The sequence below is a fragment of the Syzygium oleosum genome, unplaced genomic scaffold, assembly GCF_021117445.2.
Source record: "Syzygium oleosum isolate NSW1041296 unplaced genomic scaffold, Sole_v2.1 Sole_v2.14, whole genome shotgun sequence".
Taxonomy (NCBI): domain Eukaryota; kingdom Viridiplantae; phylum Streptophyta; class Magnoliopsida; order Myrtales; family Myrtaceae; genus Syzygium; species Syzygium oleosum.
The window spans coordinates 1,197,871-1,269,959 of NW_026607498.1; the positions used below are offsets into that span (position 1 = coordinate 1,197,871).

Below are 72,089 nucleotides of genomic sequence, written 5' to 3' on the forward strand. Positions count from 1 at the left end.
TTCAACTGGGCAGAGGAAGCGACTAGTCTGATGCTTCGGGAAGATGCTTCGCTACAATTGCAGGTTCAGCGATGAAGACTTGCTGGTGTTGCTCACGGTGGCCTGTTGGAGCAAGAAGTTATCCTGCGGCGTTCAAGGTGACCACGAGGGAGAGCAGCACCGCCGGGGATAAACTGCAGAGTCCTTTGGGCGCTACGGAACAGCAGTGGCAGCGACTCGGGCACGGCGGAGGGGCAGCGCGGACGCGGCGGATGCACCCGTACGCAACCGACTCTCTCTCTTTCTCTCCCTTTTGCTCTCTCTAAAAATCTGATTTCTGAAATTATGAAAGCTCCCCCTTTGATTATGAGACATAAACATATATTTATAATGTAAACCTAGGTCAATTAGCCGGGCTTTCTAGTCCTAATGGGCTTAGGTTTAGGCTTTAATTTAATTCTAAGTGGGCTGAATTAATTTGGGCTTTTCTTTAATTAAGCATAATGGGCTAATTTAAGCTCAAATTAAGACAACCAAGCCCTTTTGTGTGTGATTTTCGACCCATGCTTTCCCAGTGAGCCGAGTCTCGTTCGGTGCCCGAGCTCGATTTACGTGATGAATTTTAAGCTCGCTTACCACCGCCGATCCGATGCGAAATGCTGTTAATCTATATGAACCTAAACTTTATGCTATGCGATTTGTAATATTTTTGTTCAGGGATTAAAATTTAATCCCTAATTTTCTATGCAATTAATCACTAAATGATACGCCGAAATTTAGGTGTCAACAGCTGCCCCTCTTTGAGTAGAGGCTCGCAGAGGTTTCGCTCAAAGACTGAGACCTAAATTTAAACTATGCAAAATGTTGAATGATGATTTTTTTTTAATGCAATGATGCATGATATGCAAACAATAAAGAACGTATGCTAAGTCTTCTCACTTTGTGTAGAGCGGTGAAAGAGCCTTACATACGGATCGCACAAAAAGCGTCCAAGTGAGGGAAAGCTTTATAATGCTTTGACTTCCCGATCTCCAAACTTCGGTCCACTTTGGAAGTAAGGTTCTCGAGTCTTGGATTGCCTATACATTACTGTAGTTTCCTACGAGATGCGAAATAGCGCATGATATAAAGAAAGAATGGGATGTGTTGCCCATACCACTGGGCAATCACGAAAAGGATCATGTCACTTCTTCCATTGGATGAACATGAAATGGGATGTGCCGCGTACTCCACTTAGCAACACCAAATGAGAAATTATGATGCCTGTACTACTGGGCAAACATGAAATGGGGTGTGCCGCGTACTCCACTTAGCAACACCAAATGAGAAATTATGCTGCCTGTACTATTGGGCAAACATGAAATGGGGTGTGCCGCGTACTCCACTTAGCAACACCAAATGAGATATTATGCTGCCTGTCCCTCTTGGGCAAACATGAAATGGGGTGTGCCGCGTACTCCATTTAGCAACACCAAATGAGATATTATGCTGCTGTCCTCTTGGGCGAACATAAAATGGGGTGTGCCGCGTACTCCACTTGGCAACACCAAATGATATGTCACCTGTTCCACTTGGCGAACATATGAAAGAGATCATGTCTCACATTCTAGGAAAAGAGAAACAATGAAGAATAATTAGTAGACGTACCTGATTTCTTCTTGTGTTATAAAAATGGCAAAGCCAATTGCATTGCACCTGTTTTTACCTGAGAAAAGGCTAAAACAACACATGCGCAGGGGCAGAGAAAACATAATTCATGAATCTGCTTGCATTACCAAGCTTTACTGGGGAATTTATCAATAAGAACAACCATTTCGTCCTTTTGACAATTTGATCACATTAAATGAGAGACCTTTAATCAGAAAGGACTTTCTACTCACTCTCAAAAAAAGGCTTTTGACCCGACCTTTGATGAGGGTATAAGAATCACTCAAACTCTCTTCATCGTGCTTGACAAGGGTTCGGATATTCTCAAAATTAGTATGACTTGACCAATCTGAGAGGTCTTTATAAGGACTAAAACGTGGGTTTGGTCAATGGCTTAGCAAAAGGGACTCTTCGAGTCGAGGCTATTGAAAGAATTGATATCACCAGCTGCTCCGGGTTTACAAGTCAGGAATGCTGCAAAAATGAGATAGAAAAATCTTGCTCGCACTTCTTCGAGCAACATTTATAAGCATTTGAAACTCTACGTTAACTCAAGTGCCCTATTCTGAAGAGACTTCGGTAAGGATTGTAACGTAGGTTCGGATAGGCTTGAAATGAATGGCTTATTTCATCAAAGGGGGGTATTATGAACATGGAGATTGGTGATCATCCAATTATGCTACTGGTACCATTGACCTATCTCTAGCAATTGCTCCACAAATGAACCTTCAAACGGTCTTTTCCTTGAAGACTGATCTTGTATGTCGACTCAGTTCTTGCTGAAGCTTTTCTTTCCCTCCTTTTTCTCTCTCTTTTTTTTTTAGAGAGATTTTCTTTTCGAGAGATTTAATGGAGTCCTTTTGCGTCCTTTCTGATGAATTTTCTTTCTAACTCCCATTTGTCTCAAGTCACCTTGAACTTGCTTTGAGATGATTTCATTTATTTATCACCAGAATGATCACCAATCGGGTTGAAATGAATTCACCGCTCAAATTGGGTATGCAAAGGGTATAATGTGTAGGGATATAGAAAGAAATGCTCTTCGTTATATCTAAGGCACTCGAGCTAACACAGAACTTGCATGCAATAAATATACTTGAAGATTGATGCAAGTGAAAGCAAGAAAATTCTAACCATTTTGAACTTTCTAAGAAATTGCCCCGATATGGGGTTGTTCCTGACAGGGGTAAGAAATGAAACTTCGTTCAAAGGGGTTAAGCAAATGATAACCTGTAGTGTTTAGATAGAGGAAATGAATGCCTCTCATCATTTTGGTCGTCATACTTTTCGTGAGATAATCCTTTACCTTGTCAGCACGGAATTTTCACTCAACTCGCACTAGGGATTATTATTCAGAACATATATGGAAATGTCTTGCCTTTCGTCATCTTGAAGTCTCTCATGCAATATGATCGCTTCATTAGGACAGAAACAGATTGCCAAACCAAAAGCCTTCCTCAAACAAAACTTGGTAACATAAGTTGATTCATGAAATTCAACTTGATACTTGATAGAAACAAAGTCAGAATGAGTATAAATCAAGTGTAATACTTCTTCACAGAATCGGAATTAACTGGACTGGAAAAAACACGACCATCCATCTCGGCCAAAATCAAAGCACCTCCTGGAAGAACTTTCTTCACAATGTACGGGCCGCCATAATTTGGGGCAAATTTTCCTTCTGCAAGAAGAACTATCGGCAATAATTTCCGTAGGACAAGGTCGCCTACCTGAAAATGTCGAGGCCTGACTTTCTTGTTGAAAGATTTAGCAACTCGTTGTTGGTAGCACTGGCCATGACATAGAGCTCTAAGCCTTATCTCATCAATCATGTTCAATTGGTCCAATCTCTGCTTGGATCCAATCGTTCGACAATTGTACCGTGAAAGAATACGCAACGAAGGAATTTCAACCTCAACAGGTAGAACTGCTTTCATACCGTACACAAGAGAATATGGAGTTGCCCCTGTAGATGTCCGGATAGAAGTCCGATATGCCATAAGTGCAAAAGTAATCTCTCATGCCAATCACGGTAGTTCTCAGCTGTTTTAGCCAAAATTTTCTTGATATTCTTGTTGGCTGCTTCGACCGCTTCGTTCATCTGCAGACGATATGGAGATGAATTCAAATGCTTGATCTTGAACTCCTTGAACAGATCATCCACCAATTTATTATTTAGATTCGACCCATTGTTAGTAATTATAGTCTCAGGTGTACCATGTCGAGCAATGATGTCTCGACGAATGAACTTCACCACAATCCGGGCCGTCACTGTCGTATAGGACATAGCTTCGATCCACTTCGAAAAGTAATCGATAGCGACCAGGATAAACCGATGCCCATTTGACGCTTTAGGATTAATTGGGCCAATCATATCAATGCCCCACATAGAAAATGGCCATGGTTCAGACATTTGATGCAATTCATTCGGAGGAGTTTTAATCTTGTCACCATGGATCTGACATTTGTGACAACTTCGGACATGCTGAATGCAATCACTTTCTAAAGTGAGCCAGTAATAACCCATCCTCATTAGCTTCCTTGCTAGCATATGACCATTCATGTGCGGACCACATACTCCCACGTGTACTTCTAGCATCAAATGAACAGCCTCGGTTGAATCAACACACCTTAATAAAACCGAATCATAGGACCGCTTGTATAGGCATTCCCCGCTCAAGAAGAACTTCGACACCATTTTCCTGATATACTTTTGGTCAGATGCGGTATTTTTCTCAGGAAATTCCTGTGTTTGAAGATATGCCTTGATATCATGATACCACGGCTTGCCTTCAGGCTCTTCTGTCGTGGCCATGCAATAAGCCGGTTTCTGTAAGACCTCTATCTTCAAAGGTTCAACTTCTAAACCACTTGTCACTCGTAGCATTGCCGATAACGTAGCCAGAGCATCGGCAAAACTGTTTTGAGTCCTTGACAAGTATTCAAACGAAATGTCTTCAATGTCTTCAAACTCTTCCACCAACTCCTCCAGATAGACGTGATAGGGCTGCAACTTAGCATCTCTAGTTTGCCATTTACCAACGGTCCGAAGAATAATGAGGGTTGAATCCTCGAACACCTTAAGTCGAGCTACTCCCATTTCAATTGCAGCTTGTAACCCGAGGATGCATGTTTCATATTCTGCAATATTGTTCGTACAAGGAAATATCAGTTTCGCTGCGATCGTATAATGTTGTCCGCCTGGAGATATTAAAACTGCCCCGATACCTGATCCTGACAAGTTTACGGCTCCATCAAAATACATGGTCCATACATACTCATCAATTGGCATGACTCTATCCTCTAACGGATCCAGATCCTCATTTTTCCCAGGATTTTCAGCTAAGACATCAGTAATTACTCGTCCTTTGACTGATTTCTAGGACATGAATCGAACATTAAATTCTGAGATGAGAATATGCCATTTTGCCAGTTTTCCAACCAAAGCGGGTTGATTGAGCAAGTATTTGATGGGATCACACTCTGTCAGAAGCAATATCTGATAGTGCAAAGTGTATTGCCTCAATCTGTGTAGTACCCAAACCAATGCTGCGCACGTTCTTTCTGCTTCGGAATAATTCATCTCAGAGGCGGTGAATTTCTTACTCAAATAATAAATCGCACGCTCCTTTCTATCCTCTTCACTTTTCTGAGCAAGCATGGCACCTAAGGATTCATTGTGGATTGTAAGGTACGGGATCAGAGGTTGCCCCGGTGTTGGTGGAACAAGCACTGGCGGATCCATCAAGTAGTGTTTAATCTTGTCGAATGCCAGTTCATACTCTTCATCCCATCTAACTAGCGCATTCTTCTTGAGGAGTTTAAAGAAAGGCTTCGCTGTCTCAGATAGCTGAGAAATAAATCTAGCAATATAGTTTAGTCTGCCCATTAAGCTACGAACTTCCTTCACCGAAGAGGGAGATTTTATTTCACAAATGGCTTTCACTTTTGACGGGTCAATCTCAATCCCATTGTTACTAACAATGAAGCCAAGTAGTTTGCCAAAGGCTGCCCCGAGCACCCATTTTGCCGGATTGAGGCGCAATTTGAACTTACGAAGTCTATCGAATAATTTCGTCAAGGTTTCTATGTGATCTTCTCCACGTCGAGTTTTTGCAATCATATCGTCAACATAGACCTCGATCTCATTATGCATCATGTCATGGAACAACGTGACCATTGCCCGCTGGTAAGTTGCCCTAGCATTTTTGAGACCGAAGGGCATCACCTTGTAATGAAATGTCCCCTAAGGAGTAGTAAATGCTGTTTTCAACTTATCATCGTCATTCATCAAGATCTGATTATAACCTGAGAAACCATCCATGAAGGAGAATAGTTCGAATCCAGCTGTACTGTCCACAAGCACATCAATGTGCGGGAGTGGAAAATTATCTTTAGGACTAGCTTTGTTCAGATCTCGGTAGTCAATACATACTCGAACCCGACCGTCTTTCTTCATCACTGGGACTATATTAGCGACCCATTCTGAGTATTGGATAGTCTCAATAAATCCCACGTCAAGAAGCTTCATGACCTCTTCCTTGATTTTCTTCGCCAGTTTTGGCTTAGCTCTTCGCGGCCTTTGTTTCACAGGCTCAACCGAAGGATCAGTCGATAGACAATGTTCGACGATCGATCGATCAAGACCCGACATATTAGCATAAGACCAGACAAAGATGTCTTGATAATCCTTCAACAACTGGGTCAAGCGTTTGGCCACATCTTCAGGAAGACATGCCCCAATCTTCACCTCTCTAGGATTCTCCGTGTCGCCAAGGTTGATCACCACGGTTTCTTCGGCGGTCAGAGGCTTAGATTTCTCATGGATTTCCAAGTTCCGTCGTATCTCTTCATCATTCGGATTAGAATCATCTGAGTCATTGGATTGGCTTGCATCACATATATGAGGGTCCACGATTCCCGTCCCTTTGCATGCCTCGAGATTAGTCCGTAGATGACAAATTTTTCAATCGTTGGTTATCGTCATCGGGTATTATGAGGATGAGGGGGATCCGTGGCAAATTACCTGCAAAAAGCAACGGTGGAATAAATACGACAAGTAAGAATAACGAGTCGGTCCATGACATCCTCTAGACCCTCAAGATGAAATTTCTTTCGAACGACCGATTCGTCCAGTAAATCCCGAAATTCCAAATTGCTTTATTCAATAAAAACCTGGACTGATTCCAAAATTTACAAATTATAGCTCAACGTTTTTCATTGAATTGCTCAAAATGGAAAATGTCTCAAAAGAATTCTTATAAAAATCGTTCAGCAACATTTATTACCAAAAAACATCAATAGCATGAAGTACAAATGTAAGCTAACATTCCATCTTAAAAAGAAAGAAAAACTCCCTAAACCAAACTAGAAATCAGATAGTCTTCCTCTTTTTAGAGGCTACGTGATCTATAGACGAATGGGCCTTCAAGGCGCGCCGTAATCGTGCATTCTCTTCAGCCAGAGCATCTGCCTTATCCTGGGCTTTCGTCGCCTTTTCTTCGCTGATTTTGATTTGAGTCTGAAGGGTATGCCGTACTGTCACGACCGGAATCTTGGGGAGTATCTCAGCAGGGATGGTATGATGCTGAATATACCGGGCTGTGGCAAAGTGACTTCTCATCCTTCCAGTGGGCTCATCCGCGGGTCAAATCAGCTTCTGAGTGGAACAATTCTGCCAAGCCTCAGAATGACGCCTAAGCTCGACTCTGTAGGACTCGTCCTTCTCGAATTGGACTTGAAATTCATTAGGCCTGAGTGGAGGTGGGACATCCTGCAGAACTCGGAATTGACGTGTAACTCGAAGGGGCTGATAGCAGGTTGCCCCATAAATGCCCATCAAAGGTACGGGCTTCTGATCGGCATGGTATAATCGAGCCTCAACCTCCCGAAACCACACAGCTTGCCAAAGGAAAATTTTAGAGCTTGGATCCTTGAACAGATGGACCCATTGTGTATAGTGCAAGCTCTTAGTTTGATCTTGTATTTGTTTGAACCTTAAAATAGGGTTATCAGTCATGTCCATTTCAAATACAGTCATATTTTCCCCAAATTGAGAAAGGTGTGAGAAAAGCCAGATTTGTAAAAGTTCAATCGGGGCTCGAAAAGCTCTATCTTTTCCTTTCTTGAATCGTGTCAGAGACATGAAAGTTTCTGCCAGAATTGTGTTTATAAAACTAACTCCACCACATATTTGTTTTACCGTCCTAGCTATCACCGGATCAATAGCATTTTGACAGAATGGAAAAACGATGAGTCCAAAAAAAAACTAAGATAAAAATTTTAGATCTCATGAGGATGGAGTTATTTTCGAAACATTCAATAAGAAAAGATAATGGGCATGCTTGACAATTACCCTTTAGCACTTTTTCAATTTCCTTTTTAGTCAAATTCAAAAATTCAACAAGCACTACCACAGGATCTACCTTAATGGGTGGTTCGACTATATCCAACTCAATCGATTTCCCAATGGCAATACTGTATTCTTCCAGAGTCGGTGTGAGCTCAAACTTACCTCCCAACACAAATGCGGTTGTCTCGGGGCACCAAAAATGAGCGAGTGCTTGCATGATCTCGCTCTGAACATCTATGTCTGGGATTGGCAGCATGAATCCAATACGCTTGAGAACGTACTGCTGACCATCTGGCTTCAACTGGCTCCATAACTTCTTGAGCTCTAGCTTCGGAGTAGGCACGAAACGGATATCGAGGCGACCCATTCTTATAGACCACGTGCCAAAAGACTCAACCTGAACCATGGACCGACTCAAAATAAGATACAGAAAACCAAAGATAAAGCTCGAGAAATTACCGTCTTTGGGGAACAAATGTCAATCACAGAGACATGCACATGAATCCTGAGTTTAAATCTTAATCTATCTATCCTAATGGCTTTTGCAAAGTGAAATGATGAACGGAACAACACGTCGCAGCCTCGCGTACAATCATCATGACTAGTCGCGGCCTCGCATACCGTAGTCATGACTAGTCGGGTCCAATCACTTCGGCTTGGTTCGGTCGACAAGGGTAACCTCCATGCATTGTAGCCTCACGTGCATGAGGACGACCCTTGAGCCATTTTTTGAAAAAAATTTCGGGATCCAAATGGGATAACCTTTAGCGAAGTCTTACCGCCAAGGTTAAAGAACCATCCAAATACCATCTTAAAACTATGGGTGTGACCCAGGTCCGGTCACAGGTTGTGTGTGGTGTAGTGCAAATACTGTAAATCATGCACAATAATTATATGCAAAAACCACTTCAATAGTGCAAAAATTAAATCATAATTCCACTCCACCAAGCCTGCAAAACAAAGGGTTAGCCAATCACTACTCCCCTTATAACTCCCATCCTGCAAAACCATTTAACACCTAAGAATGAGAATCCGATCAAATTTTGTTAAATCGAGTGATTTTTCCATAAAAAATTTTTGGCCTAAGTCCTCCTTAAATTTTTTTTTAAAAATAAATTAAAGTTAATCTCCCCAGCGGAGTCGCCAAGCTGTCGCGACCTAAAAAAAATCGGGTTTTCAATCTTAGGCTAATGGATTACTAGATCAATTAAATTAACTAACCTAGCTCGAGTTCTCCCAAACTCTACCAAATCGCAACTTAGGTCCAATTGTGAGCATGCAAATATTTTCAATGGGAGTCGCCACTAATCATTTAAGGTAGGTTGATTAGAAAACTAAATAAAATAGCGGGAGTACCATTTTATTTCTGCGAACCAGAAATTATAAATTCGGGGACTTGGTTACGCTAGATTCCCTAACGCCCTTTCGGTACCAATTTCAAGAGAAATAATCAATTGGACAATTTTGATAAATCCTGACTTAGAGTTCAAAGGTGCAGAAATTTTCTTTTTTGATTTTTTATTTATTTAAATGAAAGCTAACCTATATGTAATGACGTGCAAAAATTGACATGTGATTAATGCAACCTAACATGCAAACTATATGTTATGCGACGACGTGATCTATTTCTAATGACGGACATATTATATTTTTTTTTGTATTTTTCTTTAATGAAATTCGGAATTAAAAATGCCAATTATCTAAACATGCAATTTTAAACTAAAGAAATTAACCTATTCTAGAGTAATCTTTTTGGCATTTTTTTTTATCAAAATTCGAAATTAAAATCAAGTAAAAAAAATATAACCGCTAAATCTTTCGAATTAAGTTTCGATCTGAAGCTTGACAGATCGATCCTAAAATTCGAAATACCCGCTATGGAAATAACTCTATCTAAAGCCTGATAGATAGATTTATTTCCACGTGTGCGGTTGCGGATTAGGAAATTTTCCTAATCGATCACATCTTGAAAAAAATTAGATATCTTAAATATCTTGGATATATTCAAAAGATTTTGAAAATTCTAAATTCTATCCAAATTTGAAAAGTAATAGATATCCAAGATTTCAAAAAAGGAAATAAAATCCTAATTGAAATAATGCTTATTATCCAAATATGCAAAATTAGATATCAATAAGCACAAATTAGGTAATAAAATATTCAAATCAAATCGGGATAAGATAATTACCTGATTTGCAGATTTCTTTCCTAATTTGAATTTGCAGCGGATCGGGATTGTGACCGGCGGTGTGTCGGGAGCGGCGGTGTGACGTCAGGAACAGTGGCGGTGCACGAGCGGCGGTGCACGAGCGATGGCGCGGCGTCGAGAGCAACAGTGGTGGTGTCTCGTCGGTGTTGCTCACGGACAGCAGGATGGTGTTTAGTTGGGGACCTCCACGGCTTGGACTGGTTCTCGGTCGAGAGTGCTCTCGGTGGGCTTGGATGTTTAGCCGACTATGGTGGCTGGTTGTGACGCTTTAATCACAAAAGAATCAAGACTGCTCAAGAACTCACTGGACTTCCTGGACATTCGCTACTTGCAGTTGCTGTTGATTGGTCGCTGGACAGAGAAGAGACGAGCAGGAGCCGTCACGTGAAGGTGGAGATCGTCAGGATCAGAATTTGGGCTGCTGCTTCGGGGACACTAGGAGGGAGCAACGTTGGCAGAAAGGTGACAAAGTCAACCTCTTGGACTCACGGGTTCAGCCTTCAACTTGGACAAGTCTTCAACTGGGCAGAGGAAGCGACTAGTCTGATGCTTCGGGAAGATGCTTCGCTACAATTGCAGGTTTAGCGATGAAGACTTGCTGGTGTTGCTCACGGTGGCCGGTTGGAGCAAGAAGTTATCCTGCGGCGTTCGAGGTGACCACGAGGGAGAGCAGCACCGCCGGGGATAAACTGCAGAGTCCTTTGGGCGCTACGGAACAGCAGTGGCAGCGACTCGGGCACGGCGGAGGGGCAGCGCGGACGCGGCGGATGCACCCGTACGCAACCGACTCTCTCTCTTTCTCTCCCTTTTGCTCTCTCTAAAAATCTGATTTCTGAAATTATGAAAGCTCCCCCTTTGATTATGAGACATAAACATATATTTATAATGTACACCTAGGTCAATTAGCCGGGCTTTCTAGTCCTAATGGGCTTAGGTTTAGGCTTTAATTTAATTCTAAGTGGGCTGAATTAATTTGGGCTTTTCTTTAATTAAGCATAATGGGCTAATTTAAGCTCAAATTAAGACAACCAAGCCCTTTTGTGTGTGATTTTCGGCCCATGCTTTCCCAGTGAGCCGAGTCTCGTTCGGTGCCCGAGCTCGATTTACGTGATGAATTTTAAGCTCGCTTACCACCGCCGATCCGATGCGAAATGCTGTTAATCTATATGAACCTAAACTTTATGCTATGCGATTTGTAATATTTTTGTTTAGGGATTAAAATTTAATCCCTAATTTTCTATGCAATTAATCACTAAATGATACGCCGAAATTTAGGTTTCAACATGTAGCAAAACAGGATGAAAGTCTCGAGGACCTTCTGAATGATAAAGCTGTTGAAAAAATGCCACTGTCATCTCTTTGAGCGCCTGGGGATCTCGAATCCATACGTTGTCAGCATTTTTAAGCATAGATATTCTGTTCCTCTGCCTTCTCTGAATTATTGTGGCCTGGAAATATTTTGTGTTCTTATCTCCCCATTTCAGCCAATTGATTCGAGACCTTATTCCCCAGTACATTTCCTCCTGTCTCCACAATGTTTCAATCTGTTCATTTATGGCCCTCTTTCTATTCTGGTTCCCATGCACATTCTGATCATTTGTCAAGGCCATCAGTTCTTGTTTTAATGAATTGATTTGCTTGTGGCTATTCTGGAAGTTGTCCCTACTCCATCTCGCCAATGCGATTGAGACTGCTTGTATTTTATGCATTAGGTTAGATTCTTGTAACCTATCTTGATTCCATATTCGCCTGATTAACCTCCCACAATCCTCATTTTCTAGCCAAAATGCTTCAAATTTAAACATTTTATTTCTCCTAATCGGTTCAACTGATAAGACCAGTAAAATAGGGCTATGATATGATCCGATGGCCGGTAAAGCAAAGACCTCAGCTTGAGGGAACAATATTCTCCATTCAAAGTCGCAAACAGCCCTATCCAGTCTTTTTTGAACATAATCCTGCCCTTCTTGATTGTTAGCCCAAGTAAATGTACAACCTTTACTTTCTAAATCCATTAATCCACAAGCATTGAGGAAATGTCTAAATGCGTTCATTCTATAGAGTTGTGGAGGCCGCTTCCCCCTCTTTTCCCAATAGTTCAAGATTTCATTAAAGTCCCCAATACACACCCAAGGCAAGTTGTTCTGTATGCTCAGACTTTTCAGCTCTTCCCATAATCTCATATTTTCTTGAAACATTGTTGGAGCATGAACAAAAGTGGCCCTGAATTGAAATCTTAACCTTAGTGACCCATTTTTATGTAATACATTTAGCAACCCACCCCCAACCACGTTCTTCTTCTTCATTATCTCGCATAGCTCTTCATCTTCATCTCTTCTTCACCCCCAAAGTCCCCCACAAAACTCTCTCTCCCCACCACCATTGTCTACTATTACCGCCCTCCTCTTTTTCACACTCTCCTCCTTCTTCGGCCTCACCCACTTCAATCTCACCTCCAACCAAGCCGCACTCCTCTCCCTCCACACTACCGTCGGTGGCCCCCTCCTCTGAAACCTCACCGACCCGCCCTGCTCCTGGGTCGGCGTCATATGAGACCCGCCCCAGAAGCAAGTTGTCGAGACCCATTAAAAGCCACATCTAGTTGAAAAGGGATAAAGTTCCACAATACAGGTCATATTATTTGGTAAGTCAAACTAGTTAGCCGGTTTATGACGAAAGTACGCAATTTTCCAATGAGACAATATCCATCCTTCATATATAGTTCACAAGCAGAGAAGCCAGCAAATACGCATTTGTTAAAGCATGCACTTTGTGAACAAGATGGATAATTACTAAATTGAAACAACAAAACTCTCAATGCATAAACCCTAAACCCTCCCACTTAAATAATTTTTTAGAAAGAACAAAAGAAAGAAATCATACATGAACAAACTCAAAATATGTTTGGTCGTCTGAATTTTTAGTTAGGACAAGATTGGATATGATATGGTATGAAATCTAGATATTTTGGTATATCATATTCATTGTTTATTGAATCGTAGTAATAAATTCAAATTTTTCATATCCTATCATGTCTAATATTTGGTAGAAACTACATATCAATGTAAATGATAATTATGCCCTCAAATACTGCCCAAGAAATAATACAATTCTTATCATCATAAAACTACCATTCTTATGCACAAGTATAGTTGAAAACATGCACAATTAATTAAATTCACAAGCCAAGTCATAAGACATTATTATAAACTATTCTTTGTGTCCAAAACGACAAATATTGCACTTCTTTTTTGTCGATCTGTCTACAAGAGCCATATATACCTTTGTTTTAAAACTTTGTTAGAAATTAATTTTACAGCCGAACTAATGAGTGCTAATTGAAGAAGAAATGGATTAATAAGGTCTGTTCTTCATCGTTAGCTAGATTATCTATTGGGATGTTCAAGAAGAGGCGTTTCTCTATGTATGCATAGTCAATGGTCCAATGCTTACCAATAGTGAAGTAAATTAAAGACTGGGATGTGTTATCGGCTTTTCTTGACATTGAACTCCATATCAAGTTGCGGTCTAAAATTTTCTCTCAATTCGGGACAGGTTATCATCATGGAAAGGCAATTTGATTATATGGCCATTAATTGCCCGCAAGGGTTTTGATTGAATAGCGATATAAATACAACATCTTTGGACGTAATTACCACTACTAGAAAGCAAGGAAATTATAATCATGAAGCTTTCTATTCCTCTTATATCGGATGTGATAAATCACATCACAACATGCAATTTTGCAGGCAACATTAGCTAAACCTTTCCCCTTCCAAATAGCACAAATACACGGCAACTCATCACTCCAACTCTGCCTAATTCTTTAAATATTACAACAACTATAAATCAAGCTCCAGATTTCATAAGAAATATCACATTCAGTTTTGACTCGAGTCTGAGCATGTGTACTGTACTTGATCTGATTGGAGAATGTCGATCGATTCGAATTAGATGAGGCGTAAAAAGAAAAGTCCGAGCTGAATTTTGATTCAAGGTTACCTTCTTTCGATGAAAATCTTGGATTATAATTTATTTTGTTTGTTGGATACAAGATTTAGTCAATCGGCAAGGGTCTCTTCGCAAATATTCAGGAAGACCAAAAATTGAACTCTACAGAGTAGGGACTCCTTTAACTGTACAAAAGATGGGGCCCACGTGTACTACAATATATGTTTTGCGTGTGGAGCGAGGAAGTGTTCAGAAGAAAGAAAATAAAGTAAAAGAGAGGGTCTTGCTTTTGAGCTTTCTTTCCTGCTGCATCCGCACAAATAGAAGGGGAAGAGGAGCTCAACACGAAAAAAGAGCCGCACAGACAAGTTCACTTTTGCCCGCACGGACGTGTTCTTCGATTCATTACCAAAATGATACGTGAAAGGATCCATAAGAAATCTCAAAAGTCACCGGAACAAGAGAATCTTGTAGACCTCCAAGACAAACTAAAAGTACATTATGAGAACATGATTGATAAAGATAATCACACGCTCGTCTTTCAAAAATAGATCTATGATTGCATCCAAGCGAAAAGATCGGTGGCTAATCATCGAATCATACATTGTCATCGGTGATGAGCACAAGCCAGGATATCTATCTACGGTTACGGCTTTGCCTTTCGGTGGTTTGCACAAAGGGTCGGCGTTTCCAACACCATCATCGTACGGAAACAACATAAACATGTTGAATTGACACCTATGAGTCATTTAACAAGTGCGAGACGCCAAAACTTTTAACAAAAACACGTTGAACGAGTACATATTTGACATCGCCGGGATCAGGCGAGCCTCGAGGTCGCCGGGATCGGGCGAGCCTCGAGGTCGCCGGAATCGGGCGAGCTCGAGCTTCGCCGGCCTCCGACGAGGTCGTCCCGCCCCGGTGGCCGGTCGCCGTGGCCGACCACCGGCCGAAATAAAAAAAAAAAAAAAGAAAAAGAAAGAAGAGAAAAGAAAAAAGAAAAAGAGAAAAAAAATTAAATTTCGATTTTTTTTAAACATTTTTGTAAAGAAGGAGAAAGTGTGTGGATGGGTCTAGTAGGTGGGTTGGACATGGGTTCCAAACTCAACCCATTTAGACCCATTTATCTTTAAACTTTAAAATTTAAAACCCATTTAAGGTTGACTCTTTAAAATTAAAGTGACCCATATATGACCCATTTATTTTTAAATGGGTCATATATAGGTTTAAGACCCATTTTGACACCTCTACTACACGGCAATCGTTCCTTTGCCGCTGTGATGAGTGACCAAGAGAGCTAAGGAGAATGAGAAGGAGTTGATAGAGTTTCTCGCAAAGTAGCTTATATACATAATTGATCGAGCAAAGTCTTAAAATAGCAATGTCCGGATGTGAAGAACCATATTCCCCAAGAAGGTTCTTGAAGCACAATTGAATTATTTGAACCGGTGTACTATTAAATCGACAACGGACGAATCCCGTGTGCTTCATGCAAATGGTATTAGTATCCGAGAGAGATGTGAACTGAGGTACAAAAGCATACACGTAAGATGATTAATTAAGGTTTTCTAAACGGCATTTAATTGTAATAAATTAAAAGACCATATCATGAGTGCAGGAAATAAATAAAATATGTTGTCCCCCGGTCAATCATTGTCGTATATGTGTATTTCAGTAATAGAATATTAACGTCGTGCAAATACCACACAGGCAAAGACACGGTTTAGCTTTTTGAATTTGAAAGTTTCTTCTAGCGGGTTCACATTTTAATGGTTTGGCAGGTGATAAGAGTTGGAGAGATTCATTAAGGGTATTGCCGACGACCATTGTTGCCTCTTTGGTCTAATCATACTGGCCTTTTGGACGAAATTTCATCAACGAAACAGCGACAACAAATTCGTCAGCAATTTCGTCGCAGCACAATGTTTCTAATAGATGGCTTTTTCGGTTGGTAAAGAAGAGAATAGATAAGGTTAATGTCTTAAAAAAGGGGGGCAACAAACCGATTTCCGATTACGTCTTAATTACGGCCATTGGGTTGCTCGGGTTCCATGTTCTTTTAGAGATGTGATATGAAAGTCATTCAATCAGGGCCATCTTCTCAGCTCTCCTAACTGGGTGCAAATTGTTTTGAGTCAGGGTAGCCCACAAAGCCCAAAAGTCAAGATTTAATTGCTTCATGGGCCAGCAAGGTATTTTTTGGATTTCTATGCTGTCGGGTCTCCACACTCATGCCTCCGCATTGTAAGAAAAGAAAGAATATTCAATCAACCAAGCCAATTTTCTCAAAATTTATCTGAGGGAATTATCTTCTTAAAGTAAGGAAGTAGCTTCCATTGGACCGGAAACTGTTTCTCAAAATGCATCCTTTGTGAAATTGGTGATATGGGCAATTTTGCATCATAATGGATGGAGTTCATCATGAGAGCGTTATCTACAAGAAAACTAGACGAATAAAAGCACTTGACTCCTACGTTCAATAGTAAAAATCATGACAAAAGGATTTGGCACGATTAAAGAATTTCTAATCCTTCTTTTGTACACCTTGCAGTCTCCAATGCTTCTTTTAAGAATGGATCAACATAGTTCACGAGTATAATAATCCTATTCTTAGATTCTAAAGTAAATAATGGCAATAAACTTAGAGATTAAACAATCAATACAGCATGAACAAGCAGAGAGGCCAAACCCACGAGAGAAAGAGAGAAAGAGAGAGAGAGAGAGATTGAAGAACGTGATCTTCGGGAGCTGATAGTTCTGAAGCAGATGAGATCATTCACACTGAAATGGGTGAGCAATTTGCTAAACAGTTATGGTCAACTCAAGCAGTTTGTTGACTCAGGGGCACCAGAAGCTAATTCAATATACTGAAATTGGGACAACAAACAGGATCTCTAGAGCGTTCCAAAGTCGTTGGATGTCACCAAGAGGCAGATATAGTTTCCTTCACCTGTCTAATTGAATCACGATGTACTTCTGTCACCAAGAAACAGATCTAAATGATCATTGATGAATGTGGACCAAGTGTCATTGCTAAAAAGCAATCAGTAAGATCACTTCCCTCAAATTCAGCAGCAAGCTTGATCAACAAAAATATTTCAAAATTCGACACAACATATGGTCAATCAGTTGCTGTCCACAAAACTTCAAGGGATGTGGCTCGACACACATTTAAGGACATGAAAGGATGCAAAGCATTGCCGAGGCCTGCAAGTTAGAGGAATAACCACAACCAAGATTGCAGGGCCACAATATTTCGGGTTGAAGAAGACATTTGAATCTTTGTGCCTCTGTTCTGGAATGTAAAAGGCACAATATTATATGACGGATGGTACAATCCAAAAAAAGCAAGTACTTGTAGAATCTATCATTAAAACCATGCTTCCGTGTTCAGCTAGGTCATTGGATGTTTCTTAGCTAGTTCTTACACAGCCTTCCAGTGCTTTTTTTGTGTTCTTGTTTTCCTTTTTCCCATGAAAATAATAACTAATTCACACATCTCCACATCTGACATATGAACATGGCATACTCTCTCTCTCTCTCTCTCTCTCTCTCTCTCTCTCTCTCTCTCTCTCTCTCTCTCTCTCTCTCGTAGTGTCAATTGCTTTTTTGTCTCTCTTGGGGGTTTGTGTACTGGGCAATCGACCTGTAAAACAGAATCACAAGAAACGAGATGGGCAAAGGAGCTGAAGGATTTGGTTCTCTTCTTGAATTCCTCGGGATTCAATAAATAAATAAATAAAACAAATACATTTTTTGAAGGTTTTTTAAGTTCTGTTGAAACCATCTATGAGCAACTATTGGGTACACTCAGATCATGTGAGCGCAGCTCACATCTATTGAGATCATGTGGGTCTCAGCGGGGACCACCTCATGTAGTAGTGCATATGAATTGAGCTCACATGCACTGTTCCAACTAAAAGTTTTTGTGTCTCTATTTGCTCAAGTCAACTGCTGTGTATGAAATTATTACCATTCTAGGAAGAGAATGAAAAAATTCGTACCATTCAAGAGATTGATGAAGAAGAAATTTACTGCTTTCCCACATCAGAAACACAGCTCTTTTATCAAACCCAATGAAAAAACAAGCAACGTCTAGAAATATTTTTCTTTGCTCTTCATTTAATGCCTCGATGCTAATCATCAACTTCCTTTGAACATCCTCTTGAGGAAATTCTTCTAGCTCCTTTAATATGATATCCCACTCTTGTACGCTTTTTCCAGATAAAAGAGAACCTATAACTTCAAGAGCTAAAGGAAGACTGTCACATATTTTTACTACTCTTGCAGAGTGTAAGACATATTGCTCTTCAGGGGAATCCCTTCTAAAGGCATGTTTGTTAAAAAGTTGAAGAGAATGATCAAAATCCATGCCAGTAGGCTCATAAGTCCAATCGACAAGTGTAGGCACTTCAAGAATTCCCCAATCTCTAGTGGTAATGATTATTTTGCTTCCTTTACCAGACCACTCACGCTTCTGCACGAGCGCATCAAGTCGACTTGCTTTGTCAACATCATCAAGTAGAAGAAGCACTATTTTAGAGCATGACCTTTCCTTGATCACCGTTTTCTCTTCCACAATATTGTTGATATGAGGACATTCCTTTGTAAGGATGTTTGACATGAGCTGATTCTGCAAGCATGTAATCTCTGTTTTCCGGACGTTTGCAAGGAAGCAACAATTAAGAAAATCATTAGAAAGTTGATTGTACACTATTTTGACACGAGTCATCTTTCCCATGCCATCGATACCATGGATTCCAACAATCTTTGTTTCCAAGTCGTGTGCAGCTATCATCCTGATGATTTCATTTACATGATTGTCTACTTCGACTAAGCAATCAGATACTTCCAAGTATGCGGTTTTCAAAACGTTATTGACAACTTCTTTCACAAATTGACCTTTGCCTCTGATAGTATTGGAGGAAAAAACATCAAGACATTAGGTTTAGCCCAACAAAATAATGCATGGAACAATTGGACTGTACATGATATAATTAAATATCTGTTTGGCATGCTTTGGAGGTCCCATCCCTTTAGTGCTCCAACCTCAGTGAGAGTAGCCTTCCACTTGTTGATAGACTTATCATCAAACCGCTTCTTGTTTGCATGAGAAACAATGGTGTTGCCATGGTGCTCAGTCTAGGTATTTTACCTTGGATGGTGTGACATCATAGAAAATGGGTATGATCTTTTGTCTGCTTGTGTTCTTGCTCTCCACCATTTTGACCAACTCCCTAAGGCACCATGTACTGTCCTCACATCCTTAGAAAAGATTGGTATTGATATCTTTGACAGCTCAATCGCTTGGAGAAGCTGGCTGTCGATCTCTTTCTCAATGCGGAGCTCTTGATCATCCTTATACGCTCGAATTCCAACATTGATCATACTGGTGTAAAGATAATCAGTAATATCCCAACGTTTATCTGGTCTTTTGAAGCTAAAAATGCTTCGTAATCAGATCCCGATAACTTCTCCATTTCCTTATTATTAGGAAAGGCCTTAAACATACTTACTTGTTCAGATTGTAGACATAGTTTTCTTTTTCAAGAATCTGAACACTTCTGATTGTACCACGTAGATATTCCGAGCGATTATTAGTTTCAAATTTATGTTTTTTTTACATTTTTACTTTCTTTCCATTACTTCTTTCTCTCATTTCAGGAATTTATATCATAGATAACTAGTTACATTGCTCAATGCACGTACGACGCACGATAGCAATATCTTTATATGAGTGAAAATTATATTAAATATTTCAATTAAAGGTGAAGTGCAATAATAGTGATCCACCAAGGAAGTGCATATTTCTTATTATTTTAGGTTTTTTTTAGTGATAGACTTGGTAAAAGTCAATCGATCGGTATGATGTCCCAATTGTATAGCCGTAGCCCTCTCACTACGCGCTTGTGAAAAAAAAATCCAAATCTTAGTTGGCTTTTCGTACCATCGTCAACCATTACAATTCAGATATATAGCTAAATAAAATAATATATAAATGCATAAATTAATACATAGATAGACAGATAAATTAAAACCAAATTGGCCCAAAAAATAATGTATATAATAAAATCATCGGCAGTGAGGTACGTAGTGGGGGAGTTGACTGTGGAAATGGGGTTTGTTTTGTGAATAAATGAGACGCAATCAATAATGTTATTGCAGAACAAGGAAGAACACTACAAAAAAACAAGGATTTAGCCACGGAAAAAAATCCATGGCTAATTTGCGACGGAATTTGCCACGAAAAAAATTCGTGGCTAATTTGCGACGAAATTAGCGACGAATTTTTTTTCCGTGGCTAATTTGTGACGGAAAAAAATGTCGTCGCTAATTTGCGACGGAATTTGCCACGAAAAAAAATTCGTTGCTAATTTGCGATGGAATTTGCCACAAAAAAAATTCGTCCCCAATTTGCAACGGAATTTGAGACGAAAAAGTATTCGTTGCTAATTTATGACGGAGTTAGCGACTTATTTTTTTTCGTCGCTAATTTTACGACGTAATTTGCAACGAAAAATAAAATTCGATGCTAATATATGTATTGCGTGTCAAATATTTACTAATATATAAATGTAAATTGTTAATAGGATTTTTCAAACTTCAATGTATGAACTACCACCAAATGAGATGGACCGTTTGTGTGATGAATAATTTGCAGTATGGTTCAAAACATATGTAAGTTGCCTATAGACCAAAACCAAGTTATTAATATTTTATACATCATTTAAATATATATTATTGACTTTGCGTGTGTAACCTTAGGTTCATAGTAATCACGATCAAGTTAAAGAGAAAGGATTGCTATATTATCTGTCATGGGGTCCAAAGTCAAGAGTACGAACTTGGCCAGCATATTTCACAAACGGGTATAATTTTCACACTCAAGAATATGGAATGGGAAAAGCCACAATGAATAGTGGTGTATGTGTGTGTTCGGTCATCCAATGATGGCAGTTCAAAAGATGATTTTTATGGCTTGTTGGATGAAATCATGGAGATAGATAACCCCGGACCATTAATGCGGGTTGTGTTATTTAAGTGCATGTGGTTCAACCCCGTCAAAGGAATGAAGGTGCATATGAAGTTTAATTTTATTGAAATAAATCACAAGAAAAAGTATATGAAATATGAACCATTTGTGTTGGCACAACAAGCAATTCAAGTATATTATGCATCATATCCTAGTTTGAAATGTGACAAAACTGATTGGTTGAGTGTATGTAAAATCAAAGTACGAAGAAAAATCGAGGAACACTAGAAAGATACAACATATCAACAAGAGGAAGTTTGTAACACGGTTCAAACTGAGGAATATAACATTCCAACTCTACGAGATCCATGTGGAGCAATGATAGATGTAGATTTAACTGAAATTTGCGAATCAAATTTAGAATGTGTTACAGAATCCGATTTTAAGACAGAGGATGATGATGATGATGATGATGACGACGACGACGATAATGCTCAAGAAGGAGATGAAGATCAAGATGAAAACGAAGGTGAAGATGAAGATTTAAATTTTTGAGACTTTTTACTAATTATGTCGTTATTATTATTATTATTATTATTATTATTATTATTATTATTATGACAAGAGTTTATTGTTGTTGTCGTAATTATTAGTATTGTTGTTGTTGTTGTTATTGTTGTTATTATTATTATTGTTGTTGTTGTTGTTGATTATTATTATTGCAACTATTCTTACTGAAACGTTATTGTCGGGAAAAAAAATGAATTAGGCGTGTGTGGGCTAGTAGAAATGAAATTCGTGGCAACGAATTTCATAAGAAAATGTGTGTGTGGGCATTTTATGAAATTCGTGGCTAAAATCCGTGGCAAATTTGCCACGAATTTCATAATAAAATGTGTGTGGGCATTTTTTTTTAAAATTCGTGGCAAATTTGCCACGAATTTCATAAGAAAATGTGTGTGTGGGCATTTTTTTTTTTTAAATTCGTTGCTAAAATCCGTGGCAAATTTGCCACGAATTTCATAAGAAAATGTGTGTGTGGGCATTTTTTAAAATTCGTGGCTAAAATCCGTGGCAAATTTGCAGTTTTGCCACAATTTCATAAGAAAATGTGTGTGTGGGCATTTTTTAAAAATTCGTAGCAAATTTCACGAATTTTAATTCCAAGTTTCATAAGAAAATGTGTGTGTGGGCATTTTTTGTTAAAATTCGTGGCTAAAATCCGTGGCAAATTTGACGAATTTTATGCACAATTCATAAGAAAATGTGTGTGTGGGCATTTTTCATGAAATTCGTGGCTAAAATCCGTGGCAAATTTGCCACGAGTTTTAGCCATGAATTTTAACAAAAAATGCCCATACACATGGTTACGTTCATTTTTTATGAAATTCGTGGTAAAATTCGTGGCAAATTTGCCACGGATTTTAGCCACGAATTTAAAAAAAATGAATTTTTGGCATGAAATTTGGGGCTACATTTACGATTATGGCTCTCTCTTCTCTGTCTCTGTCTCTTTGTTTTTCGTTTTTCGTTTTCCCGCTCCTTCGTCTCCTTGGAGGGAAAAGCTCGCGACCCAAAACAATTCCCCCAAATCCCTCTTCCAATTCCCCCAAATCCCTTTCCTTCGTCTCCTTCGTTTTCAAATCTAGGCTAGGGCTTTTCCCGGCCTCGCTCCACGGTTCCACCTCCCCCATTCCTCGCCCGCTTCCGGTGCCAGCGGAGCTGAAATCACTCTGGTTTCCTTCGCTCGAGACGACCTCCTTCGGCCGCTGCTCCACCCCCCCTTCATCGCCCGCTTTCGGTGCCGGTGGAGCCGAAATCGCTCCGATTTCCTTCGTTCGGGACGACCTCCTCCGGTCGCTGCTCCACCTCCCCCATTCCTCGCCTGCTTCCGGTGCCGGCGGAGCCGAAATTGCTCTAGTTTCCTTCGCCCGGGAAGACCTCCTCCGGCCGCTGCTCCTTTCGGAGTCCGTCCTCGTTTCTTGCCTCTTCTTTCCCCTTGGTCTGGACCGCGATTCTGGGGCGAATTTCGAGCCAGCATCAGCTCAGGTTAGTTGGCTTGTACCTGCTGTCTGCGCATTTTCCCGCGTTGCGTGGGTCGTGATGGTTGGGATATGTGACCCGTCCGCAATTGGCTTCGACCTCGGTGATCGTCGGTCGGCCTTGTTCTTCGTTTCTTGCTGTTTGAGCTCGATGTGGCGGTCGTGTCATCGAATTGGGGCTACTTTAGCTGGAAATGAGCAAGTCTGGAACATGTGCCACTTTCTTATTATCTTCATCCTTCTCTTCTAGCGTAAGCTGCTCGGTTAATTCTTTTATATTCACAGAACTCCAGCAATTTCAGCTTGGTGAGGTGCTTGATTCGCGATGGCATAGTCTTCAACTATTTGCATCGCTGGATGATCAATTTCTCCAGCTTAGACATCGCTTCATCCTCTATCTGTACAAATGTCAGCTTCTCAAAATGATCAAGACCTAATATCTTGAGCTTTTGAACCCCTTTAGCCTTGAAGCATAGTGTTTGCCAATCATAAAGCTTTTGAACAGACCGTTGGTTCTGTCATCATCCGCATCTATGTAGTAAAGCTTTTGTACAGATTGAAGAGCTCCGATTTGTGCTGGGGTGCTGAAGCCATATTTGTAGTGCGTATAGGATAGTGACGAGTTTTTGGTCCAGGGATACTAAACATTTGTAGTCGAATGAAAATGTTTTGATAAAGCCTTTTAATAGCACTTCCATGCTTCACTGTTTGTTAATATTGTGGCAAGGATATTTTCCTGCTTATTTGGAGACCATTACTTGATCAATTCTGAGCTTAGCTTAGGGTTGTGGCAAGGAGTGTCATGTTCTATGGAGGTGGAATTTTGTAGGCTGACCTTGTTGAACAGATTCTGAGCTTAGCTTAGGGTTCATCCTTTGTCACTACAAGTTCATATGTACTACCAACTAAGCTATCAATTAGGGCCATATGAAAGATATCCTGTACCAATTGACACAAATGTTAGGTCAGTATGCTTTTTCTTGCATAGAATTTTGTCTGAAAATTTTGACGAGGCTGCCATTGGGTAACTTTATATTATGCTGCATTCATTTTTTGCGAATCTTTTACAGCGGTGGAATGAACGGATTCCTCTGGCTAAGTGAGAGGAATGTACTGACCAATGTAATTCCTTCGCCTATCCATGGATTGGACGATATTGTCAACAATCAAGTATAGTAAGTTTCTTATTTGCTTTTGTAATTCTTGGGCGACAAACTTGAATCATTCACAATCCCTGTTGCTTTACAGTAATGTTACTTATCTCAATCCTGCAAAGCACAAGCACATCCCCAGACCACCTGCTGGTGTTGTCATTCCTCCAAAGGTACATGATGCTCTTACTGGTTCATATATGTTAATCTAAAATCAAATATTTGTATTTTGTTCTCAATGTATACAATATAATTGGAAAAACGTTATGTGCATTATGTAGGGCTTTGTGTTTGATGTTACATGAGGCCTTTTCCCTTTCAACATTTCTATGAAATATCAATACGGTTGAAAAGCGCGGATTATTTTATATAGGAGAACCTTTTTCAAATTACTATTTAGGTCTCTTTATATTGGATGTCGTGACAAGAAAATGGATGGCTCACTTGTTCACTTTTATAGGTTTTAGGACCTTTGGATAACAAGCCATTCCCTGTGTTATGGCATGAAGATAACAGTGGTAGGCGCCAGAATGGAAGAGAAAGGTGAGAATGAATTCTAATGGTCTTGCTGTCTTGGTTGATGTCTCTGTCTGTTTGTTTTGTATTTCTGCTGCTGCATTGGTGGTTTGTATCAATTTAGAGGCTTGTGGTGCAATAGATTTTGCAGTTGAGAATGAACTTGAAACCAGGAACATTTGGAATAAAATTTTGGTTACTCCTGCAGGCTATTGAGTGTGTTTGTGGAATCTTTGGAGATTGTTTTCCCCTGTTGTTTCTATTTAGAGACGCTTCTTTCTTTTCTCTCCCCATCTAAATGCAGTGCTTGTAATCTTGCAGGCCATCAGTACCTGGAGCAATGGTCGGTCCGATGCTGGGAGAAGCAGCTCACCGTCTTGTCAAGAGTACACTAAATATCAAGTTGAACAACAATCAATCCTCTGGCATATTGGAACCACCACGCAATCGAAACTTTCCAGGATATTATGCAGTTAATAGACCAAGACCAGCTGCTCCCTCTGGGTACGAAAGGGGCTTCAGTGAAGATACCCGCCAGTACCATGGAAATCACAACTACACTATTATTTGAAGTCAGTTTAGATTAGGGGAGGGATTGTTTATATTGAAACTCCATTATTGTAGATTCTCTTTGGAGCTGCAATGTTAAATATATATTTTAGCAATTAATTTTGCTGCTAATTAGATTTAAAATCGAAATCGTCCCTAAACAATATTCGTTGCAAACTTACTGACTAAAAAAAAAACAATTCTTCGCAAATTAGCGATGAATTTTGCCATGAATAGATTTCGTCGCAATTTAACGATGCAAAAATAAATTTTCTTGGCAAATTAGCAATGAATTTTGCTACGAATATAGACTTCGTCGCTAAGAAAAAAAAAGTTCTTGGCAAATTAGCGACAAATTTTGCCACGAAAAAAATTCGTGGCAAATTAGCGACGAATTTAGCCACGAAAATAGTTCGTGGCAAATTAGCAACGAATTTTGCCATGAATAATTAGCCACGAATTTTTTTTCGTGGCTAATTAGCAACGAAAATTGAAATTTTTTGTGGCAAAATTCGTGGCTAGAACCTTGTTTTTTTGTAGTGAAATTAGCGATGAATTTTGCCACGAATATAGTCCGTGGCAAATTAGCCACGAATATAGTTCGTGGCAAATTAGTCACGAATTTTGCCACGAATAATTAGCGACGAATTTTGCGACGAATTTTTTTTCGTCGCAAATTAGCCACGAATTTTGCCACGAATAATTAGCGACGAATTTTGCGACGAATTTTTTTTCGTCGCAAATTAGCCACGAAAATTGAAATTTTCCGTCGCAAAATTTTGCGACGGCCTATTAGCGACGAATTTTTTTCCGTCGCTAATTTCGTCGCAAATTCGTTTAGCGACGAATTTTGCCAAATTTTTCGTGGCAAAATTCGTCGCTAAAACCAACTTTTTTTGTAGTGGAAGTTAGCTATAATTCAGTGGATTTGCCGTTAACACAAGTCAACAGATTAGAGATTAAAGTAACAAAGCAAACTTATACAGCAAGGACGTCTTCGGATTGACCAACTAATCTGTCCACTCCATTGTTTGTTTGGCGACTTCGAACGTGATTTGCATTTTGATCGCGAAGGGCGTGTTCTTGTGGTTGCTGCATAATGTGTCGAATAAACACCGCGTGAGCTCAGGAAGCGTGAGCTTTCGAGTTTCAAGCCAATTTGATTTCCTCAGCCTGTGCTAAAGAAATTCACTTTAGAATCATTGTTTCTTGGCCGTGGCTCAAAGGCTCTGGTTATTGGAGACTTTTCAATGTTTGCGTAGAAGTGTTGACATAGATCCTTCCTCCAGCGATTCTCATTTGTCCCAGCTATATCCATCGAGAGTGCTGCTAAAAACGTCAATGACCTTGTAAAGGTCGGCATGAGTTGACTATTGCAAGGATCGTTTCCGTAACCAAATGTCACCAACAACCGAAGTCCATGGCCAATTGCTATGATCTCTCTCTCTCTCTCTCTCTCTCTCTCTCTCTCTCTCTCTCTCTACATGAAATTGGTATGAAATTGGCGACAGAAAGGGTATAAAGGTACTGAAGAAAATACTTAAGAGGGGAAACGTCACCTGGAATTGGCCAAAGTAAATGGCTAAGCAAAAATTGCTGTTGTTGCAGCTGGAGTGGATCAGTGAGATATTCAGTTTAGGGGGTGTTCTCTCCAGCTTTGTAATGTGATTTTGGTTTCTGTAAAATAAATCTGTGATGTTCACCAGCAAAATGAATGAGAATCTTTTCATTGATATACATCAATACGGAAAAAAAAATCGTGCTTTTACAAGATCAAAAGAAGGTGTTGTGACATAACTCTATCTTCTTCTTCGCTCATTAGGATTAGTAATCATTGTTGAACAGGATGAAAAGATCCTTACACACATTATGAATGGGAAATGGTATCTAACCATAGGGTGCATACCGACATGAACTATAAGCCAGTTCTCCAGAATAATTAGAATCTCTAGTACTGACATAACCAAGAAGTCACTTTCAGATAGAAATGCCCATAAACACACACCAGATGGCAACATTAGTGAAAACCATTCTCTCCCACGGATGAGTTTATATACCAAACTTTTATATTCTTGAAGCTTGATCGATCTGGCAACTTTTGAAGTTTAAAACACTTCGTAATGTCAAGTATCTCCAACGATTCTGGACTAACCTGAATCTCTAACAGCTTAGCACAATCATTTAGATCAATTTTCCTGAGCTTCTTCAAGTTTGTCAAATCAGGCAACTTCTCCAATGATGAAAGTGTCGAGAGCTTTAATGTTCTCAGGTTCTCCAAACCGTCAAGGACTTGAATCTCTATTAGCTCCTCACAATCCAGAATTTCCAGATCTGATAATGCTTTCAAATTTGAAAGATCATTCGTCGTTTTTATTCTCTTGCAAAACTTGATACCTAAGTATGACAAATTTGTCGGGAGCCTAGTTAGGCATTGCAAACTACGGCACCGGAGCTGCAGTTGCTTTAGCTGAGAAAGGAGGACGACATCAGAAGATAGGGTGGCGATACGAGAAGCATACAAATCCAAGAACTTGAGCATGCGTAATCTTCCAATCCACCAAGGACTGAGAGATTCTTCGAGTTTAGAAGGACCCACACAAAAAACTTGCTACTGCAAAGTTCTCAAATTTAATAGGTTTGAGAGGTCGGGCATAGTCTCCATTGAGAATGTATAAAACTGTAGAGTGATCAAACTCTCTGGAAGCTGAGGCACTACCGAAATTCTAGTGCCTTTCAATACCAAGATTCTCAAAAATCGGAGCTTCCCAATATTACTAGGAATTTCTCCTCCAAAATGCGGACCCCCTACCTCTAGCCCTTCGAGCTTCTCCAACATTCCAATGGCGATAGGTAGATTTTTAATAGAGCTGTTGCCCATCTTGAGTACTTTCAAATTCTTCATGTTCCTAATAGAATCGGGTTAACTCCTCAATTCTGGACCACGACAGATCCAGCTCAATCAATGAATTGAAATTTTCGATCGACTTAGGCAGTTGAGTAAGATGGTTATCCACTAATGAAAGCTTTACTACTGATGCTGTGCAGCCAACCAAACTGAATCTAATCAGTGATGTACAAGTGTCCAAGCTGAGAATTTCCAATTTCTTCATCCTTCTCCATTCAGGGATCTCTTCTATTGATGTATAGTCAAGAAGAAGTTCCATAAAAGATTCCAGTGCCCCCATCTCGTTTGGTAGCTCTCGAAGACTGACAATACTTCAAGTTTAAGAAGACTAACTTCTTAAGGTGACCGATGGACGGATCAATTTGAACCAAACTCTCACATCTTTCGAGAATTAGTCGCTCTAAATTCTCGTGGAAAGAAAAATTCGGAGTTTTATGTAAATTATGGCATTCGGTCAGATTTATGACCTTCAAATTCTTTGCCAACTGAAAAGAAGACAACATATTGCTCTTCAGATTAAATTTAAGATAACCTACAACAAAAGAACTCACATTGATTTTAACTGAAATCGTACCTTGATGTGGCTCCATCCATTCCATTTTTCCGTTATTTTACTCATTGACAGATCAAGGATTACTAGCTTCCTTACGGAGAAATTGGTTAGCTTAAAAACCATGGGAAAGTAATTCCATGAAAGCCATCGCAACTCTGGAAGGATAAGTGGGCCAAATGTGGTTTGAACAAAATTTGAGCACAGGTAACATAGGAAACGAACCACTTGAATAAGGATAGACTTTTTCTTTCCATTGAAGTCTTTGCTATCCACGAGAAGGAACCTTACATTTAAAAGCCTTGCAAGGCATTCTTTAATCAAGGAGTATTGAGACAGTTCATCAAGCTTGAGACATATTGCTTCAATACTATCTATTCCACGAATATCACCTCTTACCTGCCAAAATAACAAAAAAAGAAAACGACAATTAGAAAAAACAATTGTATCTTTTCTCCTAATGTTGAATACCATTAATAAACCACATATGTAAGTGCACATGAAGTATATCAACTCTCATAGAGATTGAAAATCAAAACGAATATGCTGGTGACCAATCTCCTTATAAAGGAACGAAGTTGTATGATTCACCTGCATTTTCTCCAAAACCTCTAATGCTTGCTCATGAGTCCACACCCATTGCTGCTTCTCTGGTTTCTTACCACTTCCTTGTCGTATAAAATGTCTTCCAATATCTCTTAACCAATCATGCATCCATAGTTGGTTATCTTCTCTAATCTTTATCAAAGATCTTTGCTGGAGGATTCCAATGGATTGATGAGGAAGAAATTCACAACTTTCCCACATGTGAATCACAATTCTTTTATCAAACCCAATGAAAAAACAAGCAACATCAAGAAATATTTTCTTTTGGTCGTCATTTAGTGCCTCAATGCTGATCATCAACTTCCTTTGAACATCTTCCTGAGGAAATTTTTCTAGCTCCTTTAATATTGCCTCCCACTCCTCTATCGTTTTTCCAGATAAAAGAGAACCTATAACCTCAAGTGTGACATTCCGAAATTTCCACCAATTGGAATTTATTGAATAATTGAGTTTTATGAGATGTGCTCGCGGTAAATTCTCGCCCGGAACTGATCATTCCTGGGGATGCTAACCATTAGGGAAAGGCTATTAGGGGGAATTAAATTCGCGCGGCTAAAGGAAATTCGATCGTGAATGGATTTTGACCATTAAATCGCGTAAGTGATATTTTGAGCCACTGTTGGCCGATCCAAGGATAGTTAGGGGTCAGTTCGCCACTGTCCTAGTAGTAAATCGCGGGTGATTCCGTTGGACCACGAAACGACTTGACGAATGATTCCGAAATTATACCGAACGATCGTACCCCTCGGATCAAGTGATTGATCTTCGCGATTTTTATGACAACCGAGATCGTCACGCACCGAACGGACTTGCACGTGACTCGATTCAGTATCAGTCATGAGTAGATTCTGCGAATTTCCCCAGCAAGCCGCCCGTTAGCTCGAGAAATGCTCGAGTTGCGTTTAATAGAATTTAATTATTGAAATTTTGCCCAGATTGGACATCGGAAAATTAGGAAGTCACGACGGAACGCCAGGACGACGTTGCACGTGACACGTGTGAATTTTTGGTGCGCTCAAATCCTTTGGAAAAATTTGATTTGGGCAAGAAACGGAAAATTGGACCATTTTACCCTTGAGAATCACAAAAGGGTTAGTTTTGAGGGCAAGGGGTATTTTGGTCATTTTGTGGTTTGGTCCAAGTACACTATTTAAGTCAAAATTGGTCTTCCTTCCCCATTTTGTCTCTCCCCTTTTTGCCGTGAAGAACACCCCTTCCCCTTTTATTTTTTTTCTCCTTGGCCGTGAGTTCTTCCTTGGCCATTCTCTCCACCGCCGGCGCCGCCGTTCGCCGCCACCACACCGGACCACCCTCAAGCAACCGTCCACGCCGCCGTACGCCACCATCACCCCCTCCCGCTGTCCCTCTCTCTCTCTCTCTCTCTATTTCCCTCTCTCTCTCTCTTGGCCGTGAGGCCCTTGGCCACGCTCAAGCCACGCCATCGCCGTCCAAGCCGATCGCCGCCACCCGGAAGTTGTACGTTGTCGCCGTCGTCCCCGATTAAGTGCCGCCGCTTTTCGTTCTAGCCGAGAAAGCCTAGAACGCGGTAAGTCGTCCTCTAATCCCGATTTAGGAAATTGGGTATCGCCGGATAATTGAATTTTTGGGGTTGAAATCGGAGTTGTTTGGGCGAGGAACGTTGGGGTTTTAGGTTGGGAATGTGTGGCGGGCCTTGAGGATTAGTTTGGGAATTTTTGGAGAACAATTTGAGGTGAAATTGAAACTGTGAATCACTGTTCATATGCTGCGAATCACTGTTCACGAGCAGTGATTTACTGTTCACGAGGCTGTGATGCTCGGTTCGGGACGCAAGTTGGATTTTTAGAACCGGTATTTAATGGTGAGGAAGTCCCATGAAGGACCGGAATCAATTTGGCGTCGTTTGGTGGGAGAAAAATAGAAATTTATGTGTTTTACTTGTGTTTTAATTATAATTGAGTTGTGGTGGTAGAATTGTGTGTGCATCTGTGCAATGGGCTGGTGTAAATATGTTTGATTCGTGCACGTTTGGGTTCAATTGAAATGATTGTTCAATTGACCATGTGATATGCCGAGTTAGCCAAGGCGGGTAAGTCGCGCCTAAACCTAATTTAGGACTTCGGGTATCGACGGGTAAATTCGGACGAAATCAGTATGAAATTAGGTGCGGAATTACATGGATAGGGGGTGAAAATTTTATGGCGGGCCTTAGGAATTAATTCGGGTAATATTTATTGGAAATTCAGAAAATTAGGGGCTGCGAATTACAGTTTATATGCCTCGAATCACTGTTCACTGGCTGTGGATTACTGTTCACCGAGCTGTGATTGTCCGATTGGGACGCAAGTTGAATTTTTGGAACCTAGATATTATGGCGAGAAAGTCCCGTGAAGGATCGGAATTAATCCGACGCCGTTTGGTTGGAGAAAAATGGGAATTATCGTATTGGATGCATATTTAAATTATTAGTAAATTGTAGTAATTAAGTTGAGTATGCTGTGGCGTGCTGTTGGGTACGAGAATGATACCGTTGAGTCCGGCTCGGAGTTTTATGTAAGTGTCGGGAAGAGTCGGTGGTATGATTTTGTGGTTTGAGTGCAGAAATTACTGTTCACGAGCTGTGGGAGTACTGTGCACTGTGCTGTGGTGAGTCGTTTGATGCGTGTTCGGTACCGTTAGGTCCGTCTTGGAATTTTATGAAAATCCCGTGAAGGGCTGAAAATGATTTGAAAATATTTGAACAGAGAAAAATGTTGTTTTATGCGAAAATGTGCTTTTGTGTGAAAATGGTGATGTGGTGAAGTGTGGGGTGCAAGTGTGCACGGAATTTGAGGCAATGGCATGAGAAAGTGAATGTGGGATCGGACCGAGGCGTGTGATGCTCGGGGCGCGATCGAGGGGCCTGAGGCGTGAACGAGTACGCGGGCCGGATGTGGTGAGTGGTCGCAGTGTACCTGAGGCGTGTACGTTTACGCGGGTCACTGGCGAAGAATGAGAAAGAGGAAATGAGAATAGACGGAATAATGGGATAAGAGTGGTATATGCGCGTGTTTACATCTGACAGGATTGAGTTTGAATGATGTTGTGCGCATGTTTGAGCCTGGCAATATTATTTGTTGTGTCTGCAATGTGATGTTTCAGCGTGTGGTGATATTGAGTGTTTGAATTTAATTGGCGCTCATGGTGCATTGCATTGCATAACATGGACACGCATTGTATATGCCGAGAGTGAGGTATGTGATGAAATTGTGTGAGAATGCGTGTACGCCATGAGCATGTGATCACCTAAAATGCGCTGAAGCGTTATACGTGGGTTCGGATAATAATAAGTTGTGTGATCACCGAAGGACCTTCGGGTCGTGACCTTCGGGTCGATACCGTCCTCATGCACTTTGAAGCAGGACGATGCCCGGTACGTCCGGAAGACGACCATCCTCATGCACTTTGAAGCAGGCTCTGGTTCGTAAGGAGATCAGTGTTGCGCCTCATGCACTTTGAAGCAGGCTAGACGCACCGGGCCGTTAATAATGTGGACTCGAGTCGTAATTAATAATAAATCGGGAAATTGCCAGTGTGCAGTGTGGGCCAATGGGCCGGAGAATGCGTATGACATGTAGACGACATTTGCATGCATGGAACATGCATAGACTGGCATGCGAATGTATGAGAATCGGTGCATGAACGTGTGATTGACATACGTGTGATTATGCGTGCCATGCATGTGCCGTGACTATTGTATGTCGATCTGCCTAACCTACAGGGTCAGATAATTGTCTGACTATTGTGGTATTGTGATTTGAATAATTGTTTCCAGTCAGGAGATTGCATGCTAGCCTAGCCTAGGTTGGGTTTAGGGGTGAACTTGCGAGAAGTGTTCTCACGGTTGTTTCAACCAACAATTTGAGAACCCCGACGGGACCCATGAATCTTCCGCCACCGCCACCAGAACGTTTTGGAGTCCTCAGTGGATGGGACGGTATAAAGGGACTCAGACTCAGAGGACAAGGAATCAGACTCAGAATGGGTTTTTGGCGAGCACCATTTTTGGAGTAGTAGTAAACCCAAGTTTTCATCCTTGGAGTATCGGTTTTTGAGAAAGGCGATATGCATGTACATGTATGGGACAGTTTATAAATGTAAATATTATGGTATAAGAAGGAAATGAAAAAGATATGTATATTCTCCCTGATTTTTCTCCTCAGTTTTAATTGTCCGGGTTTAATTGTTGATATCCGCTGTGGTAGTAAATCTCTGATGGGGTTTTGAGGTCAGCGATATTCCTGGGACGTCGCTTGAATCGACCAGAGGCGGTGTCGCGTGCCGTAGGGGTTCGGGGCGTGACATCCCCGTTTGAATTGGTATCAGAGCAAGGTCAGCTCGATCAAGAACTGGTCGAAAGTTGGAGTGATAAGGAGCGGAAACCCTGGGGTAGTAAATGGGGAGATCTAGGTGGGTTGTAGGGTGAAATGAGCTACATGTGCCTCCAGATTGTTTATTGTGATTGTTTGTGTAAGTTAAATTGTGTGTGGTAATTGAGTTGCAGGTGCGTCTGGACTTGAGGTAAGTGTTCAGACTCTGATGATGGTGATTTCGTGATTTGTAGTAGGGAAGTTGCTTGTTGAGTAAACGGGTGTGTTAATTCGCTGCTTAGAATCAGATTGATTTAGTTGGCCTAGATTGCTAATTCCTGAATGGAATTATAGCAAGTAGGTGATCATTGAGGTAGTGAGATTGAGGAGAAGGGGTAAGAAAACCCAAAGGTATTTAATTACGGTAGGCCAAGAGGCCCAAGACTTAATGTTAGAGGTTGTGACTCAGACTCTATAAGAAATAGGGAATGTATAGGCAGGCAAACTCGGGAAAGGGGCCGCCGTTATTGCCTAGGCTGCTGAGGTTGCAGTGATTACTACTGTGAGTGGGATTAATGCCAGTTAGGCCAAACTCAGATAGTGGCCAATAGGTAAAGGCGCTAGTTGTTGGAATGGTTTCTCAAGTCGAAATCGTATAAAGTCAATGGTGAGGGTGATTTCGAGATTGCACAGAGGTGGGTGTAGGAATTAGAGAAAGCCTTTGAGATTTTGGGGTGCACCGAGGCTAAGAAAGTAACGTTGGCGAGGTATTAGCCGCAAGACAATGTTAAATATTAGTGAAAGATTGCCAACGATAAGATATCCCACAATGAGTACAGCCCAGATTCGAGCCATGATTGTTAAGAGTTCCTATGGGAAAATATTTCCCAGAGAATGCCAAGAGAAGGGAACTGACGGAGTTTAGGTGATTTGCCGAGGGCAGATAACTGTGGAACAATACGAAACGGAGTCCATTTGACTGGTTGAGAATCCACAGGACAAGGTTCAGAAATCCCGAGAATGACTGAAGTCGGGTCTCTAAAACCTAATGATCTCATTGAACATCGGGAATAATGGGGAAGTGTATGAATGAGCTCAAGTGATAGAGCGAGATCAGTTGGAAAGTGCAACTACTTTTGGATAGTGATTTACTCAAACTAAGGATAATCGCCGCCTCGAGAAGAGGCAGATGGCGAGGAAATAAGCGATTCATTCCACCGGTTAGGAAGGATATTAAAAAGCCGAATCGTCAAACGAGCAGTTTTAAGGCTTGCATCGAAAGTGAGAGTCGGAATAACTAGTTAAACTGGATGGGATTGAGTCTATTGTGCTTGAGTCACGTTTGGTGTAATGATTCCTCGATTGATAAGGTGATGGTGTTGTTAAAGTGTCTTAACTGTGAGATAGTAATCGGGAGTAAAGAAGTGTCGACTTGACAGTGTTGGTCAGGTGCAATTTTGAGTGGGGAATTGAAATAGATTAGCTAATAAGACAGAAAATCATTATGGATTGTGACTATAGGACGATCCAGTTCAACCTAATTGGACGTCTTAGGATTGATCTTCAGGAAAATCGAGGAGGAATTTTGATTCCTTGAATGCCCTTGTTTGATGTGACTAGATATCCGATGATAGTTGCAAAGGATACGAGGTGAATGTGGTTGACCCGACCGTGACGGAACTAAAGTTGAAAGAGTAAACGAGGTGTGTAACCTTTCAAGGTCTTTCCTTAGGAATTGCCGGGTTGCCACTAGAACGGAAAGTGGAATTGTAAAAGAATTGGCCCCGGGGTGAAGCTGATTTCGAGGGTGCGGTGTTGAATGTTCTTGTTGAAAATTTAAGGAATTGAAAGTCCAGATGTAAGGACTCGTGGATAAAATTTTATCCGCCCTAGTGTGCCTCCGTGGAGAGTTCCTGTAGTGTGTGTGAGGAAAAAGGACAGGACATCGAGAGGGTACGTAAACTGTTGGTAGTTGAAGCAGTCAGCGGAAAAGAGTAAGTACCTACTGTCGAGGATCAATGATCTGTCTGGTCAATTGTAAGGATCTCAATGTTCTCCGAGATTGAGCCGCGGATTTGATGTCACCAATGGGGACTCCGAAAGGAGAATGTTCCTAAGATTGTGTTACGGACCGGAAATTTTCCGTTAAGGATATGAACAGGAGATACAATTACGACTGCTTAACGAATGAGGTGTGGGCACTATGAGTGCATAGCGATGTCTCTCGGTTTAGGGAATAACCCACTATTTCTGTGGACTTAAGGAACTGGGAATTCAAAGAACTTGTGGGTTAGTTTGTCATGGTGGTCGTTGACGACAGTTTGGTGTATACGACAAACTCCAAAGAGCGTAGGTTACAATCGACAGAGATACTATGAACCTTAAGAGATCGCGCACTTCGCGCCGAGGCATGGCAAGTGCGAACTTTGGCTCGATAGAGTTGCGTCTCCTGATCATATAATTTCGAAAGATGGAATTCTTGTAGATTCGACTAAGGTCGAGACGATGACTAAGTGGCTGAGATGGATGCCAATAACTGAGGTTCACAGTATTCTAGATTTTACTAACAATCATCGATGTTTGGTAGAGGAATTCTTGTCGATAGCTGTGCTGTTGACACGGCTGTTTAAGAAAGAAAATCTAGTTTGAATGGCATGATAAGTATGAACGGAGTTCCAAGAGCTGAAGCGTAGGTTGATAATTGCCCCGGTATTGAATATTCAACCAGAACCGGGAGGATTCGAGGTCTATAGTGACGCTTCATTAAAAAGACTTGGGAGTGTGTTCATGCAACATGGTAGAGTAGCGAATTATGCGTCGTGCCAGTTGAGGCCACGTGAAAAGAATTACCTGACGCGTGACGGAAAATTGACTGCAACACCATGTATCGTCATGGAAAGACTGGATGAGTAATAGATACGTTAAGTCGTGAGTCGATTGGGACGTATGGGGTGACCAAGGAATGAACCTCGTTGGGAAGACTCAGGGACTTGGAAGTTAAATTTGAGGTGAACTGGATGTGGAATCTGTTGATCGCCTTGAGGATTAGTTGGAAATCCAGACCCAGGACAAGGAATGGTATTATGTGGATTGCGAGATACGAAGAGTCATTAAGGTGGATGCCGATGAGAGGAAGTCAGATTTCCATATATTCGGGGATAGAAATCTTGAGGTTCTAGGAATGATTGTGTGTACCCGATGAGGCGAAACTCGAGGAGAGAAAATTTGAATGGAAATGTGACATGATCCCAAGGATGTTGTAGCAGGATCAAAGTGAAGCCGGAGAAAACTCGATTCCATCAGAATAGCAGTTGATAGACTGACTAAGTCAGTGAGCTTCCTGACATTGTAAACGGACTTTGAGTCGGACAGATAAGTAGAGTTGTCAGAAAGGTCTCACGATCGGAGATGACGACTTTTAGAGCTTGAGATTGGGAACTAAGTGGCAGCCCAAGTGTTCATCAATGGAAAGATTATCCTAGTTTGACAGAAAAGGGAAGTTGAGCTGAGGCATGTTAGATTGTTCGATATTCGGGAAAAGATCAGAGATATGATCTAGCAAATTGCCTCGTTGCCTAATCTGTCCTAAGTATACGATGTATGCCACGTGCCGACGTTGAAGAAGTATAAACCAAATATGACTCATGTTAAGGGGAAACGGATGTGGACGATAAAGTGTCGTACGTGGAAAGGGCCGATGAAGCTTGAGGACAGAAAGGATCATGGGCCGCATAATAAGTCAGTCCCAGTGATCCAAGTGTATGGGAGCACCGAAGGACAAAAGGTGCCGTTTGGGAAAGCGAAAAGATGATGCAACGTCAATACCCCCCAGCTGTTTGAGCAATAATAAAATTGTAAATCTTGAGTAGTAACGAGATTGTAAATTTCGAGGACGAAATTTCATAAGGGGGGAAGATTGTGACATTCCGAAATTTCCACCAATTGGAATTTATTGAATAATTGAGTTTTATGAGATGTGCTCGCGGTAAATTCTCGCCCGGAACTGATCATTCCTGGGGATGCTAACAATTAGGGAAAGGCTATTAGGGGGAATTAAATTCGCGCGGCTAAAGGAAATTCGATCGTGAATGGATTTCGACCATTAAATCGCGTAAGTGATATTTTGAGCCACTGTTGGCCGATCCAAGGATAGTTAGGGGTCAGTTCGCCACTGTCCTAGTAGTAAATCGCGGGTGATTCCGTTGGACCACGAAACGACTTGACGAATGATTCCGAAATTATACCGAACGATCGTACCCCTCGGATCAAGTGATTGATCTTCGCGATTTTTATGACAACCGAGATCGTCACGCACCGAACGGACTTGCACGTGACTAGATTCAGTATCAGTCATGAGTCGATTCTGCGAATTTCCCCAGCAAGCCGCCCGTTAGCTCTAGAAATGCTCGAGTTGCGTTTAATAGAATTTAATTATTGAAATTTTGCCCAGATTGGACACCGGAAAATTAGGAAGTCACGACGGAACGCCAGGACGACGTTGCACGTGACACGTGTGAATTTTTGGTGCGCTCAAATCCTTTGGAAAAATTTGATTTGGGCAAGAAACGGAAAATTGGACCATTTTACCCTTGAGAATCACAAAAGGGTTAGTTTTGAGGGCAAGGGGTATTTTGGTCATTTTGTGGTTTGGTCCAAGTACACTATTTAAGTCAAAATTGGTCTTCCTTCCCCATTCTGTCTCTCCCCTTTTTGCCGTGAAGAACACCCCTTCCCCTTTTATTTTTTTCTCCTTGGCCGTGAGTTCTTCCTTGGCCATTCTCTCCACCGCCGGCGCCGCCGTTCGCCGCCACCACACCGGACCACCCTCAAGCCACCGTCCACGCCGCCGTACGCCACCATCACCCCCTCCCGCCGTCCCTCTCTCTCTCTCTTGGCCGTGAGGCCCTTGGCCACGCTCAAGCCACGCCATCGCCGTCCAAGCCGATCGCCGCCACCCGGAAGTTGTACGTTGTCGCCGTCGTCCCCGATTAAGTGCCGCCGCTTTTCGTTCTAGCCGAGAAAGCCTAGAACGCGGTAAGTCGTCCTCTAATCCCGATTTAGGAAATTGGGTATCGCCGGATAATTGAATTTTTGGGGTTGAAATCGGAGTTGTTTGGGCGAGGAACGTTGGGGTTTTAGGTTGGGAATGTGTGGCGGGCCTTGAGGATTAGTTTGGGAATTTTTGGAGAACAATTTGAGGTGAAATTGAAACTGTGAATCACTGTTCATATGCTGCGAATCACTGTTCACGAGCAGTGATTTACTGTTCACGAGGCTGTGATGCTCGGTTCGGGACGCAAGTTGGATTTTTAGAACCGGTATTTAATGGCGAGGAAGTCCCATGAAGGACCGGAATCAATTTGGCGTCGTTTGGTGGGAGAAAAATAGAAATTTATGTGTTTTACTTGTGTTTTAATTATAATTGAGTTGTGGTGGTAGAATTGTGTGTGCATCTGTGCAATGGGCTGGTGTAAATATGTTTGATTCGTGCACGTTTGGGTTCAATTGAAATGATTGTTCAATTGACCATGTGATATGCCGAGTTAGCCAACGCGGGTAAGTCGCGCCTAAACCTAATTTAGGACTTCGGGTATCGACGGGTAAATTCGGACGAAATCAGTATGAAATTAGGTGCAGAATTACATGGATAGGGGGTGAAAATTTTATGGCGGGCCTTAGGAATTAATTCGGGTAATATTTATTGGAAATTCAGAAAATTAGGGGCTGCGAATTACCGTTTATATGCCTCGAATCACTGTTCACTGGCTGTGGATTACTGTTCACCGAGCTGTGATGGTCCGATTGGGACGCAAGTTGAATTTTTGGAACCTAGATATTGTGGCGAGAAAGTCCCGTGAAGGATCGGAATTAATCCGACGCCGTTTGGTTGGAGAAAAATGGGAATTATCGTATTGGATGCATATTTAAATTATTAGTAAATTGTAGTAATTAAGTTGAGTATGCTGTGGCGTGCTGTTGGGTACGAGAATGATACCGTTGAGTCCGGCTCGGAGTTTTATGTAAGTGTCGGGAAGAGTCGGTGGTGTGATTTTGTGGTTTGAGTGCAGAAATTACTGTTCACGAGCTGTGGGAGTACTGTGCACTGTGCTGTGGTGAGTCGTTTGATGCGTGTTCGGTACCGTTAGGTCCGTCTTGGAATTTTATGAAAATCCCGTGAAGGGCTGAAAATGATTTGAAAATATTTGAACAGAGAAAAATGTTGTTTTATGCGAAAATGTGCTTTTGTGTGAAAATGGTGATGTGGTGAAGTGTGGGGTGCAAGTGTGCACGGAATTTGAGGCAATGGCATGAGAAAGTGAATGTGGGATCGGACCGAGGCGTGTGATGCTCGGGGCGCGATCGAGGGGCCTGAGGCGTGAACGAGTACGCGGGCCGGATGTGGTGAGTGGTCGCAGTGTACCTGAGGCATGTACGTTTACGCGGGTCACTGGCGAAGAATGAGAAAGAGGAAATGAGAATAGACGGAATAATGGGATAAGAGTGGTATATGCGCGTGTTTACATCTGACAGGATTGAGTTTGAATGATGTTGTGCGCATGTTTGAGCCTGGCAATATTATTTGTTGTGTCTGCAATGTGATGTTTCAGCGTGTGGTGATATTGAGTGTTTGAATTTAATTGGCGCTCATGGTGCATTGCATTGCATAACATGGACACGCATTGTGTATGCCGAGAGTGAGGTATGTGATGAAATTGTGTGAGAATGCGTGTACGCCATGAGCATGTGATCACCTAAAATGCCCCTGAAGCGTTATACGGCTGGGTTCGGGATAATAATAAGTTGTGTGATCACCGAAGGACCTTCGGGTCGTGACCTTCGGGTCGATACCGTCCTCATGCACTTTGAAGCGGGACGATGCCCGTACGTCCGGAAGACGACCATCCTCATGCACTTTGAAGCGAGGCTCGGTTCGTAAGGAGATCGGTGTTGCGCCTCATGCACTTTGAAGCGAGGCTAGACTGGGCCGAGATCGGTTCTTGCGCCTCATGCACTTTGAAGCGGGCTAGACGCACCGGGCCGTTAATAATGTGGACTCGAGTCGTAATTAATAATAAATCGGGAAATTGCCAGTGTGCAGTGTGGGCCAATGGGCCGGAGAATGCGTATGACATGTAGACGACATTTGCATGCATGGAACATGCATAGACTGGCATGCGAATGTATGAGAATCGGTGCATGAACGTGTGATTGACATACGTGTGATTATGCGTGCCATGCATGTGCCGTGACTATTGTATGTCGATCTGCCTAACCTACAGGGTCAGATAATTGTCTGACTATTGTGGTATTGTGATTTGAATAATTGTTTCCAGTCAGGAGATTGCATGCTAGCCTAGCCTAGGTTGGGTTTAGGGGTGAACTTACTGAGAAGTGTTCTCACGGTTGTTTCAACCAACAATTTCAGAACCCCGACAGGACCCATGAATCTTCCGCCACCGCCACCAGAACGTTTTGGAGTCCTCAGTGGATGGGACGGTATAAAGGGACTCAGACTCAGAGGACAAGGAATCAGACTCAGAATGGGTTTTTGGCGAGCACCATTTTTGGAGTAGTAGTAAACCCAAGTTTTCATCCTTGGAGTATCGGTTTTTGAGAAAGGCGATATGCATGTACATGTATGGGACAGTTTATAAATGTAAATATTATGGTATAAGAAGGAAATGAAAAAGATATGTATATTCTCCCTGATTTTTCTCCTCAGTTTTAATTGTCCGGTTTTAATTATTGATATCCGCTGTGGTAGTAAATCTCTGATGGGGTTTTGAGGTCAGCGATATTCCTGGGACGTCGCTTGAATCGACCAGAGGCGGTGTCGCGTGCCGTAGGGGTTCGGGGCGTGACATCAAGTGCTAAAGGAAGACTGCTGCAAATATTTACTGCTCTTTTAGAGTGAAAGATGTATTGCTCTATGGGATAGTCTCTTCTAAAGGCATGTTTGCTAAAAAGTTGAAGAGAATGATCAAAATCCATGCCAGTAAGTTCATAAGTCCCATCAATAAGTCTAGGCACATTGAGAATTCCCCGATCTCTAGTGGTAATAATAATCTTGCTTCCCTTACCAAACCACCGATGCTTTTGCACGAGCGCATCAAGTTGACTTGCTTTGTCAACATCATCAAGTAGAAGAAGCACTGTTTTAGAGCATAACCTTTCCTTGATCAAGTTTTTCCCTTCCACGATATTGTTAATACCAGGCCATTTCTTTTTAAGGATGTTTGATATGAGCTGATTCTGCAAGCGTGTAATCTCCGTTTCTCGGATGTTAGAAAGGAAGCAACAATTAACAAAATGATTAGAAAGTTCATTGTACACTATTTGGGCAAGAGTCGTCTTTCCCACGCCACCCATACCATGGATATTCCAACAATATTTGTTTCATCATTGTGTGTACCTATCATCCTCATGATTTCATCCACATGATTGTCTACTTCGACTAAGCAATCAGATACTTCCAAGTAGGCGGCTTTCAACTCAGTCAAAACATTATTGACAACTTCTTTTGCAAATTCACCTTTGCCTCTGATAATATTGGAGGAAAAACCATCAAGACATTAGGTTTAGCTGAACAAAATAATGCATCTGGAACAACTATGATATAATTAAATACCTGTTTGGCATGCTTTGGAGGTCCCATCCCTTTAGTGCTCCAACCTCATTAAGAGCAGCCTTCCATTTGTCGATAGTCTCATCATCGAACCGCTTCTTGTTTGCATGAGAAATAATGGCATTGCCATAGTGCTCAGTCTGATATATTTTACCTCAGATGGTGCAACATTGTAGAAAATGGGCATGATCTTATGTCTCCTTGTGTTCTTGCTCTCCACCATCTTGACCAACTCCCTAAGGCACCATGTACTATCAGCATATCCTTTAGAAAAGATTGGTATGGAGATCTTTGACTGCTCAATCGCGTGGAGAAGCTGACTGCCGATCTCTTCCCCAATGCGAAGCTCTTCATCATCTTTATATGCTCGAATTCCAGCATCAATCATGCTGGTGTAAAGGTAATCAGTGATGTCCGTACGAGTATCTGGTCCTCTGAAGCTTAAAAATACTTCGTAGTCATATCCTGAGGACTTCTCCATTTCCTGATTATCAGGAGCGGTGTTCAAAATATCTATATGTTCTGTGTTCACGCACTCCTTGTAAGGCTCCATTTAGTACAAAAGACAAAAAATAGAAGCAACTACTATCAATGCGAAGTTCAACCACAAAGGTTGGTGCAACTTCTCTGTGCAACAAGAATATGAAATGCTACCCAAAAATGATAAACACGTGCAGGATGATGAGGCTAATATCTACCAGAAGCAAATGCAGAGATAAATTTTAAGTCATTGTAACAAGGTCTGGTGAGGCTAATTTCTATCAGAAGCAGATGTACAGATCTGCTTTAAGTAAGTATAGTGAAACCCTATCAACGAAAGTTAGATCGATCTAAAATCTGTAGGAAGGAAACAGAGAAAAATGCTCAAGTATAAGTTGTGGTTCACAAATTACTTTTTATGTGTTGTTGCTTTAGTTGCTTTAAATTTTCTAGGGGGATAATATGTCAATCTTATCTATGTAGAATTTTCCTGTTTCTGGGTTAACGATTGTATTAAATTCTAGGTCAACTGTCTTTTGCATAGAGAAGGTTCTAATTCTTTACTTGTTGCTTGACCCATTAGTTTTTTATGCCATGGGAGATCGTCTTTTGCAAAACTACTTTTCGTAGCTGTCCTAGCGTCTCCTCCTTTAGTTTCATCCATGTATATTTGACAAATTTCAGAAATCTACCACAGAAAATAATGTAAGAGTTTCTCAATCAAAGGTGTTATAGTAGATGAATTTGTTAGCCATTATTTGTTGAGTGAAATCCACCGATGGCCACTGAAAAACTTTAAAAAGAAAATCATAGTGCATAGATGAATGAAATCAAATATCACTTTTAGCGAGCTAATTGCAACAAAATGTAGTGAATTTCAACAATCATCAGTGAGTCCCCTACAGAAATACCCTTTTTTTTCCAACAGCACCTAAACTTCTAGATTTAAATCCTTGACATATATATCATGTTCCAAAGAAGAGGCATCGCTGCGCCAAAGCATTCAGATTCAGCAACTGGGACGGAGCTCAAATTAGCTCATTGAATATCAAAGAAGATTTGAAAGCGTCATTGAAGCTGTGAAAGAATTAAAGGAATTAAAGCATGTGAAAGCGTGCAAATAGACGGCATAAGTCGATCCATTATTTTCTCTTCTTTTCTTTTCTCTAGCGATTAGCAAAAGCGCTTCCTTTCTCTCCAACGCATCCCATCCAAAATTTAAAAAACACTGTCAAATTTTCAAATTTATCATGTAGTTGTAAATGCTGATATGTGATGAATAAAAAAGCTGTAGCTAGCGTACAGAAGAATGTGTGAATCAAAATCAAATGTTGTTCTCTTCTCTCTTATCTTTCTCTCTGATGTTTAAGACCGTGCTTCTCTTGTCTCTTTACTTTTGCTCTTATAATTCCTTCTTATTGAATTGCCTTAATAGAGCAAAATCAAATCAGCTAATTCCACTCAAAAGTAAATCGAGATTTACCGTGTTAAACTACATGGCAAATAGCATGAATCAATCACTGACTACAATGAATCTATGATCTTACAGTTTATATAACATTAAATTGATGCATGCATGCTAATATAACTTAGAGAGCGAAATTACCTGAAGTACTGATGATATTGAAAGACGGAAATGGGCAAGCTTGAAGAAGATCCAGGCAACAAGATAAGAAACAATGACGAAATGGTTCTAGAGCTTGCATTTATCCTCATTGCACATCAACTAGAAAAAGAAAAGAACATTCCTTTCTTATGCGTGATGGGATTGAGAGATTCATAAATTCATTTTCCGGCCTAAGTGTACGGAAGAGTGTTTAGTGGAAACAGTTGATGAAAGGGTTTAATGGAACGTATGTGAGTAAATATAAGCTTGGGATAGATAAAGTTCACCATCGAAACATGAAGGAACATGCCACCGGCCGGGGATAAAGTACTCAAAGTCATGAAGTTCATCACAAGCCATAAAGGAACAAGTCATCCGCCTAACATAAAGTTCAGCACCTAAGTATAATGAATCACACTATCAGCCAAGAATAGAGAAATTTTAGTTTATCATAAAAGGAATTTAGATTAAGAACCGAAGATAGAAATTCACTCGCTTCAGTAAAATCTCAAGTATTCATCAAATTTAAGTATTTTCTTGCAAATGAGATTGCACCTCTATTTATAGAAGGACTCTACTAATTAAATGAAAACGACTCAAAGAATTCTAGAAAACCATATTGACTTTCGCTATGACTCTATGACTGATACATAGACACACCTTTATGACTCATGGAAATTGAAATAACAAAAGACTCATAAAACTAAGACTTGAAACCGACAAATACTATTTAAATGCATAATAACTAGGATAAATGCATTTAACTAGGACCAGGTGCTTAGTAATTAAGAGTAGACCCTCCAAATTCGTCCATCAACCTTGGAAGCCAAATAACCAACTTGGGAGATCAACGGACAGTGATTAAAATCCATCAGACCAACCTCTAGTTGTTAGGTAGTCGATTAGTAGTATGGTAAATTGACAACTAGTCTGGTAAATCGACAATCATAAAATGAACAACTTCAACTTTGGACCCATTAAACAAGTTGTGGCTGAAATTTGATTTTGCTTACATGAGTAATGATTGAGTGGGATCAATCGATGAAATCTGGGTTGGGCTCAAGAATTGTTCCATCGAACCTGATGCTCCCGCATCACTTTCTTATGTCGACCCAATTGGGAAACGGTGGAAATGATCCCTTTCTTGATTCCTAGCTTGGATAGGACAGATCGGAAAGGTGCTATTTGCCTTCTACAGTTATCGTTAACACAAGAAAGGAATTTCTTTGCACTCTTTCTTGCTTCTCATGGAACATAAGGGGTCACCCCCAGGTATCTTTATACATCTTCAAAAGCACGTCATGGAGAATAATGTGACATGAAGAATGCTCTCCTCTGCTCGAGGTCAAGATAAACCCTCTTATTCACGTCAATGGAGTCCAATAATCAGAATGTGCTTTTCAAAAGATACGCAAAAAAGGCATAAATAAGATTATCTTCTTTATAGCACAACAAAAACGTCTGTCAAATATTAAACCACAATTATCTTCATTATTAATAAAAGGACAGCAGGCGACCGCCAAAACCGTCGCTAAAAGCCCAAAAACCCGCCCCTAATGACAACGAGCGAGGGCTAGGTGCCCGTCGGCCATCATTGCCTATTCGTTCGCTGCTAAAGTGAAGTGGCGACCGCTATTTGAAGCCCGTCGCTGAGCCTCTTGAGGACGGCTGCAGTGGTCGTCCCCAAAGATGTGGATTAGCCACGGCTTTCCTTCCCTAATAGCTCATTCAAAGTTCTGCGCCTTGTTTGCTAGTTTCTGTAGGACAGGGCACGTATAGGCTATCAGCAAAAGTGTCAGGAATTGGTTGTCTTGGTCCAGTTCTCTTTTGATTTTTGTTATGTTATATCCCATACGATAGTCCCTCAATGACGAATGTTTCGTAAGCCTGGATAGCAAACTTTAAAAAGAAATTCAAGAAAATCACTCACCTTGAATTCAAACGAACATCTGTATAAAAAAATTCAAAGTTCTCACGACAATAAATTGGGATTAAACATGACAATGACATTTTACAATCAAGTACAAATATTTTCAAAATCGTCAAGAAAATTTTGTTACCGAACTTCTTGTACTCCACAAATTTTCCCGCAGGCATGACCTTGAGTTTTCAAACTCCAACAAGCCAACCTGCATGTAACAAAAGAAAATAATTAAGTTAAAGAGAGTCTGACAAAGAATTTATAAAGATGAATTAATATTAGTTACATAGTTTCAAAGAAAAAAGAAAAGAAAACTTCAAGAACCTAATGCTAAGGGTGGTGGCCATCGCATCTAAGGAAATTGCAGCTATCAAACAAACTACAGACACCTTAAGGACATGAAAGTTAGAGAAACAACCACCACCAAGAAATGCGGCACCTACCACCTAATTAGATTGCAGGTACTGGTGGAAATAAACACTTCCTTACTGGTACTGTCAGGACCTTACTTCGGGGTGCACTACCTAGGGATTCAGATAGTGGATTATTAAGCCTAGACTTAACTCAGACTCTCATAAATCCATACCAATTCGTAACTTATGGTTCATATTTTTGACAAGCAAATGATTTTCAATTAAGAATCGCCACTAATCAGTTTATGGTGGGTCGATTAGAAATCTAAATAAAGTATCGTGATATTATAAGTATAGGGATTTGATTACGCTAGATTACTCTAACGCCATTTCGATACATTTTCTTTTCATGAAAATATTTGAGTAGGCAACTTGGATTAATTTTGTTACTTCTTGGTGCTCATGTGGGTGCACACACAACCAAATTAACACACAATAATTAAAGCTTTAAATAAATTGCAAAATAGGGAGAATGTACTTATCTTAAAGCAATGTAAGCATCTGCAAAGTTAGTTAAAAAATCACATCATCAACCCTAATATGATTTCTAATTAACACACTATTTCACTCAATATTTTTAGGATTTTTTCTTGTTTATGTGAAAACTAATCTATATGCAATGACATACAAAATATGATGTCATTCCTAATTAAATGCCCTAACATGTAATTTCTAAATGACATACAATTTTACAAACCTAAAATTATATGACATGCAAAGGATGTATTTTTTATTTTTGTATTTTTAATTAAAATTCGTAATTAAAAATACCTATTATCTAAACATGCAATTGTAATATAAGGAAAGCAAATCAACCTATTCTAGGGTATTATTATGGTATTTCATATTAAAATTCGGATTAAATAAATAACTTAAAATAAACATGCAATCTATCGTAGAAAGGTAGTTTAACTTATTCTGAGACAATGTCTTTTTCGATATTTTTCATAGAAATTCGAAATTAAAAATTACCCTAAATAAACTATCAAGATTAAGATTAAGATAATATCTAAATTAATCAAGAAATAAATTATTATAAATCCTAATTTAAATTGGAAATTATCCTATCTTTCTAAAATGTATTTAAAAGTGAATCTAAATTATCATATCCTATTTAAGGAAAGCAATCTAGATATACTTTAAACATGCAACATTATCCCTAAAAATCAATTCAAATTCTATCTAATCTTTTTTAGATTTTTTTTAGTAGAAATAAATCAAATAAAAGATAAGCGTCATCATCAAATCACATCTACTCAATCCACAAGATTTTCCTTATTTGTTTAAATTTGGAAACGGAATAAACCGATGATTATATCCTAGGAGTTACAGCTATTGATGGAAGCTTTCTCATTTAAATTTGAAAATAGGATAAATCCATGATGGATTTAAGTGGTTATTGATAGGATGGAAGATTTCCCGTGCCGCCAGGTATCGTATCTCGTTGTTAGAGATTGGATTGCTGTCCAAGCACATTGTTATTCCTAACTTGAGGGATATTTTTAAATTTTGTGGATATCACACATTTATCCAAAGATAGCAAAAATCCACAATAGATAACGACACCAATTAAATTAAGTAATAAAATATTCATATAGATATGGGTAGTTTCCATATTCGAACTCAAAGGATGATGCAGGACATAGTGTATCACAGCTGGACTGACGATGACTTGCAACGGGGATTGACGATGGGATACTCGGGCTTGGCCATGCAAAGACGAACAACGGCGGTAGGCTCGACGACGGGGATGGAAACAGCTTCGCGCTGAGGCAGCAGTTGTTTTGTTGTGGGCTCGGGGTCACAAGGTTGCATGGTAGTGTCGCGGGGTTAGAACAGCAGTGAGCGCTGAGTTAGGAGCAAAGCAGTGTCAAGGCCAGCTCATTGTTGTGGGGTTCGGACCAGCAAGTGTTGCGGTGATGGGAGGCTTATCAGGTTGGGCTTACTAGCGCCTGGGGGCAAGAGTCAACGGCAAGGACAACAAGGTTCGGTGGCTCATGTTAGGACAACGGCTCGTCTCGCCAAGGTAGCAGGGCTCGGGCTAGACAACAGCTTGGCACGTCGAGGCTTGATGAAACCCGCGGACACTCCTTGGTGATTTGAGAGAGCAGAGCACGCCGAGGACCTCGTTGTTGTGATGGTTCGCGGCTTGGACAACAATAGCTCGCCCGGTCATCAAAGGGAACAGTAGCAATCATGGCAAAGCACAACTCATCGAAGTAGCAAGCACATTGGACCGACGAGGCAGCAGAGATGGGATGGCGTCGTAGGCGCGGCTGAGGGAAGGGGGGTTTCAGCCAAGACATGCCCTCATCATGGCCGAAAATTGTCCCCCTTTTATGGGCCGAAGTCGCTTGATTTAAGCACAAAATTGTCCACCGTCGGTCCGATGCATACTGCAATTAAACTACATGCTCCTAAACTATCCCTCAATCCTGTCTCAATCTGCTCCCTCATAGGAATGAGTTGATTGAATGTCTCGGCAGTCATAGAGGATTGTTGGAAGATTTTGAGTTTGACAAGAGAGAAGATTTGTTATTATCAATAAAGAATAACGTAGAGGGGGGTTGAGATTGAGAGGAAGCATTCATAATAGATCGTGAAGTAATCTGTCTCGAAACTCCCTCGGCGTTGCTCTCTTGGTAGTGCTCCCTCCACACCTCCCACCGATGTTCCTCTGACGCATCGCCTTTATCCAGCAATCTCGAGTGTCTTCAGTGCCTCTCTTTCATTTTGTCCAATTTTTATTAACATGCACATGATCTTTACATTATACTGTAGCACTGTAAATGAGGAAGTAGTAATCAAATGCAAAAATTTTGATGCCAAATATTGAGTTCCTGATGCATTATTCTTTCCAGACAGATAGATCAAAATTGCTCAGTTAAAAAAAGTTACTAACACCTCGTCATAAACACACACACTAGTAGGGCAAAGAGCATAAATGATTAATATTTGCAACAACTAAAATGATTAATATGTGGCATTTGCAGGATTGAGGAATTAGTTGATTGAATGTTTCGGCAATCGTGGTTACCATTTGAGTACTATACTCGTGTGATAAACATCTTCGTCAACTCATTATCCGTAGGCTTAGGAGTGATCTGGGAGGCTAGATTTCTCCACCTAATGACATATCCATTATATGACTCAGTTTTCCTCTTCTCGGTACGTTCAAGATCCTCATGGGAGGGGGTAATGTCCATAATGAACTTATGTTGCTAGAGGAATGCCTCATTGACTTCGTCCCAAGTTTCGAGAAGGTTTACATTCTTCATGATGTACCATCTCAAGGCAAGGCTTGTTAATGTTGCCTTGAACGACTGGATCATCAAAGGTTCATTATTGACATATTGAGTCATTCATACTAAGTACATTTGTAAGTGGGCCTTCGTACCAGCTGTGCTATCATACTTTTCAAACTCAGGCAATTTGAATTTCTTTGGTATTTTGACCTTGGCATAGATGGAGAGGTTCGTCGAAGTTGGGTCTCAGAGGCCTCGCAACTGTTTCGGCCTCTCCTCAAACTTCTAGAAACATTTGTCGAGCATAGTTTTATGCCTCAGCCTTGGCTTTTCCTTCAATGATCACAACAGAACCATCCTCTAGAATAAGCATAGCATCATCAGACTCAGCGACGAGATCCTTGTCATCTTTCTATTTCAATGTCGTGGTTTTAGGATGCACGGGTACTTGAGCTGGGCTTATCCGAAATGTCTTAAATTTGGCCTTCATCTCTTACATTGCAATGAGAAACTGTTTCATTTGATCCTGAATATTGTCTTTGTTGGGATTTTGGAACCAAAATCCCATAGAATTGAATGAGAAGTGTGTGGGTGAAAGTGTCCCACATAGGGTAGAAGAGAGATGGGAGATGGGTTCAAATAGTTGAGCCTCACAAATGGGTTTGGGCCCCAAGGGGTACCCCACTTTTGTGGAAGAGAGAGGACCTACGTCAAGCTAGGTCGGTCCACCTCCCGCGCGCGCCGCCGCCGCGTCCGGCCGGCTCGGTTCGGTTCCGGGTCCACTCTCTATCGGTTTTTTATTTTTTTTCGAACAGACACGTTGTTTAGAATTTATTTATTTATTTATTTATTTATTTATTTTTGGACAAAAAAAAACATGTTTGTTCGTGAGGTTCGGTTCGCCCGAACAGAAAACCGAAGCCCTTCTCGCGACTGTTCATGAACCGAACCGGTTCAAGCGAACCTTCGCTACTATTCACGAAAACTCGCGACTCTTCATTTTTCGTCACTTGAATAAGACCGAACAGTTTAGTTCGGAATAGATATATCACTTCGTGGCATTCATTTTTCCTAGACGCACTCTACGCATATTCACTTCATCATTGTCATTTGGTGCGATTGTTCTGCAAAATTGCGTTCGTTGGAGTCCTCCGAATACGTACCGCTTCGGAGGAACGAGATCCGTTCTATCCTGGGAGACGATTGTCCAATATCCTCGGTACTGATTGAGGGGCCAAATTCGTCTTAAGGACACGACGTTAATTCGTTGGGCTCGGATCAACATTCTGCTTATTTGGTTGTACTGCTTTCAGGTTAGTTTTTCCTAACGTTTGATTTTAATTTCTGATATACGAACTTAGCCGACGACAATCTTAAGACGAATTTTGCTTCGGTTCTGTTCGTATATTCTTATGCGTTGTTCATATCAAATATCATATTCCCGTTTCTTTAATTCGAACTTTTGTATAGTTCGTATGTTCCTTGTCATATCGTATAGAATACGATTCTATTTGCACATTCTGTTCGTTAACGAATTTTTCAAATATTGTTCATATTAGAAATTTTCAATTCTGTTCGTGAATATGGTATGTGTTTATATTTCAGAAATGGCTTCGGCTTCGACTTCGGTTAATCCTGTTCCGAATCACGGAGAAAAGCCAGAAAAGTTCAATGGTACGGATTTCAAGAGATGGCAACAAAAGATGTTGTTCTATCTCACGACCTTGAACTTGGCTAGATTCCTCAATGAGGATGGTCCTAAATTGGACGTTGGAGAGACAAATAAAGAAAAGCTTGCTGCTGTGGATGCATGGAATCATTCTGACTTCCTGTGTCGCAACTATGTCCTCAACGGTCTGGACAATACTCTCTATAACGTATATAGTCCGCTAAAAACGGCTAAAGAGTTATGGGATAGTCTGGACAAGAAATACAAAACCGAAGATGCCGGATTGAAGAAATTCATTGTCGGTAAATTTCTGGACTTCAAGATGGTTGATTCAAAGACCGTCTTAAGTCAGGTTCAAGAGCTTCAAGTGATTATGCATGATATTCATGCTGAAGGAATGACTCTAAGTGAGACATTTCAAGTGGCTGCATTCATTGAAAAATTGCCACCATCCTGGAGAGATTTCAAGAATTATCTCAAACACAAGAGAAAGGAGTTGTCACTTGAAGACTTGATTGTTCGGTTGAGGATAGAGGAAGACAATAGAAATTCCGAAAAGAAAGTTGGCAGCAATTTGGCGGTCTCAAGGGTCAATGTTGTTGAAGAAGGATCAAAACCCAACAAGAAGAGAAAAATGACTAGCAAGTCTCGGAGAGGGATTCACCCAAGGCCCGAAGAAGTTCGTTGGCAAGTGCTTCAACCGTGGCAAGTCCGGACATCGAGCCAAAGATCTGCAGAGCCAAGAAAAGACAGAAAACTCAGGCTAATGTGGTGGAAGAAATTTCCAATGGTGTTGATGATATCAATCTAACTGCCATGATATCCGAGTGTAATATGGTGGGAAATCCCAAGGAGTGGTGGATTGATACCGGAGCAACTCGTCATATTTGCGCCAATAAATCAATGTTCTCATCTTACATGCCTATGGAAGGTGATGAAAAACTCTACATGGGTAATTCATCGACCTCTAAGGTTGAAGGTGTTGGAAAGGTTGCTCTAAAGATGACATCTGGGAAAGTTGTGACACTAAATAATGTGCTACATGTGCCAGACATACGCAAGAATTTAGTGTCCGGATCTCTTCTTAGCAAGAATGGCTTCAAGTTGGTTTTTGTATCCGATAAGTTTGTACTCTCCAAGAATGAGATGTATGTAGGAAAGGGTTACCTCAGTGATGGTCTTTTCAAGTTAAATGTAATGACTGTTGTACCCAATGTTGTTATGAATAAAGCTGTTTCTGCTTATGTGCTTGAGTCTCCTAATTTATGGCATGATAGATTAGGACACGTTAACTATAAGTCGATAAAGAAATTAATGAACATGGGATTATTGCCAAAATTCGAATGTTCTAGTGAGAAATGCCAAGTGTGTGTTGAATCTAAATTTTCTAAGCCTCCTTTTCATTCTGTAGACAATAGAGTCTCAGAACCTTTAGATTTAATACACACAGATATATGCGATATGAAATCAATACCGTCAAGAGGTGGTAATAAGTATTTTATCACATTTATAGATGACTGCTCGAGGTATTGTTATGTTTATTTGCTTAGTAGCAAAGATGAGGCTGTGAATGCTTTTAGAATTTATAAGTCCGAAGTTGAAACTCAGTTGAATAAGAAAGTTAAAATGATAAGAAGTGACAGAGGAGGTGAATATGAATTTCCTTTTGAGGAAATTTGTACTGAGTTTGGTATCGTTCACCAAATGACTCCTCCTTATACGCCGCAATCTAATGGAGTGGCAGAAAGGAAAAACCGGTCTTTAAAGGAAACAATGAATGCATTGTTGAATAGTTCCGGTTTACCACAGAATTTGTGGGGGGAAGCTGTTTTGACGGCGAATTTTATTTTAAATAGAGTGCCCCACAGAAAAACACAACAAACTCCCTATGAGAAATGGAAAGGCAGAATGCCTAACTTGAATTATCTCAAAGTGTGGGGGTGTTTGGCTAAGGTTGCGGTTCCTAAGCCTAAAAAGGTTAAGATAGGACCAAAGACTGTTGATTGTGTTTTTATCGGATATGCTCAGAATAGCAATGCATATCGTTTTCTTGTTCACAAGTCAGAGATCCCAGATATACATGTTAATACGATAATTGAATCAAGGGACGCTTCGTTCTTTGAAAATATATTTCCGTATAACATAGTATATGAGCCAATTGATAATAATAAGAGGTCTCGAGATACTATATCTAGAAATGATCCAATTGAGGATGAACCTAGACGTAGTAAAAGACAAAGGACTTCCACGTCTTTTGGACCTGATTTCTTAACGTATCTGTTAGAGAATGAGCCTCGGACATTCAAAGAAGCTGTGACTTCGCCAGAAGCCCCGTTCTGGAAAGAAGCTATCAATAGTGAAGTTGAATCCATCTTGTCAAACCATACATGGGAATTGGTTGACCTTCCTCCTGGTAATAAACCACTACAGTGTAAGTGGATTTTCAAGAGGAAAATGAAAGCGGATGGTGCTATTGATAAATATAAGGCTAGGCTTGTAGTAAAAGGATACAAGCAACGAGAAGGTCTTGATTATTTTGATACTTATTCACCTGTTACTAGAATTACATCCATAAGGATGCTAATTGCCATAGCAGCGGTGTATAAGCTTGAAATCCATCAAATGGATGTTAAGACGGCCTTCTTAAACGGGGATTTGGAAGAAGAAATATATTTGGAACAACCCGAAGGGTTCATTGTTCCAAGTCAAGAGAAGAAAGTATGTCGGCTTATCAAGTCACTCTATGGATTGAAACAAGCACCGAAACAATGGCATGCTAAATTCGACCAAGTCATGTTGTCGAATGGTTTCAAGATCAATGAGTGTGATAAATGTGTATATGTTAAGAACACTCATAATGGTTTTGCCATTTTGTGCTTATATGTAGACGACATGCTTATAATGGGCAGCGATAGTGAGGTTGTTAAGGCAACCAAACGCATGCTCACAAGTAAATTTGATATGAAAGATATGGGGGTTGCAGATGTTATTTTAGGAGTTAAAATCCATAAAACATATGGAGGATTAGCTCTATCACAATCCCATTATATTGAGACGATTCTTGGAAAGTGCAAGAATCTAGATATTGTACCGGTAAAGACTCCGATAGATGTTAATTTACATCTTTCGAAGAATACTGGTGAAAGTAAGGCTCAAAATGAGTATGCTAGTATACTAGGCAGTTTAATGTATGTCATGAACTGTACTAGGCCGGACATAGCTTGTGCGGTTAGCAAGCTAAGTCGATTTACAGTTAGTCCAAATGAAAATCATTGGAAAGCAATGAAACGTTTATTGGGCTACTTAAAGCATACTCAAGATTATGCTTTGCATTACACAGAATATCCAGCGGTACTTGAAGGATACTGTGATGCAAATTGGATAACCGGCACTAAAGACACAAAATCGACAAGTGGATATGTATTCACAATTGGGGGAGCGGCAGTGTCTTGGAAATCATCCAAACAAACTTGTATTGCTAGATCCACTATGGAATCAGAATTTATTGCTTTGGATAAAGCCGGTGAAGAAGCAGAGTGGCTTCGAAATTTCTTGGAAGACATTCCTAATTGGCCTAAACCAGTGCCCGCTATTTGTATACATTGTGACAGTCAAGCGGCAATAGGAAGGGCAAGGAATGTCATGTATAACGGTAAGTCTCGACACATACGTCGAAGACATGACACAGTAAGACAACTTCTTTCTAGTGGAATTATCACCGTTGACTATGTGAAGTCAAAAGATAATATTGCGGATCCATTAACAAAAGGCCTAACTAGAGAGATGGTTGCAAAAACATCAAGGGGAATGGGTTTAAGGCCTATAAACAAGTCATCATAGCGGAAACCCTACCTAATTGACTGGAGATCCCAAGATCTAGGTTCAAAGGGACAACTAAGTTATGAAGACAGTGTAGAGTACTGTTAAATTTTTACTCATTCCCGGATGAAGACAGTACTAATATGTGAAGGTTAAGCAAAAGCTTTTAATGATTCTGAATTGAGTATGTGATATACTATATGTTCAGAAATCACCTATGTGAGTGTGAAGTGAGGGCCGCTTCTGTGAGAATTGAAAAGGCCGAATTCTCTAAAACACTCATGAGACCAGGCGGTGTTCATGGCCAAAACGAACACAACAGTGAGAACCAATTTTGTTCGAGAAAAAATTGTGTGATTTCTATTGTCTAGGCTTACACCAAAGGTCGACAGTTCAAAGACATCAAGTCTACTGATTGACTGAGTAAGTCCGATAGGTTTCACTAAGGAAAGTTCAAGGTCTCAGACTACTTATCCTGATGCAACGTTTTCTCATGGAATAATCGCACATTGCATCTCATGCATACACAAAGAGTCATGATATCTGAACTTCTCATTCATGTGGGGGATTGTTGGGATTTTGGAACCAAAATCCCATAGAATTGAATGAGAAGTGTGTGGGTGAAAGTGTCCCACATAGGGTAGAAGAGAGATGGGAGATGGGTTCAAATAGTTGAGCCTCACAAATGGGTTTGGGCCCCAAGGGGTACCCCACTTTTGTGGAAGAGAGAGGACCTACGTCAAGCTAGGTCGGTCCACCTCCCGCGCGCGCGCCGCCGCCGTCCGGCCGGCCGGCTCGGCTCGGTTCGGTTCCGGGTCCACTCTCTATCGGTTTTTTATTTTTTTTCGAACAGACACGTTGTTTAGAATTTATTTATTTATTTTTGGACAAAAAAAAAACATGTTTGTTCGTGAGGTTCGGTTCGCCTGAACAGAAAACCGAAGCCCTTCTCGCGACTGTTCATGAACCGAACCGGTTCAAGCGAACCTTCGCTACTATTCACGAAAACTCGCGACTCTTCATTTTTCGTCACTTGAATAAGACCGAACAGTTTAGTTCGGAATAGATATATCACTTCGTGGCATTCATTTTTCCTAGACGCACTCTACGCATATTCACTTCATCATTGTCATTTGGTGCGATTGTTCTGCAAAATTGCGTTCGTTGGAGTCCTCCGAATACGTACCGCTTCGGAGGAACGAGATCCGTTCTATCCTGGGAGACGATTGTCCAATATCCTCGGGTACTGATTGAGGGGCCAAATTCGTCTTAAGGACACGACGTTAATTCGTTGGGCTCGGATCAACATTCTGCTTATTTGGTTGTACTGCTTTCAGGTTAGTTTTTCCTAACGTTTGATTTTAATTTCTGATATACGAACTTAGCCGACGACAGTCTTATCAAACCATCCATCCCTTAATCCTTTCTCAATATGCTCCCTCATAGGAATGAGTTAATTGAATGTCTTGGCAATCATGGTAGATTGTTGGAAGATTTGGAGTTTGAAAAGAGAGAAGATTTGTTATTGAATAACGTGGAGGGGGGTTGAGACCGTGAAGTGGCGTTCAGAATAGATCAAGAAGCAAGCTCTCTCAAAACTCCCTTGGCGTTGCTCCCTTGGCAATGCTCCCTTGGTAGCGCTCCCTTCACAACTCCCACCAATGTTCCTTTGACGCAGCACCTCTATCCAGCAATCTCGAGCATCTTCGGTGCCTCTCTTTCATCATGCCTAATATTTATTAACATGCATATCTTTACATTATACTGTAGCACTGTAGACGAGGACGTAGTCATCAAATGCGAAAAATTTGATACCAAATGTTCAGTAAATGAAATTGAGTTCCGGTTGCATTATTCTTTCCAAACGGATAGACCAAAATAACTCAGTCAAAAAAAAAATTCTAATACTTTGTCATAAACACACACACTAGTAAGGCAAAGAGCATAAATCATTAATATTTGCAACAACTAAAATGATTAATATGAGTCATTTGCGGAATTGAGGAATAAGTTGATTGAATGTCTCGGCAGTCGTGGTTTCCATTCGAGTATGATACTTGTATGGGAGAGTTTTGATAAACAACTTCCTTAACTCATTATCCTTAGGCTCAAGAGTAATCTGGGCAGTTGGATTTCTCCACCTGATGGCATATTCCTTAAATGACTCAATCTTCCTTTTCTCGATACATTCAAGATCCTCATGGGAAGGGGTAATATCCATTATGAACTTATGTTGCTTGAGGAATGCCTCACTGACTTCATCCTAAGTTTCGAGAAGGTTTATATTTTTCGTGATGTATCGTCTGAGGGCAGGTCCTGTCAAACTTGCCTGGATCGACTGAATCATCAAAGGTCCATTATTAATATATTGAGTCATTCATACTAAGTACATTTATAAGTGGGCCTTCAGACAAGTTGTGTTATTGTACTTTTCAAACTCATGCAATTTGAACTTCTTCGATATTTTGACCTAGGCATGGATGGAAAGGTCCGTCGGAGTCGGTCTTAGAAGCCTTGCAATTGTTTCAGCCTCTCCTTAATCTTCTCGAAATGTTTGGCATGCCCTATTTCAAGCACGTCATCAGCCTTAGCTTTTCCTTCAACAATCATAACAAAACTATCCTCTAGAATGGGCATCTCATCATCAGACTCTGCAGCGAGGTCCATGTCATCTTTTTGCATTGATGCCATGGTTTTAGGATGCATGGGTACTGGAATCGAGCTTATTCAGGATGCCTTAAATTCAGCCTTCATCTCTTGCATTGCAATGAGAAATTGTTTCATTAATCTTCAACATAGGCTCATCAAACTATATATCCCTCAATCTTGTCTCAATCTGCTCCCCCACAAGAATGAGTTAATTGAATGTCTCGACAGTCATAGTGGATTGTTGAAACGTTTAGAGTGTGAAAAGAGAGAAGATTTATTATTATAAATAATGAATAACATGGAGGGGGGTTGACACTGGGAAGAGGCATTCAAAATAGATCGCAAAGCAAGCTCTCTCAAAACTCCCTTGGCAGTGCTCCCTTCACAGCTCCCACCGACGTTCCTCCAACGCAGCACCTCTATCCAGCAATATCGAGCGTCTTCGGTGCCCCTCTTTCATCCTACCCAATTTTTTTTATAAACATACACATGATCTTTACATTATACTATAACACTGTAGACGAGGACGTAGTCATCAAATGCAAAAATTTTGATGCCAAATGTTTAATAAATGAAATTGAGTTCCTAATGCATTATTATTTCCATACGGATATATCAAAATTGCTCAGTAAAAAAAAAATTGCTAATACTTGGTCATAAACACACACTGGTAGGGCAAAGAGCATAAATGATTAATATTTGCAACTAAAATTATTAATATGTCGCATTTGCATAATTGAGGAAAGAGTTGATTGAATGTCTCAGTAGTCGTGGTAACCATTCCGGTACGATACTTGCATGGGAGGGTTTTGATAAACATCTTCCTCAACTCATTATCCATAGGCTCATGAGTGATCTAGGCAGTTAGATTTCTCCACTTGATGGCATATGCCTTAAATGACTCTGATGCCGAAGCGCGAAAGAAATTAAGCTAAACAGAAGAATCGAAACGATAACGAGGAACAAATTAACAATCAAAATATCCAAAGTCCGCTCAAACGAAACCTAAAACAAGCTTATATATATCCAAACCTAACCCTACTAGGATTAATAAACATCAAAACGCAAAATTACGAAACTGCCATTTACTAAATTAACCCATAAAAATTACTAAAATAATAGAAAAACCCATCTAAACGACCCCGAATCGCGAAAATCCATCGTTAGTCACGGCCAACGGCGTGAGTATTCATCAGCACGCTGTTTCGCTTCAGCCGATCAAATTTGAGCTCAATCCGAGATCGTTGACTTTGAGCCCGTCGGTTCGTCTAGTCGCATAACGGGTCCGCCGGTCCCCTAGGTGCATCATCCTCCCCTGCTAGAGAAAGATTCGTCCTCGAGTCTGCTTCGTCTTCATCGTCGTCAATCTCTTCAGGATCTTCTTCCTCTTCAGCGTAGTAAGGTGACAAATCTGCTACATTAAAAGTTTCGGATACATTACACTTACCCGGCAAATCGATCTTGTAAGTATTGTCACTAATTCGCTCCAAAACTCTGAAGGGTCCATCAGCTCTAGGTTGAAGCTTGCCAAACCTACACGCTGGAGATCGTTCTTTTCTAAGGTGAATCCAAACTAGATCACCTTCCTTGAAGACAACTCTTTTCTTGCGTATATTCGCGAGCTGCTTATACTTCATGTTCTGCCTGTTGATCTGATTATGGACCTGGGAATGCAGCTCTTTGATATGCTTTGCATCTTCTTCAGCTTCCGAACTAAATTGCTTGAGAACTGGTATCGGTGTGAGATCCAATGGAGTAATTGGATTACGCCCATAAACCACCTCAAAAGGAGTCTTGCCTGTAGTTCGGTTCTCAGATTTGTTATATGCAAATTCCGCCTGAGGCAATGCCAAGTCTCACTGTCGCGGATTATCGCCAATCAAACTCCGCAGTAAATTCCCTAAGCTTCGATTGACAACTTCTGTCTGACCATCAGTCTGAGGATGATGAGAGGAACTAAACTTCAAACTTGTGGCCATGTACCTCCAAAGAGTGCGCCAGAAATGACTCACAAACTTCACATCACGATATGAGATTATGGACTTAGAAATTCCATGCAGCTTAACAATCTCCTGTAGAAACAATCGAGCAACCGGTGAAGCATCATAGGACTTGCTACACGAGACAAAGTGGGCCATCTTCGAGAACCTATCGACAACCACCATTATTGAATCCTTATTCCGCTGCGTTCTTGGCAAACCCAAGACAAAGTCAAGATTGACATCCTCCCACGGTGCAACTGGAACAGGTAGAGGCATATACAGTCCAGCATTAGTACTCTTGGTCTTTGCCACATGACATACCCTGCATCTCTCTATAAAACGCATCACGTCATGCTCCATCCGAGGCCAATAAAAATGTTCACTCAACAAGGCCTTCGTCTTATCCACGCCAAAGTGCCCAGCTAAACCGTCTGCATGTCCCTCAATAATAATAGATTCCCTTCAAGAACATTGAGGAACGCACAATCTGTTACCTTTAAATAGGTAACCTTCCACGATCTGAAATTGCTGAAAAAGCTCCATTTTGCTCTTCCTCCAGATATCCCCAAAATGAGAATCATCAACATATAAATCTTTAAAAGTATCAAAGCCTAGAACTTTTACCTGCATTGTAGACAGCAAAGAGTGTTTTCTGCTCAATGCATCTGCCACACTATTTAGCACTCCCGCTTTATGCTTGACGGAAAAACTGAAAACTTGAAGGAACTCCACCCACTTCACATGCCTTGCATTCAATTTGTGCTGCCCATTGATGTATTTCAAGGCTTCATGATCAGAAAATAAGATAAACTCTTTCGAAATAAGATAGTGCCTCCAATGCTCCAAACTCCTCACAATAGCATAAAATTCTTTATCATAAGTTGAATACTTCCTTTTCGCCTCATTCAACTTCTCACTAAAGAATGCTACAGGTTTACATTTTTTATTCAGGACACCCCCAGTACCAACACCTGAAGCATCAAAATGCACCTCAAAAATCTCATTAAAGTCAGGAAGCACGAGAACAGGTGCTTTAGTCACCTTCTTCTTTAATAATTGAAAGGCAGTTTCTGCCTCCTTAGTCCACACAAATTTACTGCCTTTCAGACAATCCGTCAGATATGCAATAATAGTACTGAAATCCCGAACAAATCTCCGATAAAAAGACACAAGCCCATGAAAGCTACGTACCTCATGAATATTTTTTGGAATCTCCCAATTTGTAATAGCCTCAACCTTAGCTGGGTCCATTTGAATGCCTTCCTTGGTTATTATATATCCCAAAAAGGTCACACGATCAGTCAGGAAGTGACACTTCTTGGTATTAGTATACAATTTATGCTCCCTCAATGTCTCGAACACCCTTCTCAAATGCTGCAAGTGTTGATCAGTCGATGCACTATAAACCAAAATATCATCAAAATATACGACGACAAATTGGCCAATAAAAGAACGAAACACCTGATTCATCAGTCTCATAAAGGTGCTCGGCGCGTTTGATAACCCGAAAGGCATCACCATCCACTCATACAGACCATCTCGAGTTCTAAAAGCGGTCTTTCACTCATCTCCAGGACGCACCCTAATATGATGATATCCACTCCTCAAGTCTATCTTCGAAAAGATAGTCGTTCCATACAGCTGATCAATTAAATCATCAAATCTCGGGATAGGAAAGTGATACCTGATCGTGATCTTGTTGACAGCTCTGCTATCCACGCACATTCTCTACGACCCGTCTTTCTTAGGAACCAACAAAGCTGGCACTGCATAAGGGCTCATGCTCTCTCGAATTGCACCATTTTCTAATAGTTCCTGCACTTGCCTCTGCATCTCCTCATGCTCCTTAGGATTCACTCTATAAACTGCCTTATTAGGCATAGCAGCTCCTGGAATGAGATCTATACAATGCTGAATGTCCCTCATGGGTGGCAATTCCTCTGGTACGACATCAACAAACTCCTCAAGTATAGGCAGAACTTGAGTTAAAATTTCCGGACTATCAAGATTCTGCTCCATGACTACAACAACAAAAAGCTCTGGGGCATTCACTGCCTCCTCCTGGAACTCTGATTTGGAAAGTAGATTACTTTTCCCTTCTTTTCTCAAATCTGAAGGACCCAGAGTAATGGTCCACCCTCCTTCTTGAAGGTATACGTATTTTTTAATCAGTCATGCTATGTTTTCCTGTCAAACTGCCAAGGTCTTCCTAACAAAGTATGACAAGCATCCATTGGAACTACGTCACCCCACACTTCATCAGTATATTTCTTCCCAATCGAGAATTGCACTAAACACCTCTTGCTCACTTTTACCTCATTCCCCTTCCTAAGTCATGACAACTTATATGGTTGAGGATGTTCGACAGTTTTCAACCCCAACTTTTCTACCATAGTGGTAGATGTCACATTCTCACAACTTCCCCTGTCAATTATCATACTACACACTTTTCCTCCACTAGTGCACTTAGTATGAAAGATATTATGCCTGAGCCACGATTCATCATCTACCTCAGCAATATTTAAAACCCGACGCACAACTAAAGACTCACCAGAATCGACATAGACAATATCCTCCTGATTTGGATACGCATCTTCTTGCTCTCCATCAGATTCATCATAAGTTGGGTTTTCATAAAAAGTTGGATTATCTATAAGTGTCACAAACTGTGGTTTAGATAATCAGCAGCAAAATGCCCGAGTCCTTGACACTTGAAACATCGCTTGCCTGTAGCTCCTCCCCTGCTAGATCCAATACTACCATGCTCTCCTTTTGTTGCAGATTTTGAATCAGCACCCTTAACTGCCGCCGGGGCTGAAGAACTCCCTGCTTTCCCTCGGGACTCTTTATTTGACCACTTGGAACTGCTGCCTGACCACTTAGAACTGCTGCTAGACCACTTGGACTTACTGCTCTTTCTTTTAAACTGCCCCTCCACCTTTAGGGCTAGTCTGCACACATCCTCATATGTCCAATATTGCTGTAATTGGACAACATCAGAGATCTTATATCGCAGCCTGCCAGATATCGAGCAATCGTCTCCTCGTCTTCCTTCGCCACATCACAACGCATCCGCAAGCGATCAAATTCCTCTGTAAATTCCTCAACTATTTTATCACCTTGCTTGACGTTATGATACTCGATAAACGCCTCTTTGCTTAAATGGGTAGGCAAAAAAAAATTTTGCAACTTTTTCATCTTCTCCCAGCGATCCACCTTTAGCTTCTCCTCTCTAGCGCGTTGCTTTTTCACGTGTTCGCACCAAATCGAAGCATATTTTCGCAGCCTAATAGCCACTAACTTCACTTTTTGCCCCTCAATTAAGTCTTTAAGATCACAAATCTGTTCTACCATATGTAACCAATCAATAAACTCATCGGGATGAGCCTTACCATTAAACTCGGGAATCTCGATCTTCATCCCGAAATTTTGAGAAGAGCGCTGATTTCTAGGTCGTACTCCTCGATTCCGCCCCTGGTTCAGAACCCCGAAAGGGTTTACGTCCTCCTCTTCATCATCGGATGGATTCTTAGATTCTGCTTCTTCTTCGGATTGAGCGTCAAGCCTTGCATTCGCAAGACGTTGCTCCAAATCCTGGATTCGCCTTCTCTGTTCCAGAATTTCTATATCTCGCAGGTCTCTCAGACGCGGCTGTTCATCTGCATTAGGAACAACTCCACGCCCCCGGCCTCCACGAGCATGCTGTCTTCGACCACCTCGATTCTGTTCAGCCATTGATTTAGGTAACATATGCTCTAATACCAATTAATGCCAAAGCGCGAAAGAAATTAGGCTAAACAGAAGAATCGAAACGATAACGAGGAACAAACTGTTCTCTCAATCGATTAACAATCAAAATATCCAAAGTCTGCTCAAACGAAATCCTAAAACAAGCTTATATATCCCCAAACCTAACCCTACTAGGATTAATAAACATCAAAACGCAAAATTACGAAACTGCCCTTTACTAAATTAACCCATAAAAAATATTAAAATAATAGAAAAACCCATCTAAACGACCTCGAATCGCGAAAATCCATCATTAGTCACGGCCAACGGCGTGAGTATTGATCAGCACGTTGTTTCGTTTCAGCCGACTAAATTTGAGCTCAATTTGAGATCGTTGACTTCGAGCCCGTTAGTTCGTCTAGTCGCATAACGGGTCCGCCGGTCCCCTAGGTGCATCAGACTCAGTCTTCCTCTTTTCAGTACCTTCAAGATCCTCATGGGAGGGGATAATACCCATTATGAACTTATGTTACTTGAGGAATGCCTCACTGACTCCATTCCAGGTTTTTGGAGAGCGCGGGGGAGGGGGGGGGGGGGGGGGTGGTGTGAAGTGAGCCTTCAGACAAGTTGTGCTATCATACTTTTCAAACTCGGGCAATTTGAATTTCTTCGGTACTTTGGCCTTGACATAGATGGAGAGGTCCGTCGGAGTCGGGTCTTAGAGGCCTTGTAACTGTTTCAAGCTCTCCTCAATCTTCTGGAAATGTTTTGTCAAGCCATGTTTTAAGAACGTCAACAGCCTTGGCTTTTCCTTCAATGATCACAACAGAACCATCCTCTAGAATGGGTATATCACCATCAGACTTAGCGTCGGGGTTCTTGTCATCTTTTTGTTTCGATGCCATGGTTTTAGGATGCATGGGTACTTGTGTTGGGCTTTTCCGGGATGCCTTAAATTCGACCTTAATCTCTTGCATTGCAATAAAAAAACTGTTTCATTTGATCCTCAATATTGGCTCATTAAACCATCAATCCCTCAATCGTGTCTCAATATGCTCCCCCACAGGAATGAGTTGATTGAATGTCTCGGCAGTCATGGTGGACACTGTACCACTGATCAGAATAACTAAAAAGCATACAAGTTGCTATTTCAAATATAGAGAGTGATAATTTGCAGTGATAGAGAAAGTACCGCTTCATAAGTCACCTGCTGCTTCGCAACCCTGCACTTGAACGCACCAATGTGTAAACTGTCATGCATCCATTAGTTAGCTCCTTCTCTTTGGGCTTGCAGTGAGGAGGATAAAGATGAAAGTCTCCATTCGGCCAAACTAAGGAGCTTAGAGAGCAAAAATCTCGGAGCTCTCATTTTCAAACAATTTCAGCTTTTTTACCCAATAAACCTACCATAATCTGCAATACATATGTAGCACTATAACTTGCGAGCTTAAAACACATTAAGTACTAGTGGAAACAAACACTTCAAGAAATGTTACTCACACGTACAGGATTATTTTCCTCGGTAGTTTGTACTTGCAAGCTCATCCAGTTCTCTGACACTTCTTGCTCCACTAATAGAATCAAGCTCTACTCCAGGTTCTTGGGAGTTGCAGGGAGAACCCATCCAATGTGAGTACCTAAGACAAGTAACTCAAAACTGATCAAATGAATATAGCAAGAGCGAACTGAGAAACTGACTATGCAAGTACTAGTATGACCAGGGATTTTGTCAAGTCCTCTAGTCTTCATGTAGGTGAGACACATGCATGCCCAAGGACAAGCAAATGACACAAAAAGATAATATCTTCCAGATTCAGCACGGAAAGGAGAATCTAAATGCTGAACATATTGCAAGAAAAGAACCAGATCCTAAGACACTATCGATTGATGAACATGCCATTCTAATGGTGAAAGGTGAACCGGAAGAAAGTTATGCTAAGTGCCCCATTTGATGCTTAGATTTAAACAGCATATCAAGTGAAAGGTACAATTTCTATATCAAATAAGATCGATCAGATTAGAATAGCCACACTGCACGTACAAATGCCTCTTGTCTCTTCTATTTTCTATACTTTGACTGATATACAAAACTTTGCTTTCTTGCAACAACATGATCAAGTTCCATTTTCAAGAATTATTAGAAAGGAGATCCATATCAGTAAGGAAGATCTGTCTCAGGGATGAAAAAAATACTTACTAGCATCAAGTCACATAACTTCTATTCTTTTATCATTTGAAATTTCTTAAACAAGTCACACACTCGTAATTTGCAGAACTACAAAATGAAGGGTCCTATTTCAGCCATATAAATTAAGCTAATTCAATATGAAAATGACATGTCTGTACGAAAACTGATCATTGAGAAATCACACCATAAGGAAATTGTCTTTTCTGACCTAGACACGGAGGTCTAATCTGTTACTGAAATAATAGGCATATAAGATAATCCAGCTTCCCAGAGGTCTAATTTTCAAAATTTCTTTGAATTTTTTTCAATAAAATCAGACTTAGATCATATTTAAATTCATTACTAAAGCTGTACAACACCAAATAATCAAATGTACAAATTCTCAAAATTCTCACTAGGCCATCTCTGCACTTTCTGTTGATCCAACTTTAGCAATTATGATGATCCATCAAATAAGCTGTGAGTGGCAGCCATTTCCTTCACGGATCCTTTTGGTCAGATCTGAAAGAAGAGCATATTTGTTGCTTTCGTAACAAGCAGTCATAAATGCAGCTAATGTTACACGATCCACTCTGTTTTCCTTGTCGGTTAATTTATGGAAGAACAGTGCTGCCATTCCCACTTTTTTCTCACTGCAAAGCTTCCTCACTAATGTATTCACAGTTCGGATCCAAAGTTTATTTTCTAATCTCTCCAAAATCAGCAATGCATTAGCAGATTCATCTGTTTTGCAGTATTCATAGGCCAACGTCAGTCGAGTAACCTCGCATGGGGAAAGTCCCTTGTCTATCATCGAGTCGTATAGTCGACGAGCCTCCTTCAACCTGGACTCTTTGCAAAGTCCGCTGATCAAAGCACAATAAGTGATACTATCAGGGACACATCCATGGTCACTCATCCTGTGGAGAAATTTTATTGCTAAGTTGACATTCCCATCCCTACAGAATCCACCAATCATGGATGTGTAGGTTTCTTTGGTAGGGACTAAGCCGAACCTGATTGCTTCTTCGAAAATCATTTCGCTTTCTTTCATTCTCTTTTGCTTACATAAGGCAGAAATCATTATGGTGTATATGTGTATATCAGGTTGCACAGCAAGTTTAATCATCCTGCTCAGAAGCGCTAGGGCTTGCTCAATGCTCGCCCTCTTGCACTGCTCGTTGATGAGTATACTATATGTGAACAGATCAGCTTCCAGTCCACTTCGGAAACATTTTTTCAGCATTTTACAAGCCTCTCCAAACCTACCCCTCTTATATAGACCATCGATAAGCGCATTGTATGTACAGATGTTAGGACTGAAGCCCGCATCTGTCATTATGCCTATCAACTCATATGCTCTTTCGAAATTCCCACCTTTACAATGGCCATAGATGAGAGTCGCGTATGTATTGGTGTTAGGTATCAGTCCCTGTTCTTGCATTCTGCCGAATAACATCTCTGCACGGTTCATCTTGTTTTCTCTGCAATAGCCACTGATCATGGCAGTGTATGTATGCACGTTCGGTTTGTAATTTTCACTCCGGACTAGCTTAAGGAAGAGTCTAAATGCCTTATCACTCCAACCCTTCTTGCAGAGACCATCAATCAACGCCGTATGAGTATACACATTTGGCTTCCAACCTTTTCTAACCATTTCCTCCAGGAGCTCAAATCCTTGCTTAATGCTGCCTTTCTTGCATAACCCATTGATCAGTGAGGTATAATTTAAAACATTCGGCGTCAAACCCAGATCAGCCATCTTCCGGAAATACCAAATAGCTCGATTCATAAACCCCTTCTCACAAAACGAGTTGGTGATCAAGGTAAGAGTAGCATTATCAATAATGAAATCTCTATCAATCAGTTTACTCAACCAAGCATCTGCCTCGAGAATACTCCCCATTCGACAGTAAGCAACGACCATCAGCTTATAACTGTTAGGATCAGGACAAACCCCTCTCTCAGACAAATAATCAAACACGTTCCGTGCATAGTCAAGAAAACCCCTTTCGATGGCGACCTCCATGACGAAATTCATCAAGCGGGTAGTGGGCACCAGACCCTGATTCTGCATTTCAAGTACCATATCAACAGCCTCCTTCAACCTCCCAATCTCAGCAAAGCTTTTGACCATACACTGCATCACCTCATTGGCCCTCTCCGAGTTACCGTTACCGATCAACGACGCGGCGCAAACTATATAAAGCCTCATGAAGTGCCGAAACTTATCAGACCCAATGGCCCAGTTAAAGAAACCCAACGCCACCATCGAACCAGCCTCATTGGCCAGTGAGGCAACGACGGTAACGGCCTGTTCACGGGTCAAAGAATCGCAATCCACGTTAAGGCCGAGGCGCGGAGGCGATGCTCGCAGGTGGGCATGCTTGTGATGAGCATCGCGCACCATCGAACAGATCGATGCCACGACGGATGGAGACCGACAGGACGGTGGAGGATCGGGTTGCGGTGAAGGGTAGTCGCTACCGGAGGACTGGCAGAGTGGTCGGAGAGAGCAGGCGCTTGAGGTCGCCGACTGCGCGTGCGAGAGCCGCCGAGGTCGGAGAAAGCAAAGGGAAACCATGAACGATTTGACGACTGAAGAGAGGGTGGTTTGACGATGGCGGTCTTGAGTTACAGGAAGGAGATGAGAAGAATCGGTTCGTGTTAAAGCAAGAACTTAAATATACTATGGCTGTTATGCTTGTTGATGTGTTACTCTGAATTCGGGAAAATTATCATAAAAAAAAATCGTAAATTTATTGTACGACATGTCAATTTTATTTTAAAATAATTTTGTTAATTTTTTAATAATTTATCAGTGTAGTCATTTCCATCAATTTGAACGGAATGAGATTAGCAAATCATTAAAAAGTTTAGGAACAAATTGATAAATTATAAATCGGTTTAAAAATTTTTTTTACGATTATTCTTTCTGAATTCTTTGACTCACATCACTTGTAAACTGGCTACATCCGGTAACTGGCAAAGCCTGTTGCGAAGGATTGGCAGGTCAAGAGTTCTAAACTATAGGGACGAGTTTAGTTTTGCGTCGAAGGCTTGATCCAATGTCCTGATAATTGATAAATGACGATGGATATAATTTTTTTTATAATAGATAAGGTACTACTGATGTTTTGGCGATCAATTGTAGACATTATAACTTTCAATGCGTTAACAATTTTCGCAAATTCGATAATCAACACTTCCAAAATGTTACATATCATTGGATGACATTGACGTGCTTTTTTGTTTTTTTTTTATCGGAATTGACATTGATGTTTAGCGGAACAAAAAAGCATAAATTTAAATCAAAACTTTTCTTTATAAAGTAGTTTAATATATAGAAAGTGTTGCCATTGGATCAAATTGCATAAAAAAAACATTAGTCAGAAAATCAATAGAATCCGTACATTATTTTCCAATAAAAATGAAAATCATAATTTTACAGTACCAACTGTCAACCAACGGCCGTTTAACCGTCTTTGAAATTTCACCGCCATTTTCTCGCTACTTATACACCTCTCGCTCCACTCTTCACATCCCCCAACACTCTCCCACGCTCTCTCGGTCCTGTAAGTCTTGACTCTCTCATTTCAGATTGGTGTTGGGATTGATATGGCTTTAACCTTCTCCTTCTAGCTCTCTTCGACTGCGGTGACGTTCAGATCCCTACCCATTGCTTCATAAACATTTTCTTTTCTGGGTATTGATCATCGATTCCGTGGCTGTTGATGACTGCAGCCAAAAGAATCAAGTTCCCGCTTGTGTTTATCATCGTCATCTGGCACCGAGGGCAAGATCATGACGCGGGCATGCTTTATGTGATCATCCGTTTTCTCTTGTATTCATTCTATTTTCAGTCTTGTTCAACGAATTCTGAACATATTTCTCCCAGAATATTTCTTCTTCGTATCTTGTCGGTCCAGACTTCGATCAAGTGAACATCTTTTATGGGAGATTCTCGGCAGTGCCTCTTTCTTGATGCGGGTGAGGAAACATCGTGATGCTTTTCCTTTCCTTCATCTGTTCAACTTTTCATCATTTTTTAGCCTCAAGCAAGTTTTCGCGTGATGATGTGATTCTTATTGGTGGAATCGAAAAGTTTCGTGAAAGTGGTCAACATGTATTTGTTGATGACTGTATCAAGAGGATCCTCTTGTATGCTCTTGCTGCTGGGCATGCACTGACGATGCTGTTAAAAATGTGTAAGGCCTTAACCTTCTCCTCCTATTTCTCTTCCACTCCGGTAATGTTGAAATCCCTATCGATTGCTTCATAGTTTTTCTTTTCTTTTCTGGGTATTAATCGTCTATTCGATCGCTGTTGATAATTGGGGCCAAAAGAATCAAGTTCCAGTGTGTGTTTATCATCGTCATCTACAATGAGCACAAGATCATGACAAGGCCATGTTTTATGTAATCATCTGTTTCCTTTTGTATTGTACTTTCAGTCTTTCTCAATCAACTCTGAGATAATGTGCTTTACCCAAAAAAAACTCTGAGATAATGTGTGAACATGGCATTTTGCTTTATGTAATCATATGTGTCCTTTTGTATTCTATTTTCAGTCTTGTTCATTAGACTCTCAGATATTGTATGAACATGGCATTTTTTATTGAATATTTCTTGTTCATATATTTCCGGTCCAGACGTTGTTCAAGTGTACATCTCTTATTAGAGATTCTCGTCAATGCACTTTCTTGATGCTGGGTGAGAAAACATCGTGATGCTTTTCTTTTCCTTCATCTGCTCACATTTTTTTCTTTTTTTGCCTCAAGTAAGTTTTCACATGTTGATCTGATTCTTATAGATGGAATCGAAAAGTTTTTCAAAGTGGTCAACATTTATTTGTTGATTCATATATGTTCTTGCTGCTGGGCATGCACTGAGATGCTGATAAAAATGTGTAAGGCCATAACCTTCTCCTCCTAATTCTCTTCGACTCCGGTAATGTTGAAATCCCCACCGATCGCTTTATATTTTTTTTTTCTTTGATGGCTATTGATCATTGCGGCCAAAAGTATCAAGTTCCGCTTCGTGTTTGTCATCCCGAAGAAAGACCCCGTAAGTCTCGACTCTTCATCTCAGATTGGTATTGGAATTGGTATGGCTTTAACCTTCTCCTAATTCTCTTCGACTCCAGTAACATTCAGATCCCTACCGATTGCTTCACAAATATTTTCTTTTCTGGGTATTCATCGTCAATTCCATGGCTGTTGATGATTGGGGCCAGAAGAATTAAGTTCCCATGCGTGTTTATTGTCCTCATCTAGCAACGAGGACAAGATCATGACACGGTCATGCTTTATGTAATCACCCATTTCCTTATGTATTGTATTTTCGCTCTTGTTCAATGAACTCTGAAATAGGGTGAACATGGCATTTTTCACAGAATATTTCTTGTTCATATCTTGACGGTCCATACTTCGTTCAAGTGAACATCTTTTTCTGGGAGATTCACAATGCCACTTTCTTGATGCTGGTGAGGAAACACCGTGATTCTTGTCTTTTCCTTCATCTGCTTAAATTTTCATCTCTTTTTCACCTTTAGTCAGTTTTTGTGTGTTGATCTGATTCTTGTAGGTAGAATCGAAAAGTTTGTGGAAGTGGTCAACAGATATTTGGTGATGACTGTATCAAAAGGGCCCTTATTTTATGTTCTTGCTGCTGGGCATTCACTGACTATGCCGTCAAAAATGTCTTCGGCAACATTACAGATGGAGGCAAATGATATGATTTTTTTTTTTTTTTTGGTAAAGAGAGGCAAATGATATGATTTGCTCTTGGTAATTCTCGTATTCTTGCAGGAGAAATTACTCCCTCTTTTTTGGATCAGAGGGAGAACTTATTTTAACTGCTGAATTCCCTAGCTCATTATTGATTTCTCCAGATCTCAGCATATTAGGCTTGGGATGTGAGCAAATGGAACGATTCCAAGAACAGTAATTATTGGAGGAAGATTTCCAGTAAGAAATCATAAAAATGTTTCATCTCCTCATGCCTTTTGAGTCCTGCAAGTCTCG

The 72,089-nt window shown here is 40.7% G+C and overlaps 2 protein-coding genes, 1 long non-coding RNA gene and 2 pseudogenes across 9 annotated transcripts in view; 2 read left to right on the forward strand and 3 right to left on the reverse strand.

Annotated features, from left to right (window-relative positions):
- Positions 1-12,515: 12,515 nt before the first annotated feature.
- On the reverse strand, positions 12,516-19,362 carry LOC130139928 (disease resistance protein RUN1-like; annotated as a pseudogene).
- A 3,656-nt stretch (positions 19,363-23,018) lies between these two features.
- On the forward strand, positions 23,019-25,477 carry LOC115666009 (5'-3' exoribonuclease 4-like). Of its 2 annotated transcripts, XM_056318066.1 has the most exons (6): positions 23,029-23,160; positions 23,439-24,117; positions 24,224-24,328; positions 24,402-24,477; positions 24,765-24,847; positions 25,142-25,477. In XM_056318066.1, exons 2-6 carry the CDS (start codon positions 24,047-24,049, stop codon positions 25,389-25,391), a joined length of 585 nt encoding a protein of 194 aa, XP_056174041.1. In that variant the 5' UTR covers positions 23,029-23,160; positions 23,439-24,046; the 3' UTR covers positions 25,392-25,477. The 2 variants fall into 2 exon arrangements, with proteins under 2 accessions (XP_030443667.1, XP_056174041.1); XM_030587807.2 differs by lacking the exon at positions 23,439-24,117 and having other exon boundaries at positions 23,019-23,160; positions 25,142-25,474.
- Positions 25,478-27,166: 1,689 nt separating this feature from the next.
- Positions 27,167-45,662, reverse strand: LOC115666007 (disease resistance protein RPV1-like; annotated as a pseudogene).
- A 19,016-nt stretch (positions 45,663-64,678) lies between these two features.
- On the reverse strand, positions 64,679-68,702 carry LOC115688991 (pentatricopeptide repeat-containing protein At4g19890). 5 transcript variants are annotated; one of them, XM_030614962.2, is made up of 3 exons: positions 66,481-68,702; positions 65,398-65,534; positions 64,679-65,310 (listed from the first exon to the last, which is right to left on the reverse strand). In XM_030614962.2, the coding sequence occupies exon 1, from the start codon at positions 68,646-68,648 to the stop codon at positions 66,534-66,536; it is 2,115 nt and encodes a 704-aa protein (XP_030470822.1). In that variant the 5' UTR covers positions 68,649-68,702; the 3' UTR covers positions 64,679-65,310; positions 65,398-65,534; positions 66,481-66,533. The 5 variants fall into 5 exon arrangements, with proteins under 5 accessions (XP_030470822.1, XP_056174059.1, XP_056174061.1 ...); XM_056318084.1 differs by having other exon boundaries at positions 65,398-65,547; XM_056318086.1 differs by having other exon boundaries at positions 65,404-65,534; positions 66,462-68,702.
- Positions 68,703-70,566: 1,864 nt separating this feature from the next.
- Positions 70,567-72,089, forward strand: part of LOC130139865 (uncharacterized) — a 2,456-nt gene continuing 933 nt past the window's right edge. The window contains exons 1-4 of one of the 2 annotated variants that reach the window (XR_008817914.1): positions 70,567-71,375; positions 71,459-71,548; positions 71,650-71,819; positions 71,964-72,089. The exon at positions 71,964-72,089 is cut by the window's right edge and continues 24 nt beyond it. This is a non-coding gene — a long non-coding RNA (uncharacterized LOC130139865). Of the gene's footprint in view, positions 71,820-71,963 lie in introns of both variants that reach the window. The other variant, XR_008817913.1, reaches the window with a different exon arrangement.

Excerpts from the sequence above, each read along its gene's own strand:
- LOC115688991 (XM_030614962.2), bottom strand. The coding sequence starts at position 68,648 with ATGGTTTCCCTTTGCTTTCTCCGACCTCGGCGGCTCTCGCACGCGCAG.
- LOC115666009 (XM_056318066.1), top strand. The coding sequence starts at position 24,047 with ATGTACTACCAACTAAGCTATCAATTAGGGCCATATGAAAGATATCCT. Across the intron at positions 24,118-24,223 it reads CCAATTGACACAAATGTTAG|CGGTGGAATGAACGGATTCC; the intron begins GTCAGTATGCTT and ends AATCTTTTACAG. Across the intron at positions 24,329-24,401 it reads ATTGTCAACAATCAAGTATA|TAATGTTACTTATCTCAATC; the intron begins GTAAGTTTCTTA and ends GTTGCTTTACAG.